The sequence below is a fragment of the Schistocerca cancellata genome, chromosome 8, assembly GCF_023864275.1.
Source record: "Schistocerca cancellata isolate TAMUIC-IGC-003103 chromosome 8, iqSchCanc2.1, whole genome shotgun sequence".
NCBI classification, from domain to species: Eukaryota; Metazoa; Arthropoda; class Insecta; order Orthoptera; family Acrididae; genus Schistocerca; species Schistocerca cancellata.
The window spans coordinates 60492752-60564840 of record NC_064633.1 but is presented as its reverse complement, the minus strand read 5'-3'; the positions used below and the strand labels follow the sequence as shown (position 1 = coordinate 60564840).

General features: G+C 41.8%; 1 protein-coding gene across 1 annotated transcript; it reads left to right on the top strand.

The window, feature by feature from the left end:
* Positions 1–17898: 17898 nt before the first annotated feature.
* On the top strand, positions 17899–68806 carry LOC126094932 (transforming growth factor beta activator LRRC32-like). The gene is made up of 3 exons (XM_049909579.1): positions 17899–17961; positions 54473–54734; positions 68100–68806. The coding sequence occupies exons 2-3, from the start codon at positions 54474–54476 to the stop codon at positions 68619–68621; spliced, it is 783 nt and encodes a 260-aa protein (XP_049765536.1). The 5' UTR covers positions 17899–17961; position 54473; the 3' UTR covers positions 68622–68806.
* The last annotated feature ends 3283 nt before the right edge of the window (positions 68807–72089 follow it).

Sequence of the window (72089 nt, the reverse complement as noted above, 5' to 3'; positions counted from 1 at the left end):
TGCCTCGGCTATCCAGTGCATATATTCGTCTCTATTTTGTAATCACCGAAATAAAATAACATAACTGTCACCTACACAGAACTGCCAACAGTGTAGGATGCAGAAATTGAAACAGGATGTGTTCCTTTCCATTTGAGCTACTCTATTGCTCTATCTGTTTGTTGAAACCGTCGTGCAGTGCAAAAGAAAAGCTGAAACAGTCTGCCTTTCAGAAGTCTAGATCTGGCCATATGCATTATCTCACGGCACTGTGGAATGCGGAAGTTCTGGATGAACTGTTGATGACTTCTGGAGCTGTTGTACCTATGTGACAGCTAGTAGCATAACGGTAAGCGTCGCGCACTGTAGATGAGAGGTTGTGAGTTCTATTACATTCGCTGCTACATTTTTTAAAACGCAATTCTGCTGTCTGCTGAAGTTATCAATTTAATGGAACTTTGAACATAATTCCCTTCACTTCTCAACCCAAAATAGTCGCATGTGGAAAAAGGCCTAACTTCTGTGACATTTTGTTTTTTTCAGGTTTAATAGATGGCCAGGCAACAGATGAATCTCGAAGCTTTTGTATTGTGTATGGGGAGAGCGCATCGTGCCAAAGTAGTCATAAGAGTATTTCCTACATTATCTGTCGTCTGGTAGTGGAATTTTATTCTTCTTCAAACGTTGTTTGACAGCTTTAACACAGAACAAGTTTTCTACATGCATGTAATCAATAAATTGCATGTGCATTGTCAGACTGGTATAGATAACATCAAAGGATTCGCATATATAGTTGATGCTTAATTTCTCTCTCATATTTAGTATTGTTTTAACAACACTAAAAGAAACCTTACGAAGATTGTGCACTGTATTTAAAAAATGAAATAAAACTACCCACGATAACCTTACAATGAAAGTCTGTTTTAATAAAACTGAGTATCTGTACACAAGCGTGCATCTATTGGCACGAATCAGTAAAATACTACCCACTTAGATTTCGATTTGGCCTGTGTTTAATTGGTACGCTGTGTCATACTCAGCAGGTATGCAAATGTGGCATTTCAAAAATAAAGTTATGTATTCCTAGAAACCCAAAATTTGCTTGTCAATAGCGGAAAGAGGCGTTACCTGTTGTGTAGCATTGTAAGTTTTTCACCATTGCACTATGAGCTGAAAGTATTTCCTTGCGATTTTCTTATCGCTGTTTGATCTGACTGCCTGTAGCTCTTTCACAGAAGGAATAAAAACGGCAATGTCAGCGAGACTGGAACCGCGAACCATAACAGACGCTTTTCCATAAGTCAGAACTTCACCATGTAGTCAGCGAAGAGGTACGTGTTGTGCCTTCCTCTTACACGGCCAGTAGTGGCGAAACGTCGTTAACCTCTATTTAAAGGATGAGATAAGTTGCGATTTCCCCATGCAACGACTTTCCTGGGCTGAAAACCGTAAATTTACAATCTTCTGTTACACCTCAAGCGATAATAACTCAGATTATTCAATGGAAATGACATGAAAAATCAAGTGAACTTTGAGCCTTAATTCCGTGCACACCAGGAAGTAACTCGTCGGTCACAGTGTTGCCAATCATACCTTGCCTTGTTGCCAAATCTCAGTTACATAAGAGCAGGAAGAAGACGAACCGATGTGATCCTACAGCGGGCTGGGAAGTGACCATAGCTGGCGTCTCAAAGACGCAGCTGCTGCGGCCTGGAATACGTAATGCCTCTGATTCGCATTTCTGTAACTAGGTTTAGAGACCGGAGCGTAGTTACCAATAATACTCCGAACTGACTGCTAACTGAGCATTATAATTCAGTAATTCTCATAGTTGTTTTTATATTTCTTTGCCAACTGTACTCAAAACTGAGAAACTCATTCACAGACGTTTTCGTGCCTCGCCAATAGTCGAGCATAACAAACAAACAAAAACAAAAAGAGAATGTGTGTGTGTGTGTGTGTGTGAGAGAGAGAGAGAGAGAGAGAGAGAGAAATAAAAAAGAATGAGAGAGAGGGTAAAAAATTGTTGTAAAGAAATTGAATACTGGTATGTAAAGAAATCTTTCATTAAAATGACACGTTCCACTTCATTACGCAATTTCGTATTCATGATGTATGGAACAAGTATTAATCTAATCTAATATAATCATATCATATTGCTGACTAGCCATGAAGAGTCATGAATTACCGAAAATTTTTTCCAATATCAGTTACCAAATCTAAACTTGAAAATAAAAGACGACAGTTTTTGTAATAAACCAGGACTCCTATCAAGACTCTTTCATCCCTGTTAACTAACCACGAAAGATGTCTGATACACCTCAATTCAGAAGTTACAAAGTGTGTATAAATTTAAAGATGAAGCGCATGATGTGAAGTTCTGTGACGGATTGTTAACTAAGTAAAATCAAATGTTATGTATCGGTTTTTCTTGCCAGGTGCCAGGTGTTTGAATCTAAAATAAGGATACAAATTTTTGTGCCTGAGTTACAATTTAACTGCACTCCTGTCGTTCTTCTTTATCGTCGAAGAATATAGCTTATCAATTACTTACTCACCAACAGTAAGATGTGTGCGTGTTTGACCAGAAATTGTTGGCAACACAAAAATGGTTCAAACGGCTCTGAGCACTATGCGACTTAACTTCTGAGGTCATCAGTCACCTAGAACTCAGAACTAATTATACCTAACTAACCTTAGGACATCACACACATCCATGCCCGAGGCAGGATTCGAACCTGCGACCGTAGCGGTCGCTCGGCTCCAGACTGTAGAACCGCACGGCCACTCCGGCCGGCTGTTGGCAACACATGAACAGACATTAAAAATGCATGTTAATTTTCACTAGCAGGCCGGTGTGCACGTGATAGGGCTTGAAATGAAATTATGAATATTTTTGTACTGGATCAGGATTCGGACCTACATACTTACCTTTGGACGAGACCTAGAGAAGATTGCAGTCTTGGAAAAAGGAACGAAATGATTGAACTATACTGTTCCGAGAGATTCAGATCCTCGTCATTTTTGTACTGGATCAGGATTCGGACCTACATACTTACCTTTGGAGGAGACCTAGAGAACATTGCAGTCTTGGGAAAAGGAACGAAATGATTGAAATATACTGTTCCGAGAGATTCAGATCCTCGAAAGAGGAGATACGAATTCGAATCACAGTCCAGCACCAAATTTTTCAACGTCTCTAGTTCAATCAAGTACAAGTAAAATAAGAGCCCTGTTCCTTTAAATGGCTATCGGTTCATCAAATAAAATAAAATTTTCTAATGTAAGTAAGTTTACTGGCGACAGTATTTCTATTTACCCTGACCTCCACCTATGTCATTTCCCAACGTAAACCGGCTCTACCCAGTTAGGAATGGAGGACCGCGACGTTTAATGCGGATTATGGATTATAACATCTTTCTCTTGAGGTTACCAGAGGTAAAGTAAATCTGTTTGTGCCTCTTAAAAGTAAATGCCTGAACCCACGCATTGCACTTGTGATAGTTCGTCCCACCAGAACATTGTGGCCACATTTCCCAGCCCCAGGAGTGTGCAGTAACGGATGATGTGCTTAGCTTACAAAATTAGTCACGGTGGAAAAAATGCGAGTCTTTTAAATGGTTAAGCAGAAGAAAGCTTCTCACGTGGAGATTATGCTATTGTCAAGTTAGCAGGATGCAAAGACTCTTCTAGGCGTCATAGCCTCGATTTGAGGCCATTTTGAAATTTTCACTAATTCAGGAAATTTCTTAGTTCGAGACAATCCACTATGAAGTGTGAAGTTACCGGATAATTCCATTATTACCGTCATTATTACTATCATTTTATTCATACCGCTGTTGCAACACATGTGCTTGAAGACCATTTAAGGCCTTTTGGTCATTATAGAAGTAGTTGACGGCTGAAAGCAAGGGAAACTACAGCCGTAATTTTTCCCGAGGACATGCAGCTCTACTGTATGATTAAATGATGATGGCGTCCTCTTGGGTAAAATATTCCGGAGGTAAAATAGTCCCCCATTCGGATCTCCGGGCGGGGACTACTCAAGAGGACGTCGTTATCAGGAGAAAGAAAACTGGCGTTCTACGGATCGGAGCGTGGAATGTCAGATCACTTAATCGGGCAGGTAGGTTAGAAAATTTAAAAAGGGAGATGGATAGGTTAAAGTTAGATATAGTGGGAATTAGTGAAGTTCGGTGGCAGGAGGAACAAGACTCTTGGTCAGGTGATTACAGGGTTATAAATACAAAATCAAATAGGGGTAATGCAGGAGTAGGTTTAATAATGAATAAAAAAATAGGAGTGCGGGTTAGCTACTACAAACAGCATAGTGAACGCATTATTGTGGCCAAGATAGACACAAAGCCCATGCCTACTACAGTAGTACAAGTTTATATGCCAACTAGCTCTGCAGATGATGAAGAAATAGATGAAATGTATGACGAGATAAAAGAAATTATTCAGGTAGTGAAGGGAGACGAAAATTTAATAGTGATGGGTGACTGGAATTCGTCAGTAGGAAAAGGGAGAGAAGGAAACATAGTAGGTGAATATGGATTGGGGGGAAGGAATGAAAGAGGAAGCCGCCTTGTAGAATTTTGCACAGAGCATAACTTAATCATAGCTAACACTTGGTTCAAGAATCATGAAAGGAGGCTGTATACATGGAAGAAGCCTGGAGATACTGACAGGTTTCAGATAGATTATATAATGGTAAGACAGAGATTTAGGAACCAGGTATTAAATTGTAAGACATTTCCTGGGGCAGATGTAGATTCTGACCACAATCTATTGGTTATGAACTGAAAGAACCAGAGGTTGTAGAGAGTTTCAGGGAGAGCATTAGGGAACAATTGACGGGAATGGGGGAAAGAAATACAGTAGAAGAAGAATGGGTAGCTCTGAGGGATGAAGTGGTGAAGGCAGCAGACGATCAAGTAGGTAAAAAGACGCGGGCTAATAGAAATCCTTGGGTAACAGAAGAAATATTGAATTTAATTGATGAAAGGAGAAATAATAAAAATGCAGTAAATGAAGAAGGCAAAAAGGAATATAAACGTCTCAAAAATGAAATCGACAGGAAGTGCAAAATGGCTAAGCAGGGATGGCTAGAGGACAAATGTAAGGATGTAGAGGCTTATCTCACTAGGGGTAAGATAGATACTGCCTACAGGAAAATTAAAGAGACCTTTGGAGAGAAGAGAACCACTTCTATGAATATCAAGAGCTCAGAAGGCAACCCAGTTCTAAGCAAAGAAGGGAAAGCAGAAAGGTGGAAGGAGTATATAGAGGGTTTATACAAGGGCGATGTACTTGAGGACAATATTATGGAAATGGAAGAGGATGTAGATGAAGATGAAATGGGAGATAAGATACTGCGTGAAGAGTTTGACAGAGCACTGAAAGACCTGAGTCAAAACAAGGCCCCGGGAGTAGACAACATTCCATTAGAACTACTGATAACCTTGGGAGAGCCAGCCCTGACAAAACTCTACCATCTGGTGAGCAAGATGTATGAGACAGGCGAAATACCCTCAGACTTTAAGAAGAATATAATAATTCCAATCCCAAAGAAAGCAGGTGTTGACAGATGTGAAAGTTACCGAACTATCAGTTTAATAAGTCACAGCTGCAAAATACTAACGCGAATTCTTTACAGACGAATGGAAAAACTGGTAGAAGCCGACCTCGGGGAAGATCAGTTTGGATTCCGTAGAAATGTTGGAACACGTGAGGCAATACTGACCTTACGACTTATCTTGGAAGGAAGATTAAGAAAAGGCAAACCTACGTTTCTAGCATTTGTAGACTTAGAGAAAGCTTTTGACAATGTTGACTGGAATACTCCCTTTCAAATTCTGAAGGTGGCAGGGGTAAAATACAGGGAGCGAAAGGCTATTTACAATTTGTACAGAAACCAGATGGCAGTTATAAGAGTCGAGGGGCATGAAAGGGAAGCAGTGGTTGGGAAAGGAGTGAGACAGGGTTGTAGCCTCTCTCCGATGTTATTCAATCTGTATATTGAGCAAGCAGTAAAGGAAACAAAATAAAAATTCTGAGTAGGTATTAAAATTCATGGAGAAGAAGTAAAAACTTTGAGGTTCGCCGATGACATTGTAATTCTGTCAGAGACAGCAAAGGACTTGGAAGAGCAGTTGAACGGAATGGACAGTGTCTTGAAAGGAGGATATAAGATGAACATCAACAAAAGCAAAACGAGGATAATGGAATGTAGTCAAATTAAGTCGGGTGATGCTGAGGGAATTAGATTAGGAAATGAGACACTTAAAATAGTAAAGGAGTTTTGCTATTTAGGGAGTAAAATAACCGATGATGGTCGAAGTAGAGAGGATATAAAATGTAGACTGGCAATGGCAAGGAAAGCGTTTCTCAAGAAGAGAAATTTGTTAACATCGAACATAGATTTAGGTGTCAGGAAGTCGTTTCTGAAAGTATTTGTATGGAGTGTAGCCATGTATGGAAGTGAGACATGGACAATAACTAGTTTGGACAAGAAGAGAATAGAAGCTTTCGAAATGTGGTGCTACAGAAGAATGCTGAAGATAAGGTGGGTAGATCACGTAACTAATGAGGAGGTATTGAATAGGATTGGGGAGAAGAGAAGTTTGTGGCACAACTTGACTAGAAGAAGGGATCGGTTGGTAGGACATGTTCTGAGGCATCGAGGGATCGCAAATTTAGCATTGGGGGGCAGCGTGGAGGGTAAAAATCGTAGAGGGAGACCAAGAGATCAATACACTAAGCAGATTCAGAAGGATGTAGGTTGCAGTAGGTACTGGGAGATGAAGAAGCTTGCACAGGATAGAGTAGCATGGAGAGCTGCATCAAACCAGTCTCAGGACCGAAGACCACAACACAACAACAACAAACAGAAGTAGTTCCTCAAGAACAGGTTCTTTCCCTGTCTACGGAATCCTTTTCATGATCATATCAAACATCAGCAATTACTCGTAGATCACTTTGAAACTAAAGATAGATGAAGACGTTACTTGATAACAAAAACAGCCTTTCGTCATTTACTTGCACCTAGAAATGGCTATCGAATACCTCTAAACCAAAAGCCAAGGGATCTTACTGCCTTGCAATATACGTCGCTGTCAGTTCTTCCATATGATTTGGTCGACGTGACCTGTTTCAAGTTGTGTATGACAGAGAATATTTTAGAAAATCAATTGTTTTCCTTTGCAATAAACAGAAAGATTTTCTTTCTAAGCTACCCAAGTCCAAAATTTTCGCAATATTAGTTCAGATTTAATATTCGCTTCTATAATGTAGGAAAGTATTTCACAGTTGAAAAACCCGCATCCGACTCATTGTCCTTACACTTAGTCGCTGTCCATAAATTCTAGCTCAGAGTGACACCAGTTTAAGTAACCTAATGTAGCGAAGACTGTTTGCCAGTGCTCTTTCTCACCGGAAAATATGCAGTTCACTCATTGGGCTCCGTAAGTACACTGTAACAGTAATTTCTGTGTGTATGCAATGCATACGAATTGCAGAATTTAGTGGAGCTCTCTCTTCCACTTCTGTATACAATATGCCTGATCTAAACGGGGCCTTTATCATTACAGACGCTGGGCGGTGCAACATCATATTGACGACAGTAATGTGCCTATACTGACTACCTCATTGTTCGTTTTACCTGATTTTGCACGCATTTAAATAACACAACATGACCTTACAGTGGGAGACATTTCGTCCCCCTTTTCCTTCTGTGAAATTTGTCAGTAAGCTTTTTGCCTTCCAACGAGCGAAATGCGGCAGAGTACGGCCGGTAAATGATTCACAAACCACAATTTAGTGCCGTTGAGACGATTTCTTTAAACACTCGCGTAGCTGAAGGAATTTAGTTTCTTCTGAAATTGTCTTATGCAGCATCGTTCACGGATATCTCAAATAGGAAAAGCTCATTATCCAGGTACGAAGGTTGTAAAACAAACTTCCCACAGTTTGTGTCAGGTTGATCTTTTCATCTGATAGCACTGCGTTAGTATTTTGTCTTACAGGTATCACAAGTAGTGTTCCTGTAGCTGTGGGAATCATTGGTTGAAAACGATTTCAACACCAATGGGTACAGTACTGCTAAATATTCAAAATGATTATCAACCTAAGTCTACGTTCATCCACAAACTGAGGAGTATTTGTAATATGGAAGCTAGACTGTGTATCCTTGTCTTCGAGGTGGGCATTGGAAGCGTTTACACACACGTATACAAAGGTAATCCCAAATGTAAGGTCTCCTAAGGGACATGCAAGTGCCAACGCAGGCACAAACGAGAGATCCTAATTTTAATGCCAAGCAGAAACCATTGTGTTGGCTGCATGATGGCAAGGTGATAAAGAGCAAGACTACGGATAGGAAGGTCTCAGGTTCGCTCCCTCTTCAGTCCCACGCTTTTTATGTGCCATTTTACACTTATTTCCCCTCGGGCAGTGTTTGTTGATGTGAAAAATGCCGAGTTGCACTGCGGTCCGAAAGCCACGTCAAACTGTAGGTTCCCCTATTAAGTGGCTAGGTAAGTCAACTCAAAGGTCGCATGAAAGCAACGGCATACCACCTCCAACAAGGCCGTACCTATTAAAGCATTGTGGTGTTCCAACCACTTCTCCGACTGATAACTGCTTTACTTTCTATCGGTTTCAAAATTAATGATCTTCGGGTTATTAACATTTTTTTGTTTTCATGCTGTAGCTTTGATACCAGTAAACGTAAGTAACCGGCCGAGCACTGTCACCGCTCGAGTTGTCAAGGTGGTAGACGACGATGCTGTCGACCCCAGTTACAATCTTGGTCATGGCTATGTTTCAGCCGAATACCTCTACGTGCCTTTCTGCGTATTTCAAGATATACTTTTATTCACTTGGTACGCATCCAAATTGACATCTGATAGAGTTGTATTTAGCAAAATGAATCATATATGTTTTCCATCAGCGAGATTTCGTTTGTGTTGCGCATGGTGAAAGAAATATTTGTGTTTGGCTTGCTTCTGTGATAAGTTTCACCCCACTGAATGCGAGCAAGCTCACGAATAACTGGAATTACGCAATAATACACTTAAAAATTGCATTTTTGCATTATGTATCCCGTTGAAAATAACTGTAAACCGGTTATATGCCTACTTGCTTATTATTCGCGCTTCTCGATCCTTGCCTCAAAAAATAAAAATGAAACTAAAAAGAGAGACAGAGAGAGAAAACAGAAATGTATTCCAAATATCAGCTCAGCGACGCCATGTTCGTGTCTTGATGTAAAGCAAGCATAGTTGATAGGTAATATCTCGTTGCACTAGCCATATGTATGGCTACAGGATTCATTCTTTTCTCTCTGCAAACAATCAGAACAGAATTCAGTAGCTAAGTGGTAAGAACACCTACGCAGTGCGCCAATAAAACACTCAGCTTTCCTTGGTTATTTTGTTAATCGTCTGTAATGCAGTAAACATCCTTGATTATTGATTCGTTATTACTACCATTGTCACCTCACAACAGCTTTCCTATCACTCATTGTCGCCGATGCACGTAACGAATGGATCAGGATGAATGGAATGTGGGAATATACATATTTATCTCGGCGTCTTGTGTTCAGGGTAATATGAAAATCTCAATAAGAGAGGACGACAATGGGATGCCGGTGATGCAGGCAACACCCAACTATTTCTGTCGACTTAACACCATGACGACAGACAAATTGGCGTCTCACTGTATTTTGATTATACTTCGTTAGCCTTCTTGCGACCTCGTTTTAATACCTCGTGGGAGCAGGCATAATATTTTGCTTTATCAACACCGAACAATAACACACAAATGTAGTAGATGGAAGGATACAAAGAAACAATCAGACTCATGGGTGTGGATCCATTTCATCATCAGAAGACTAAACAAGAGCGAAACATTAGGAAAGCAATGAATACGCTGATTAGTATAAATTATTTGTATAGATCTGAAGATGAAAAAGCGCAGATTTGCACAGTACCCGCATCTGCACTTTAGTTTCTGTCTTAATGGGCATAATTTGTAGTTTCATCTCTTCTGAATTTTCAAATTAATTGATTATTACATAGTAAAGAATAATTAGTTAACTGTGTTTCTTACAGCTTCCTTTTGCACTAACATTTTTCTACATTCTCGTGCAGTTCATGAAATTCTACTTGTATGATCTCAAGAATGCACATAGATGCAATCGATTTCGAGGTGCAAAGTGTTTGTTATCTTACTTTTCGTGACAGGTGGGCGAAGTTAATTTCCAAAGACTTTTTTATTGTACTGAAATAATCTTTTGTCGCAAAGTAACAAGGTAAGTGTTTTATTCGTATATATTTTATGGGAAACTGTAATCGTGATGGAAGATTACACACCTGAATGTTTGACGCAACTGGTAGGAGAAAACGCTGCACATTAACCAAACCCCGCGCCTCCTCTCCGTATCCTGCTATGACAAGAGCACGGGATTCTCCTCCTATAACGCTACAGAGCTGTTCCTAGCACAGCCGAGAATTGGCAACATCGTCACAAACATTTGGCAACACTATGACAATGCAATCACTTCCGCGTATGGTACTGAATTGACACGCTAAATTCACTTGATATTCAATTTCCATTTGAATGACTCGAGCTATATAAACCTCACGTAAACTAAGACAATGAGACAGAAAATTCAATTTTTTCACTAAAGAAATGCTATTCTTCAAATAAGTGACAACTTTTATTATCTTTCACGTGCGTTATGAGGCTGAGCGATCAATACCATGATGAGAGCGGCGTGCTGGCAGCCGTGTCTCTTGTTGCAACAGTTCAAGGAGTCGTCAGTTCGAACCGAGGTAGGGGCCAGCGTCTGCAAGCTTTTTCTAGTGGTTTATTTTATGGAACTGCGAATTTCCAGAAAAAATTCTGTAACGAAATCAGAAGAAAACCTTCACACATCAAATCCTATTGGCAGCTCTACTCAGTAAGTTGTGTTAATGGTCACAGAACTCGGCTTTCTGACTGCCAAGCTGCTTCACAATACAAGTGTCCCTGAAGAAATTCGAATCGACCGTCAACGATACGAAATTCTGTATTGTTCTTCACTTAAGACTCACATGCCAGGGTCATAAGTATGAAGGAAATGAACTGATAAGCAAATCGCAAGAAAATACTTTCAGCTCACAGTGCAATGGTGAAAAACTTACAACGCTGCACAACAGGTAACGCCTCTTTCCGCTACTGACAAGCAAATTTTGGGTTTCTAGGAATACATAACTTTATTTATGAAATGCCACATTTGCATACCTGCTGAGTATGACACAGCGTACCAATTAAACACGGACCCATTCAAAATCTGAGTAGTATTTTACTGATCTGTGACAATAGAGGCACGCCTGTGTACAGAAACTCAGTTTTATTAAAACAGACTTACGTCGTAAGGTTAACGTGGGTAGTTTTATTTCATTTTTTATAATACAGTGCACAATCTTCGTAAGGCTTCTTTTAGTGTTGTTAAAACAATACTAAACATGAGAGAGACATTAATCATTGACGATATATGCGAATCCTCTGATGTTATCTATAACAGTCTGACAATGCACTTGCAGTTTATTGATTACATGCAGGTAGAAAACTTGTTCTGAGTTGAAGCTGTCAAACAACGTTTGAAGAAGAATAAAATGCCACTACCAGACGACAGCTAATGTAGGAAATACTTTTATGACTATTTTGGCACGATGCGCTCTCCCCATACACAATACAAAAGCATCGAGATACATCTGCTGCCTGGCCGTCTATTAAACCTGAAAAGAACAAAATGTCGCAGAAGTTAGGCCTTTTTCCACATGCGACTATTTTGGGTTGAGAAGTGAAGGGAATTATGTTCAAAGTTCCATTAAATTGATAACTTCAGCAGACAGCAGAATTGCGTTTTAAAAAATGTAGCAGCGAATGTAATAGAACTCACAACCTCTCATCTACAGTGCGCGACGCTTACCGTTACACTACCAGCTGTCACATAGGTACAACAGCTCCAGAAGTCAACAATAGTTCCTCCAGAACTTCCGCATTCTACAGTGCTGTGAGATAATGCAAGTGGCCGGATCTAGACTTCTGAAAACAGACAGTTTCAACTTTTCTTTTGCACTGCACGACTGTTTCAACAAACATATAGCACAATAGAGTAGCTATAATGGAAAGGAACACATCCTATTTCAATTTCTGCATCCTACACTGTTGGCAGTTCTGTGTAGGTGACAGTTATGTTATTTTTTTTCGGTGATTACAAAATAGAATCGAATGTACGCACTGGGTAGCCGAGGCAGCTAATTCATGGCGATTCGGTCAACCAAGTAAATGAATGTACTGAACATGATGCAAACCACTACAGGGAGCCTGTGTGTCAGAATTCTCATCTTGTGTGCTACAGTGTGATGATAGAAAAATGTGTCTCCAGTAACAGGGTTTGGGGGTCTGTTGCTTTGATGGTGGTTCAAAAATGGTTCAAATGGCTCTGAGCACTATGGGACTTAACATCTGCGGTCATCAGTCCCCTAGAACTTAGAACTAATTAAACCTAACTAACCTAAGGACATCACACACATCCTTGCCCAAGGCTGGATTCTAACCTGCGACTGTAGCGGTCACGCGGTTCCAAACTGAAGCGCCTAGAACCGCACGGCCACACCGGCCGACCTTTGATGGTGGGTTCGTATGGTGATGGTCTGGGTTCTATTTGAACTTCTGCTGATGATTTTTAACATGGAGAGACCGATTCTATTCCCTTCTGGCTACGCCAAGTGAAGAAGGTATAATGGCATTGTGGTTTGAAATACACATTAAACATAATATTTCTTCTTAACCAAGCAGAGGTTAGGGTGAACCACAATAAAGTCAGGAGTAGCGAAATGTGGGAACTCCATCACCAGTAACCTTTCTTATACTAGTTACTTATTTCTAGTGACGAAACAAACACTATGTAGGGTCACAGGACACTTATTCCATCTCTTATTTGAGCTTCTGTATGTCGATAAAATTGGTTCTGAACTGGAAAATCAACTCAGACCGCCATTGACGCGGAATTTGATCCCTTCGTGACAATACAGCTCGACTGCAATTTGTTGTTTGTTCAAAACTGCAGATTCCTCAACATCTCCACATATTGCACGTGAATGGGTTCGTATCCTGGCCCGGCAAAAAGGTTTTCATTACAAATTATCAAGCTCTAGCATGAGAACACCTATCGGCTGGTGTATGACGATTTTGATTTTTTACTGCTTTTTCATTCGTTGTCAACACTAATGATATCTGACGTCTTTGACTCTCAGTGAGACACAACTATCTGTGAGATCACTGTAAGTTCAAGGATGTTATTCCGAGCTGCTGGTGGAAAAAAATTTGGTAGATGACGTCTGTTTATGTGTAGTCAACAACGATATGTGTGGGGTTCGATTCCCAGTCAGCACTGAACTCTTCGTCATATTATTTCTAGTTCAAACATGCTCACTTGTCGCTACTGGTGTACCAAACCCATATTTAATGTTAGTTTTCTCTAGAATATAATAGTGATAGGCGATGGGTTGGAGTCCGGGGAAGGAAAAAATTGATGTTTCGTGTCGTCATTTCAGTTAAAACATCTAGCTACTGCCGAGAACATCCGATATGTCACAGTCGATTGTGCTTCGATAACAATCCGATTAGATTCTCGGTTCGAATCCCTGTCCAACACAAAGCTTTACCTCACGACATTTCAAGTAAGTTACTTGTGAAGAAGCAATATTTAACATCTCTCGTAGTTCGTTAACAGGGACAATAGATACAGGGTAGGAATTCGCGTCCGTTAAAAATGTTATGTTATGTAATTTAAAGTTGATATTTTGTAACTGATACTGTGTAAATTTGAGATATATCATTCTCTGTATGCCTAGTCAGGAATGGCTGTCAGTTTTCGTCAGTCACGAATTCTTAGTCTGCAAGACCAGGGTTTGAATCCGTACGCAGAACGAGATGGTTCGTCGTGTCATTTGAAGTTCATACATATTCTCAACTAGCTGCTCGTCAATAACTTAAATTTGTAATGTCATTGTGTGTTAAATAACAAGTACAGTATGTTACTTTGAAGAGGAAATCATGAATACGATGAACGTACTACGTGCATTACCTATCTGACGTAATAATGAGAGTGGTAACATTTCAGGTATGTCATTTATTGCAATAAATGTGAGCTTACAAGCCTTAGGGACAGTCTTATCTGTGTTAAGGTGTTCCCTGATATTTCTAGTATCGTGGTATTACCTTACGTCTTGAGTTACTGCGATACAGATCAGTGTTTTCTAGTGGTGACTTGTTGGAACCATTTTCAATAGTCAAACGACTGTACCAAGGAGCGATGAGAGGACCTGCTAGACAGCTGCGTTATGTGTGTTGCATGCGAATCAGGCGAAATGCAATTCAGGTCGTTTGGATACTTTTGAGCACGACTGTATATACACTCACACACGCTAGGGTCTATAAGTTCTCTGCAGCGCCGTTGGATGACGTTTCCGGACGCGAGTTCCTATGTAAAACTTCGTCTACAAAATCCCCTCTAGTGAATTGAAATTTTTTACATTTTAACGTCTAGTTCCGTTGGATCAAGTTGACGAGCAAATCTCCAGTACGTGTAATTACAACATGAAAGTAATAACAAATGAAATAAATTCTTTCGGAACCCAAAGAAACAAGGCTTAACTTTATGTAAACGCAATCAACAATATACCACAGCAGTCATCTTAATTTTTCAAAAAAAAAAATGGTTCAAATGGCTCTGAGCACTATGGGACTTAACATCTATGGTCATCAGTCCCCTAAAACTAAGAACTACTTAAACCTAACTAACCTAAGGACAGCACACAACACCCAGCCATCACGAGGCAGAGAGAATCCCTGACCACGCCGGGAATCGAACCCGGGAACCCGGGCTTGGGAAGCGAGAACGCTACCGCACGACCACGAGATGCGGGCTTAATTTTTCAGGGAACTCCTCGACAGAATAGAAGAAGTTGCCCGTGAGAAAACTCTTCAGTTTCGATTTGAAACAGTGTGGATAACTACTAAGATTTTTGAAGTCTTGTCGTAGCTTACTGAAAATTGATGCAGCTACATATTACACGCCTTTCTACACAAGATTCAAACAAGTGCAATCCAAATCCAAATTGGATTTCTGCCTAGTATTAACTGAGTGAAAACTGCTAATCCTTGGGAACAAGCCGATATTTTTAACTAGAAACGACAGTAAGGAACATGTATATTGAGAGGCCAATGTCTGAATATCCAGACTAATGAACAGGGGCGACGGGAGGTTCCCGAATCTACACCAATTATTGCTCGAACCGCCCGTTTCTGTGGAAAATATCCTTTGAGAATGGGAAGAGTTACCCCAAAATATAATACCATACGACATAAGCGAATGAACATGAGCAATGTGGGCTAATTTTCGTGTCAAGCTGTCACGTACTTCAGATACCGTTCGAATACTAAAAACAGCTGCATTAAGTCTTTGAACAAGATCCTGAACGTGGGCTTCCCACAACAATGTATTATCTATCTGACCAACTAGAAATCTGAAATGTTCAGTTTCCTAAACATATGCCCATTCTGTGGAATTAAAACGTCGGGTTTTGTTGAATTGTTACAATCTGTAAAAACTGAGTCGTACTGTGATTTAGTGTTCGTTTATTTTCTACAAGCCATGAACTGTACTATTTGAAACAGTGCCAGCGTTGCACGTAATATCCTTTGCTACCAAGCTAGTGCCATCAGCAAACAGATATATTTTAGAGTCACATGTAATACCAGATGGCATATCATTTATATAAACAAGGACCAGGAATGGCCCCATCACTGATCCGTGTGGCACCCCCTTTTGACCATGCCCCACTCAGGTCTCACATCATAGCCATTCTCAACACTGCGAATAATGACCTTTTCTGTTTGTTATCAAAGTAAGAGGTGAACCAATCGTCAGATACTCCCTGTATTCCATAATGGTCACACTATTGGATCAATATTTTGTGAACAACACTATGAAACACGTTATTTAAAAAAAAAGATGCCTAGAGTTCGAAACCTTTTGTTTAATCCATGAAGTACGTCACGGAAAAAAGAGACTATAGCAATTTCAGTTGTTAAACCACTTCTAAAACCAAACTGTACATTTGATATCAAATTATGTAAAATAAAATGATCAATTATCCTTATATATACAGGCTTTTCAATAACTTTAGCAAGCACTGATTGTCATAGAAATAGGTCTAAAATTGGCTACATTATTCCATTCTCCATTTTTATAAAGTGACTTTAGTACTAGGTACTTTAATCATTCAGAAAGCTGACCATTCTTAAAGAAAAAATTACAAATTTGGCTAAGTACAGGACTAACATGTGCAACGCAGTACTTTAATATTCTGCTAGGTACTCCTTCATATCGATGAGAGTCCATAGTCTTCATTGATTTAATTATTAACTCAATCTCCTCCTTGTCATTGTCACATAGGAGTATTGCAGACATCATTCACAGAAAGTCATTTTCCACTAGAATTATCTGATTGCCTGTAGAAACCAAGTTTTTATTTAATTCACCACAATCGCTCAGAAATTGATTGTTAAAAACTGTTCATATATCTGACTTATCAGTAACAGATACATTTTTACTAAGAACTGACTTTATATCGTCGACCCTGCGTTGCTGACCAGACACTTCCTTCACAACTGACCATATGGATTTAATTTTATCCTGTGAATTGACTATTATATTTGCGTACCACATAATCTTTGTCTTCCTAATAATATTTTTAAGCACCTTACAATACTGTTTGTAATGCTCTACTGCAGCTCGATTGTGAGTGCTTGTTGTTGTTGTTGTTGGGTTATTTTTGGGGGAAGAGACCAAACAGCGAGGTCAGCGGTCTCATCGGATTAGGAAAGGTCAGGGAAGGAAACCGGCCTTGCGCTTTCAAAGGAACCATCTTGGCATTTGCCTGGAGCGACTTAGGGAAATCACGGAGAACCGCCGGACGCGGAATTGAACCGTCGTCCTCCCGAATGCGAGTCCAGCATGCTAACCACTGCGCCACCTCGCTCGGTGTGTGAGTTCTTCAAACATTTTTATATAATTAATATAATTTATATAGTGTTAGCACACTAAGTGGGATACTGTTATCAACCAGATGATACAAAGTCGACAGTAAACCTATAGGTAGCCATCTACGTGACAAGTGGAGAACGAACAATACATTACTCAGCATGTACGACTGTCTACTATTACTGAGCAACGAACCAATTGTTGGTTCAACGATAAATATTTTGTTACAAAACAGAATTTATTATGGTTACTTCTGTCTCCAATAGAGCACATGACGGACGTCATGGGACGATGACTGCAGCATGATCCACAGCCAGCATTAACCGGCGAGAAATGACGGTGTACGCAAGGACCGTGCTGTTCGTGTCCCACTATCCATCTGAGGTTGAGGAGGGATGCACGAAAATTATAAATGTCTTGCCTACTGAGAGGAAGAAAAACATGTTACGCTTAGAGATGTAACCGATCTAACTCTGTCTTTATATCTTTCTGCAGTGTGGACGTAATCGTTCTCTGGCTACGGAAATAACGTAGAGCTAATTACCACCTAAGGATTTGCGCAGCGCAGCTGTTCATGCAACTTAACCCAGTGTAAAAAGTGATAAAAATCAACGCGAAAGTGAACACGTCTCACGAGTCAGCAGCCAATAGACAATGGCTGATAAAAAATTTCTCTTATCTCGTGATTGTCATCTTATCCCATCCACAGTATCTCTGACGCTCATCTCTTCGCCTCTACTTCTCTGCCTCCCCTCTCGTCTCACGCTTGTCTATATATACCGCAGATAGTGGGCGCTAACATTAGTTTACTTCCACGATTCACTTGCTGAAGACCAGAGGAATGCGAAACGTACAACTACGAATTGATTTTACAGCAGGTAACCTTTTTTCTTATATATTTTAGTTCTACTTCCTGCATCTTTCCATTCGAATAAGGTGATAATATAGAGTGTTTCAAAAATGACCGGTATATTTGAAACGGCAATAAAAACTAAACGAGCAGCGATAGAAATACACCGTTTGTTGCAATATGCTTGGGACAACAGTACATTTTCAGGCAGACAAACTTTCGAAATTACAGTAGTTACAATTTTCAACAACAGATGGCGCTGCGGTCTGGGAAACTCTATAGTACGATATTTTCCACATATCCACCATGCGTAGCAATAATATGGCGTAGTCTCTGAATGAAATTACCCGAAACCTTTGACAACGTGTCTGGCGGAATGGCTTCACATGCAGATGAGATGTACTGCTTCAGCTGTTCAATTGTTTCTGGATTCTGGCGGTACACCTGGTCTTTCAAGTGTCCCCACAGAAAGAAGTCACAGGGGTTCATGTCTGGCTAATAGGGAGGCCAATCCACGCCGCCTCCTGTATGTTTCGGATAGCCCAAAGCAATCACACGATCATCGAAATATTCATTCAGGAAATTAAAGACGTCGGCCGTGCGATGTGGCTGGGCACCATCTTGCATAAACCACGAGGTGTTCGCAGTGTCGTCTAAGGCAGTTTGTACCGCCACAAATTCACGAAGAATGTCCAGATAGCGTGATGCAGTAATCGTTTCGGATCTGAAAAATGGGCCAATGATTCCTTTGGAAGAAATGGCGGCCCAGACCAGTACTTTTTGAGGATGCAGGGACGATGGGACTGCAACATGGGGCTTTTCAGTTCCCCATATGCGCCAGTTCTGTTTATTGACGAAGCCGTCCAGGTAAATATAAGCTTCGTCAGTAAACCAAATGCTGCCCACATGCATATCGCCGTCATCAATCCTGTGCACTATATCGTTAGCGAATGTCTCTCGTGCAGCAATGGTAGCGGCGCTGAGGGGTTGCCGCGTTTGAATTTTGTACGGATGGAGGTGTAAACTCTGGCGCATGAGACGATACGTGGACGTTGGCGTCATTTGGACCGCAGCTGCAACACGGCGAACGGAAACCCGAGGCCGCTGTCGGATCACCTGCTGCACTAGCTGCGCGTTGCCCTCTGTGGTTGCCGTACGTGGTCGCCCTACCTTTCCAGCACGTTCATCCTTCACGTTCCCAGTCCGTTGAAATTTTTCAAACAGATCCTTTATTGTATCGCTTTTCGGTCCTTTGGTTACATTAAACCTCCGTTGAAAACTTCGTCTTGTTGCAACAACACTGTGTTCTAGGCGGTGGAATTCCAACACCAGGAAACTCCTCTGTTCTAAGGAATAAACCATGTTGTCTACAGCACACTTGCAAGTTGTGAACAGCACACGCTTACAGAAGAAAGACGACGTACAGAATGGCGCTCCCACAGACTGCGTTGTCTTCTATATCTTTCACATCACTTGCAGCGCCATCTGTTGTTGAAAATTGTAACTACTGTAATTTCTAAAGTTTGTCCGCCTGAAAATGTACTGTTGTCCCAAGCATATTGCAACAAACGGTGTATTTCTATCGCTGCTCGTTTAGTTTGTATTACCGTTTCAAATATACCGGTCATTTTTGAAACACCCTGTATGTGTCAATGTTAACACCACGACATAGACAAATACGACTGAAACGGGCACGCGACTATCGGTCTGGTGAAGTCCGATGCCTTCATCATGCCAAAGGGAGGGTGCGAATCCATCGTCTTCTAGGGAAACAGCTCCTTGACACCGGTACTGCAGGAGGGAAACAAGCTGGTGGCGGCGCCGTCGTGCTCTGGGAAATATTCACGTGGGCATCCAGAGGGCCAGTGGAGCTCGTGCAAGTCATCATGACGGCCGACGTCTATCGTACACTGGTTGAATACCACGTGCACCTCTTCGTGACGATTACGCTGGCCAACGAAAATTTTTTTTTAAACTTTTTTTACTTAGATAGCTGATCTTTATACACTCCTGGAAATGGAAAAAAGAACACATTGACACCGGTGTGTCAGACCCACCATACTTGCTCCGGACACTGCGAGAGGGCTGTACAAGCAATGATCACACGCACGGCACAGCGGACACACCAGGAACCGCGGTGTTGGCCGTCGAATGGCGCTAGCTGCGCAGCATTTGTGCACCGCCGCCGTCAGTGTCAGCCAGTTTGCCGTGGCATACGGAGCTCCATCGCAGTCTTTAACACTGGTAGCATGCCGCGACAGCGTGGACGTGAACCGTATGTGCAGTTGACGGACTTTGAGCGAGGGCGTATAGTGGGCATGCGGGTGGCCGGGTGGACGTACCGCCGAATTGCACAACACGTGGGGCGTGAGGTCTCCACAGTACATCGATGTTGTCGCCAGTGGTCGGCGGAAGGTGCACGTGCCCGTCGACCTGGGACCGGACCGCAGAGACGCACGGATGCACGCCAAGACCGTAGGATCCTACGCAGTGTCGTAGGGGACCGCACCGCCACTTCCCAGCAAATTAGGGACACTGTTGCTCCTGGGGTATCGGCGAGGACCATTCGCAACCGTCTCCATGAAGCTGGGCTACGGTCCCGCACACCGTTAGGCCGTCTTCCGCTCACGCCCCAACATCGTGCAGCCCGCCTCCAGTGGTGTCGCGACAGGCGTGAATGGAGGGACGAATGGAGACGTGTCGTCTTCAGCGATGAGAGTCGCTTCTGCCTTGGTGCCAATGATGGTCGTATGCGTGTTTGGCGCCGTGCAGGTGAGCACCACAGTGAGGACTGCATACGACCGAGGCACACAAGGCCAACACCCGGCATCATGGTGTGGGGAGCGATCTCCTACACTGGCCGTACACCACTGGTGATCGTCGAGGGGACACTGAATAGTGCACGGTACATCCAAACCGTCATCGAACCCATCGTTCTACCATTCCTAGACCGGCAAGGGAACTTGCTGTTCCAACAGGACAATGCACGTCCGCATGTATCCCGTGCCACCCAACGTGCTCTAGAAGGTGTAAGTCAACTACCCTGGCCAGCAAGATCTCCGGATCTGTCCCCCATTGAGCATGTTTGGGACTGGATGAAGCGTCGTCTCACGCGGTCTGCACGTCCAGCACGAACGCTGGTCCAACTGAGGCGCCAGGTGGACATGGCATGGCAAGCCGTTCTACAGGACTACATCCAGCATCTCTACGATCGTCTCCACGGGAGAATAGCAGCCTGCATTGCTGCGAAGGGTGGATATACACTGTACTAGTGCCGACATTGTGCATGCTCTGTTGCCTGTGTCTATGTGCCTGTGGTTCTGTCAGTGTGATCATGTGATGTATCTGACCCCAGGAATGTGTCAATAAAGTTTCCCCTTCCTGGGACAATGAACTCACGGTGTTCTTATTTCAATTTCCAGGAGTGTAGATTTTTATGACCTGAAATACTGGACTACTCTCTTTCGAATTCTAAAGATGGCAGGGGTAAAATACAGGGAGCGAAAGGCTATTTACAATTTGCACAGAAACGAGATGGCAGTTATAAGAGTCGAGGGGCATGAAAGGGAAGCAGCGGTTGGGAAGGGAGTGAGGCAGGGTTGTAGTCTCTCCCCGATCTTATTCAACCTGTATATTGAGCAAGCAGTGAAGGAAACAAAAGAAAAATTCGCAGAAGGTATTAAAATCCATGGAGAAGAAATAAAAACGTTGAGGTTCGCCGATGACATTGTAATTCTGTCAGAGACAGCAAAGGACTTGGAAGAGCAGTTTAACAGAATGGACAGTGTCTTGAAAGAACGATATGAGATGAACATCAACAAAAGCAAAATGAGGATAATGGAATGTAGTCGAATTAAGTCGGGTGATGCTGAGGGAATTAGATTAGGAAATGAGACGCTTAAAGTAGTAAAGGAATTTTGCTATTTGGGGAGCAAAATAACTGATAATGGTAGAAGTAGAGAGGATATAAAATGTAGACTGGCAATGACAAGGAAAGCGTTTCTGAAGAAGAGAAATTTGTTAACGTCGAGTATAGATTTAAGTGTCAGGAAGTCGTTTCTGAAAGTATTTGTATGGAGTGTAGCCATGTATGGAAGTGAAACATGGACGATAAACAGTTTGGACAAGAAGAGAATAGTAGCTTTTGAAATGTGGTGCTACAGAAGAATGCTGAAGATTAGATGGGTAGATCACGTAACTAATGAGGAGGTATTGAATAGAATTGGGGAGAAGAGGAGTTTGTGGCACAACTTGACAAGAATAAGGGATCGGTTGGTAGGACATGTTCTGAGGCATCAAGGGATCACAAATTTAGCATTGGAGGGCAGCGTGGAGGGTAAAAATCGTAGAGGGAGACCAAAAGATGAATACGCTAAGCAGATTCAGAAGTAGGTGCAGTAGGTACTGGGAGATGAAGAAGCTTGCACAGGATAGAGTAGCATGGAAAGCTGCATCAAACAAGTCTCATGACTGAAGACAACAACAACAACATGAGCTGAATCCAAATCTAACCTTAGTTTTTTTGTATCAGCTACAGGTTTCGAGCAATATGCTTTTTATTATATAGTATAAAAATCCTATGCTATACGGTAAACGGGGAAGTTAATGAAACGCCTTCTTACAACATAAGCGTGATTTGTATTTACAGTAAGCTACTTAAAACAATGATATGTGCTAATAGAGGTTTCACTTTTCAGCTGGAATTGGCTTGTATTTTCTTTCTCTTTTTTCTTTTTTCTTGTGTACCTTTTTCTGCGATGAGTCAATTGCTGAACCTCTCAGTGAACTGACCAACACCCATCATGTTGATGTTCCAGCGGACTTGGTAGCGTGTTTCCATCACTAGTTTTGGATGAATAAACAGCCTCCAGTCTTCCTTTTTGTATTCAATTACAAACTCATTCATCAGACCGGGAATGTCTGAGCAGTGCACTAAATGACCATCTTGTTGAAAGAACTTGGAAAATTGCTGATCTCTCTTTATATACATGTATATGCTGGTCCCAACTGCCAATAAGTCCTTTTCTATTAATCTACAGCTAAGCAATTCAGCTCTTTCTTTCGTTAAGCCCAAATCAGTAACCAAATCGGTAAGCTCGGAATGATTAAACAATTTGGCCTCTAGACTTTCTGTATTACACTGGAATTCATCATCATCTGGTTCATCTAAATCACATTATGGGAAAATACTTTGGTTGGAATAGAATTTAAATCATCTGGTGGTTCAGGAACCGGCCAATCTACACCATGCCCTACTGGTTGGATGGCGGACAGAAGATTAAGGTAGCTTATTACCTTCTTTTTTCAGAATTATGACCAGTAATATCACACTGCAAAAGTAGCAATCATCAGAATGGTTTCTCGGCTCCCTCGATATCATAGGAACAGCAAAACTAAAGGCTTTTTTCTCCTTTTTGGACCATTTTATCATATCTTCAACACACACACAACATACCTTATGCGGCGCCCAAGATTTATCTTGATCATCTAGAACCAAAGTATGATAGATAAACCTTTTTCACGAAGTCTGTAATGTTTCTTTGGTGGTTTTTGAAGTGTTGGCAGAAGTGCCAACACCTTGTAGTTAGAGGAGGCCGAAATGCACGCGTGCAAGCTCACGCAGACTGGCGTGAGGTATAAGTGCAATCTCCATCAATTGGTAATGGCGCCTTGCTAGGTCGTAGCAACAGACGTAGCTGAAGGCTATGCTAACTATCGTCTCGGCAAATGAGAGCGTATTTGTCAGTGAACCATTGCTCGCTAAGTCGGCTATACAACTGGGACGAGTGCTAGTACGTCTCTCTAGACCTGCCGTGTGGCGGCGCTCGGTCTGCAATTACTGACAGTGGCGACACGCGGGTCCGTCGTATACTAGCGGACCGCGGCCGATTTAAAAGCTAACACCTAGCAAGTGTGGTGTCTGGCGGTGACACCACAGTTTTTAGTAACAAATTCACCACAAATATAACAAAAACTGTCAGCAGAGTTTTTACAATCACGATTAGACTTTGTACTGAGCACATGTACAGGAAACGGGAAAATGAGGTTAGGTTGACAGTAAACAAAACACCATCTGTTAACACAAAAATAGACCTTTCTTTGATAGCAAATGTTTTTCAGCAGTGTTACCAATGCCATCTACATTCATTATATCTCCTTTTTACATTATTTCAACTATATAAAAGCTGCTAAATTCTTCAAGCAATCGCTTAATTTAATAAATTTAACTGTAAAATGTGAAGAAATGGTGGGTGATACAGTTTTTTAAGTATCATATTTGGATTTCCCACCCTAAAAGAACATAAGAATAAGGTACTTTCAGCAAAAAAGGTTTTTCATCGTTGTTCTGTGTTATGTTTCACGGTGGCAGTGTCATTTTTCAACAAGATAATGCGCCATGTCACAAGGCCAAGAGAACGATGGAATGATTCGAGGAACACAATAGCAAGTTCCAATTTATGTCGTGGTCCCGCCAACTCGCCAGATCTGAACCTGGTTGCACACATGTGGGATGTGGCGTCAGAGCTCATCGCCCCCCCTCCCCGTAATTTATGGGAATTGGGTGACTTGTGTGTGCAGACGCGGTGCCAACTCTCTCCAGCGACCCATCGAGGCCTCATTGCTTCCATGCCCCGACACATCGCCGCTCTTATCTGTGCCAAAGTTGGATTGTGCTTCGAAATGTTCCATGAAAAAGTCGGCCACCACTGGACTAAGCATGGCGACGCCTTCCAGCTGTTCGTAGAGTTTGATATTCCACACGATATAGCTCGTGGTGGACAAGCATGAAAGAACTTGGTGATGTCTTGCGGAGTTATGGAACCAATATGCCACAGAGAATGACTGAGTGGCACTTTAGTAAACAAAGAAACATCAAAGCTGATCAGGACGTCGTTTGGTCCATGTTTCAGTTACTTGAGCTTCTCAGTGAAAAGTCCTGAACCTTTATATACGTGTCAGTCTTTTCCACATGCGGCTTCAGCAGAGAGGCCAATTTATACGTCGGTGAGCCAGGTGCTGCCCATAATATTCGGTCTTCATTACGATTGTCGTATTTCCCTTATCGGCAGGCAGTACCGATATACACTTGTCGGCGTTAAGACTCTTGGCACAGCTGATGTCAAGTGTTGTGTACTGGGGGCGTCCGCTTTCATGAAAGTCTCGTTGCCGCTGAAAAAGACTAACACAGGTGTCCCTGTAGGACGGGTGCGTTGGTTCTAGGGCAGCAGACACGCACCAGGAAAGTAACACGGAATAGTGACTAGTAAAATATATTACTCAACTTTGGTAACGGTACTTACCGCATTTATAGAATGCCGGTTTAGCCTATCTGTTGCGCGTTGACTGCAGTTCTACGAACACAAACAAAATAATGTTCTCTGAACTAATTTCGGATGGAAACTAACCTTCTATCTTGATATACAATTCAGAAAACAGTCCCAAACTAACAGTTAAATCTCTTGGCAGGCAGTCTCTGTCCGTACACGATTATTCTACAGAGTCTACCTGAAAAATGTATACACTCTTTGTCACTCTTTATCGAGATAAAGATATTGTCGTTCGATTTGAGTTACGAGTGTGTTGTAGTATGTATATTAATACTTCCATCTCGCTATTGAGAAAACAAGATCGCTGCAGCACGCTTGACATTCGGGCAACGAAAGTGTATTGTGAAGTGGTTTTTCAAGTTTGATAATGCCGTTGAAGTGCAACATCAGTGGAGACGGGAGTTTGACACAGAACTGCCAAACCATCTAACAATTAAACGCATCATTGACAAGTTTGAATTGCGTGGAATGATTTGTGATATTTCCAGGGGAAGATCAGGAAGACAGCGTACAGCTACAAGTCCTGCTTCGTTGCCGCTCGTGTTAGATGCGTTTGTAAATTCTCCACAGAAGTCTGCTACGCAATGTGCCCGTGAAGTGGGGGTTATCAGTACAAGTGTACGAAGAATTCTGAATGCTGCAAAGTGGAAACTTTACTTTACACGATTACTGCACGCGATTAATGATGAAGATCCTGATCGCCGAATGCAATTTTTCGAATGGTATCAGCAAATGGTAACTGATGGCGAGCAATTTATGACGAAGGTAGTGCGGAGCGACGAGGCGCAATTTAAACTTGATGGAACCGTGAATCGGAATAACAGTGTGTACTGAGCGCCGGAAAATCTGCATTATTATTTGTATGAAGCAGTGAATCTACCAGGGGTTCATGTGTGGTGTGGACTATCATCTAGGGGCTTAATAGGACCCCTTTTTTTTGGTGCTACTGTCACTGGAGGAGTGTACCTAGAAATGTTACGAACATCAATTTTGATAGGTATACGTGCGCTTTATGGAGCTGATGAAGAGGTCTTCTGCCGGCCGCGGTGGCCGTGCGGTTCTAGGCGCTCCAGTCCGGAGCCGCGCTGTTGCTACGGTCGCAGGTTCGAATCCTGCCTCGGGCGTGGGTGTATTGGGTGTATGTGATGTCCTTAGGTTAGTTAGGTTTAAGTAGTTCTAAGTTCTAGGAGACTGATGACCACAGCAGTTGAGTCCCATAGTGCTCAGAGCCATTTGAACCGTTTTTTTTTTGAAGAGGTCTTCTAGCAACAGGATGGGGCGCCATCACACTACCACCCAGCTGTACGAGGTTTCCTTGATGACAGTTTTCCGGGGCATTGGATTGGACAAAGAGGGCCCATTGAGTTCCCGTCACGGTCGCCAGATCTAACACCTATGGACTTTTACTTGTGGGGAACTGTGAATGATGACGTCTGTCGACGTAAGCCACGCACGCAGGAGGAACTTCGCTACGTCGCTAGCAGATGGCGACATGTGCAGAGATCTCCACTATAACATTGACTGACGTACTTGCGGCGACCGCTCATCGTTCTGTTATGTGTATAGCCGCCAACGGTGAACGTTTTGAACATTTAAAGTAACCATGTGCTAAACTGAAGGTTATACAACATGTGTGGTCAATTATTAAATGTAAAATGAACACGTAAGTAATACTTTTCGTTCCTTAAAGTGTGTATACATTTTTCTGGCGGGACTCTGTATTCACTATTCTGTTTCTACCTGGAGACTGTCCATCTGTTGGCCACTGTTTCTATCTCACTCTCACGTTCTGCAGGAACTCCCTAGCAACACTCGGGCTGACTTACAACTTGCAAATGACAACTTCTGCTCGTGCACGGTTCCTTAAGCGCGCATCTCTCTTCCTGGTGGTGCTGGAGCTCCAGAGGTTGTCACTCTCGCGGGCCGCTTGATTGGTTTGTCGACGGCGATAATCCTGCTGCGGACGGACATCCACGGTACTCCTGGTACCAACTCTTCTTGTGTGATATTTTAGTAAATCACATCAAGAAATTCGCTGTCAGTGAATAAATTTCCTAATGTGTGTAAATTCTGTGCGACTTAATGCTACGAGTTCCAGAATGGTGAAATAATGTTTGAATTGGAGCTTTTATTTTTTCATGAACTACTCATTATCTTTCTTGACTGAATAATTCGTTTGAATACATATGAATATCGAATCTCGCGTCATTAACAATTCTGCGCCGCTGTAAGTCAGATACACTGAAGAGCCAAAGAAACTGTTACACCTGCCTATTATCGTGTAGGACCGCCGGCGATCACACAGAAATGCCGCAACACGACGTGGCATTGACTCGACTAATGTCTGAAGAAGTGCTCGAGGCAAATGAATGAATCCTCCAGGACTGTCCATACGTCCGTAAGAACCCGAACAGCACTTTGCAAGGCATCCCAGATATGCTCAGTAAGGTTCATGTCTCTGGAGCCTGGTGGAAGTGTTTAAACTCAGAAGACTGTTCCTGGAGCCACTCTGTAGCAATTCTGGACGTGTGGGGTGTCGCATTGTCCTGCTCGAATTCATCATACTGGATGCGTACCTACGTGTCACCTGTCAGAGTCTTGTCAAGACCTATCAGGGGCTCCATATCGCTCCAATTGCACTCACCCCGCACTATTACACAGCCTTCACCAGTTTCAACAGTCCCCTGCTGACATGCAGGATCCATGAAATCATGAGGCTGTCTCCATATCGGTACACTTCCATCCGCTCGATACAATTTGCTAGGAGACTCGTTCGACCAGACAACACGTTTCCAGTCGTTAACAGCCCAATGCCGGTGGTGACGGAACCAGGCGAGGCGTAAAGCTTCGTGTAGTGCAGTCATCAAGGATCCACGAGTGGGCCGCCGGCTCCGAACGCCCATATCTATGACGTTTCGTTCAATGGTTCGCACACTGACACTTGTTGATGGCCCAGCACTGAAATCTGCAGCAATTTGTAAAGGGGTTGCACTTCCGTCACTGTGAACGATTCTCTACAGTCGACGTTGGTCCCGTTCTTGCAGGATATTTTTCCGGCCACAGCGATGTCGGAGATTTGATGTTTTAACTGATTCCTGATATTCACGGTACACTCGTGAAATGGTCGTACGGGAAAATCCCCACTTCATCGCTACCTCGGAGCTGTTGTGTCCCATCGCTCGTGCGCCGACTATAATATCACGTTTATACTAACTGAAATCTTGATAGCCTGTCATTGTAACAGCAGCAACCGATCTAACAACTGCGCCAGACACTTGTTGTATTGGCGTTGCCAACCGCAGCGCCGTATTCTGTTTATCCATCTCTGTATTTGAATATTCATGCCTATATAAGTTATTCTGGCGCTTCAGAGGAGTAAATTATTGAATAACGTCAGTTTTTGCGTTGATGAAAATGACTGTATCATCTGTTGATGACGAAAAACTTGTTTGTTGGTCTCGTACAAAAAAATTATAAAACTTCTAACATTTCCTCTATTATAGACGGCAGTGCTACAATCGCGGCCTGTAAATACCTTGAATGCTGGCAGACGTAGACATAATTAGCATCCCAACTTCGATGCTAATTCTGTGCAATCGCTGCAGTGGACGTCTATATTGTCTTTTGTCTTAGTTGCTGAACATGCTAACCAAATTTACCATTACTACTTTTTATGCATATTGTCCAGAGAATTACTAAAACAACAATTTCACGGCCTGTTCCTACAGTTTCTGGAGTTGGTGGCATTGTGCTAATAAGAATCGTAATTCGCCTATCTGCTTCTTTACGTTGATGTTCATAATCAATTTTGGTCAGTTTTTACGACGTGGTTTTTGTTTACACTATGGCTTGTTGAAAACTAATGCCTCTGAATTTTTATGTGATAACTCTTAAAGATTTTTAAATAAAACAAACTTTATTAACGTTCTACATCTTTATTCTTCATTATTTTTCAAGACCGTCATCATGGAGACAAACACATTTCTCCCAAAGGAAGATCGCTTTGTTGCTACCGTCACTCAGAAATAAATATTAACATCTGTTGATTGCCCATTGACTTAATAGTAATGAATCTTGACAGAGCTGCAGCCGCACCTCCGATTGCAAAGCCTCATCACTATCAAAGAGAAGTCTTCGAACATGTTGCTTAAGTTTTCTAAACAGGTGAAAATCGAATGGGGCCAATTCGGGACAGTATGGAGCAGGGTCGATGACAGGGGACATAAAGTGTCGGATCGCTGCAGATGTCGCAACGTTCGTGTGTGGTCTTTCGTTCTCATGCTGGAAGACAGGCTGTTTTATGTGTGGACGAACACTTGGCTTTCAGTTTCCCCCCAGCGACATAGTTACGGTACATACCGCCATGTTACACGATACAATTCAGACCCCTCTAGCGGCAGAGGGTTGAACGTTGCGTCGGCGAAGAGTGAATGTCGACCCAGTAATACGTATGATATGCAATACCTCAACGGATAATGAGAACACAATAAAAAATTCGGAGGTATAACTTTTCATCACACTCTCGTATAATAGGAGTTGCATGAAGTCTGAAACGCTATAAAGATTTTCTTCATTTGCATTACTGATGCCGAAGTGTCGTTCTCCAAATAATTGGCGAATAACTGTGCTGAAGCCTCTTTAAATGGAAAAAACATAAGACTTCCTAAAAAACTGATTAACCTGGGTTGTAAAGGGCCTGGAATTCTGTATGATGTATCGCACCCTTGTAGATTTTATAGTTGCAGTCTTTGATTGAATGTGTTCAATAGGGATCAAGTATAATATGTATCTCTGCAGCATTATTTGATTAAAGCTGTATGAGAATACACATAGTCTCTTTATCAAACGTTTGTGGGCAGGAGAAATCGATCAGACGCAAGAACTAAAAACCATATTATTTCGGCATCGATTCGTGTAGGCTGAAGCATGTGGACTGGAGATTTAAATGTCTTTTATAATGTGTACAAGTATGTTTTTAACATTTCACCGGTACACCAGAAAAGAGCAGGTGGCATTGGTGCTAGTGGAAATGTCGGTGTTCTTTTTTTTTTCAAGGTTAATTACGTAATGGGGTGGCGCAGTGGATCGTATTCGGGAGGACGACGGTTCAGACCAGCGTCCAGCCAACCAGATTTAGGTTTCACGTGATTTTCCGTGATTCCGGGATGGTTTCTTTCCCCATGCTTGACACATTCCGAGCTTGTGCTCCATCTCTAATGACCTCAATATCGACGGGACGTCCTTCCTTCTGCAAGGCTAATTGCGAATAGCCGACCAAAGATTTCTCGTTCCGTTTTTAGTACTACCTGTATGTCTTTATTCACGTGAACTTTGAAGGCGCACTGTGATGCGAAATTAACAATTTTCTTTCGTGATATCGTTTCTCAAGTCTTCCGACAACAGAAATGCATTCGGAAATAAAAATTAATCAGTGTGTATTGTCCATTGACTTAATAGTAAACTGGAAATCAGGAACATTTAAATATGCTGCTTTAACAGAATAAATTTAAAGAAAAATATATTTAACGAAACTATCATCAAATTGATTTACCGTACTTTTAATCGTTTTCATAAATTGTGATGACTTGCTTTATATCTTTTATTGGGCCTTCTGAAAGACTCCGATGTATCATCGTTTAGTAACAAACCATATTGTCTTTTGTATAACTGATTCCAAACGCGCCTCGTCGCAATTCGGTAACCAGTGGTCAATTTTCTCGGCGCAACCGAATTAAGTTAATTAAGTACATTAGGAACCATCTAGCATTAATAGACTGGTTTAATGGAAAAAATGAATCAGTCACGTTGTACTTTGCGTCCAAGTATAGTTCGAAGTAACTGGTACAGGTGCTTCTCGTCAACCGAACAAACAAGTACATGAGCTCACCATACTTGCAGTAGTATTGAACCTTTTTTCCGTGTTTACCCATCACTGTACGTGTGCAGACCTATTTACAGCCGTTAAAAATGTGGTTCAATAAATCAGGTAATTCAATCCTCTCGTTGTCGTAAGAATCAGGTTCAGTAGATGTGGTATCGATAACTACTTTTAAGAGTACATTCAGCATCTCGGATGGAACTTGAGTTGTGGATAAACACTCTTCGAAGCGCGGTGACTGTGACACTGATGGAGTCGCTTACAACGCTTAGCGCCTGCTGTCTAAAAAGCGCTTCACTGAACCTCCTGCTAATAATTCTGCTTGAACCAATACTTCCCATTACCCACTGGAATCTGTCAATTTCCTGATTGCTCTGAAAAATGGTGACTCATTACGAAAATATTATCAAGTTTTGGCTTTTCATTCTCTTGAATCTCTGGCCAAATTGTATTCCACGAAAAACGCTTTTCACCACTTTTCTCAGCTGTTTCTGGGGCCATGACAGGTGTTTCATTTTCAGTAGCTTAAGACGATCGAGAAGAGTCTGTTGGAGGAAGTAGTCAACTTTTGGATTTTCACTATGATCTGTCAATATCACACAGTTGAACTCCAACCACAAAGGAATACAATCAAATCTGACAAAGGCATTACGCATAACAAATCTTTATCAATAGTTATCTCTTGGGCTCTTTTGTGTAGGTCGACTGCACTATTAGAAGAATCAACGAGAATCATCATCATACTTGCTGTTGCTTTACAGTAATTTGGCCAACACCTCGGAAAATTTCATTAAACATCATCTTTACAGAAAGAATGTCAATATCTTTCCTCGTTGCTGTCAAATGGAAGAACTGAAGAAGTTTGTATACGCAGACTGAAGCGAAGAATTCAAATTTGTACCAAGGCTGGGATTCGAACCCAGGTCTTCTGCTCGCAAGGCAGACACGCTAAGTACGTCACTGTGGCACAGCGGCTTTGTTCACCTGCACGGACTAACCTCACACACCTCCTTCATCAAACCAAATTCCGGTTCACACCTGAGTCCACTTGAGGACAGAGGCGTGCTAAGGTCGTCCATGCAGTTGTACAAAGTCACTATACCAGGATGGCGTAGTGGGTTGCACATCTGCCTAGTAAGCAGAAGACCTGGGTTCGTGTCCCAACCATGGTAAAAATTTTCATTTGTGACTTCAGTCTACATATATACATTATATATGTCTCAGAAAGGTCTCTGGAACCATGTAGTATCATTTCAATACCTGAAGAAGTGATTATTTCAAGGTCCTCACTTCCTATATGGCTAAATTAACAGACTATTCCAACTGCTCCGTGCACAGTGTACTTTTTCCTGAAATTTTATCAATGCAATCAAAATTATCAAACGCTATGTGAGTTGTGTGCCCATATCTGTAACCTCCTGATAATATCTTGTTATCTGTGGCTGCTGAGTAGCTTTTGCCAAACCTTCAACTAAATTACACTACTGGCCATTAAAATTGCTACACCAAGAAGAAATGCAGATGATAAACGGGTAGTCATTGGACAAATATATTACACTAGAACTGACATGTGATTACATTTTCACGCAATTTGGGTGCATAGATCCTGAGAAATCACTACCCAGAACAACCACCTCTGGCCATAATAACGGCCTTGATACGCCTGAGCATTGAGTCAAACAGAGCTTGCATGGCATGTACAAGTACAGCTGCCAATGCAGCTTCAACATGATACCACAGTTCATCAAGAGTAGTGACTGGCGTATTGTGACGAGCCGGTTGCTAGGCCACCATTGACCAGACTTTTTCAGCTGGTGAGAGATTTGGAGAATGTGCTGGCCAGGGCAGCAGTCGAACATTTTCTGTATCCAGAAAGGTCCGTATGACCAGCTCACCAACTACCTAACTACTAACAACCTACTAGACGAATACCAATCAGGTTTCCGTAAACATCGAAGCACAACATCCGCTCTGATAAAGGTGACAGATGACCTGAAACTTGCCATGGACAGACAAGAAGCGACTATTATTTGCTTCTTAGATTTCAGCAAAGCATTTGATACTGTCGACTTCGACATCTTACTAGCCAAACTTAGCGGTCTAAATTTCTCACAAAGCGCAATGCAATGGTTTCGCTCATACATGATGTCTCGTCAGCAACGCGTCCTGTCTGGGGATATAAAATCACAATGGCGGCAGGTAGTGTCAGGCGTTCCCCAAGGCTCAGTATTAGGTCCTATACTCTTCTCTCTTTATGTCAATGATGTGTCATCGGTCCTGACCTATTGCAAATACCATATGTATGCTGATGACCTTCAGTTGTATCTAAGTGCGAAACCAAGCAATCTCAAGAAAGCTATTGAAAATTTCAATACTGACCTCGATGCGCTGTCAAACTGGGCACAGGACATAGGTCTAAAACTAAACCCATCTAAAACCCAAGCGGTACTTGTTGGTCACTCTAAGCTCATTAGCCCAAAACATCGGGAATCCGTACCACCTCTTATCCTAAATGGAACAAATATTAACTTCTCGCCATCAGCAAAGAGTTTGGGAGTAATAATTGATGAAAATCTAAATTGGACAGAGCACGTAACTGCAGTGTGCAAAAAAGCATCAGCATCCCTTCATGTCCTACAAAAATATAAAAAACTCTTCCCTTTCGATCTGAAAAAGAAATTAGTACAAACGCTTATACTCCCAATCATTGACTACAGCGATATTATCCTACAAGGCCTCTCTCAGGAAAATTCCCGACGTCTGGAACTGGTCACGAATGCCTGCGTCCGATATATCTGTGACGTTCGACTTTTTGATCACATTTCACCAGCATATGCAAAATTGTCCTGGCTGCGTGCAGACAAACGCAGAGATTTCCATACACTCTGTCTCATCTACTGCCTTATAAATGTACACTGTCCCTCATATCTCTCCTCTTCCCTAACACTCTTGTCGGAACAACATGACAGAAACACACGTTCCCATCATAATAAAATCCTCTCCGTTCCACTGCATCGCTCAGTCACCTTCTCCAAGTCCTTTACAGTAGCGGGAACCCGACTCTGGAATAACCTCCCTCGTTATGTTAGAGAACTTAAAAACGTGACCGGCTTCAAAAAACAGTTAATGACGTATCTACTTAAGCAACAGTAATGCCTTCCTCTGTACATGAGTGCACTTCACCTCATTACTTCCCTCTCTCCCCCTCCTTAAACCTCCCTTACCCAAAACTCGCTATACTAGTAAACATCTACTTTACACACCAATATATTAATGTACATCTGCACAAACCTTCATTATTATTGCCACTCTTTCTCATGTTTGTCATTATTATTTGATTTTTTTTACTGTTATTATTATTGCTTTCACCATAATCTGTATGTATAGCACCTGATGTAAAAATACTGCCAGCATTTACTTTATTAGGTCTTAGTCATATTCATCATTATTATTTGATTTTTTGTTTTACTGTTATTATTATTGCTTTTATCATAATCTGTATGTATAGCAACTGTTGTAAAAATACTTCCGCATTTACTTTATTAGGTCTTAGTCACTACTCTTTATTCATATTGTCACTAGAGTAAGCTAATTTTCTCATTTAAACTATGTTCATGATGTAACTCTGATGTGTGAAATGCTGCATGTGTGAAACACTGGTCCGATGTAAGAGAGGGCCTGATGGCCCTAATCTGATCAGGTTAAATAAAGAAATAAATAAATAAATAAATAAATACAGAACCTGCAACGTGCAGTCGTGCATTATCCTGCTGAAATGTGCGGTTTCGCAGGGATAGAAAGAAGGGTAGAGCCACGGGTCGTAACACATCTGAAATATAACGTCCACTGTTCAAAGTGCCGTCAATGCGAACAAGACGTGACCGAGACGTGTAACCAGTGGCACCCCATACCATCACGCCGGGTGATACGCCAGTATGGCGATGACGAATACACACTTCCAATGTGCGTTCACCGTGATGTCGCCAAACACGGATGCGACCATCATGATGCTGTAAACAGAACCTGGATTCATCCGAAAAAATGACGTTTTGCCATTCGTGCTCCCAGGTTCGTCGTAGAGTACACCATCGCAGGCACTCCTGTCTGTGATGCAGCGTCAAGGGTAACCGCAGCCATGGTCTCCGAGCTGATAGTCCATGCTTCTGCAAACGTCGTCGAACTGTTCGTGCAGATGGTTGTTGTCTTGGAAACGACCCCATCTGTTGACTCAGGGATCGAGACGTGGTTGCACGATCCGTTACAGCCATGCGGATAACATGCCTGTCATCTCGACTGCTAGTGATACGAGGTCGTTGGGATCCAGTACGGCGTTCCGTATTACCCTCCTGAACCCACCGATTCCATATTCTGCTAACATTCATTGGATCTCGATCAACGCGAGCAGCAATGTCGCGATACGATAAACCGCAATCGCGATAGGCTACAATCCGACCTTTATCAAACTCGGAAACGTGATAGTAGGCATTTCTCCTCTTTACACGAGGCATCACAACAACATTTCACCAGGCAACGCCGGTCAACTGCTGTTTGTGTATGAGAAATCGGTTGGAAACTTCCCTCATGTCAGCACGTTGTAGGTGTCGCCACGGGCGCCAGCCTTGTGTGAATTTTCTGAAAAGGTAATCATTTGTATATCACAGCATCTTCTTCCTGTCGGTTAAATTTCGCGTCTGTAGCACGTCATCTTCGTGGTGTAGCAATTTTAATGGCCAGTAGTGTATGTCCTATTGTATGCCCATGCCTGTTCAGCATCGTAATTAATCGCCTAGAATTTGTTTAAGACCTTATAGCTAATCCGAGGGTTAAATCCTTCGCAGTATTGCATCTACCTTTTTTACCAGTTTAAATAGTGTCGCTGCCAGTGACGTCATTTTGAATGCGATCTCGCCGTGCGGGGTAGCCGCGTGGTCTGGGGCGCCTTGTCACGGTTCTCGCGGCTCCCCCCTTCGGAGGTTTGAGTCCTCTCTCGGACATGGGTGTGTGTGTTGTCCTTAACGCAAGATAGTCTAAGTTAGCTTCATTAGTGCGTAAACTTAGGGATCGATGACCTCAGCAGTTTGGTCCCATAAGACCCTACCACAAAATACAAATTGAATGCCATCTCCTGTTATAAATGTTGGTTTTCAGCGTTGGGTCCAGCAATGAAGTGTGCAAATTCATATAATTTCTCAGGAGTCTCGTATTCTCCGTGAATTATGTTATCAGCTGTTAAGTGACTCGGCAACGATTCGCAACTCACCCGTTTTATGCAGTTCCTTAAATGAAACGATGTATCATCAGATTTTATTGTTCTATTTTATTTTCAAATATTCGGAGTTATTTGTTATTACAGATAAATGGATGTGTGAATTGAAAACAATTTGTTCACACTGTGGTGGAGCAGATACTACTATTGTCCTGTGGCCAGCAAAACCTTTCGCTGTTTTTTTCCTAGTGTCTGCGTTGGTAATTTTTCTTCAGGGTCTATTTTATGCTCTCCGAATTCAAATATTAGAACTTTCTATCTGGGAAAGTACAACACATGACTTCATTACATAACTTTATTATATTATATTACTTCTCTATTTAAAAAATCCACACCTCCAGAGCTAAAATTAAGCAACTACTTATTTTGCGAACAGAAAGGCTAAGTGGAATATTCCGCCCGCCTCGTCTGGTACAGGCCATAATGTATTATGAATGTCTGTCTTTAGCGAACGCAGAAGAGCTTCTGTGAAGTTTGGAAGGTAGAAGACGAGGTACTGGATTAAGCAAAGCTGTGAGTCGTGCTTGGGCAGCTCAGTTGGTAGATCACTCTCTCCCGAAAGGCAAAGCTCCCGAGTTCGAGTCTTGGTCTAGCACACAGTTTTAATCTGCCAGCGCACACTTCGCTGCAGAGCGAAAACCTCATTCTGCAAACATCCCCCAAGCTGTGGCTAATGGGTTGTCAGTCGTGCTTGGGTAGTTCACATGATAGAGCACTTGCCGGCGAAAGTCAAAGGTCCCGAGTTCGAGTTTCCGTCCGGCACACAGTTTTAATCTGCCAGGAAGATTCATATCAGCTCACACTCCACTGCAGAGTGAAAATCTCATTCTCGTAAATGAACGATAATATTAATTGAATGTTTGGTCAGTTCTTTGTTGAAAACCTTCACGAAGTTCAATTGATTACCTAAATAAAACATTACTATTAGTGATATATGAGCCAGAATTCAGGTTTAAATACAAGTTGGTGGCAATTTTTCAGATTCACAGAATATAGCTTAAGAGCAAAATTTCAGTTTACATTCATCAACATACCAAACTAAATTTCTACAAAAACTCTGTAAGGTACACAGTTGGTGATTACATTTTTCGCTTAAAATACAAACATTCATCTTTCGTAGTAATCATTTGCTAACAAAGTTTATCATGATACATTTTTAGTATTCGTAGAGATGATCGGATGGAGCAAGTGGTTGAGTTTTAGGCAGGGGTTGCTTGCTGCCGTTTAGGTGTAGCTAACTGTAGCTCTACAATATAAGCCACTCCTCACCGGATGCCGAAGAATATGACAAATTCCAAAATTAACGTAATTAATTAATTATTACCAATATAGAAGACTTCATATGGATTAATACATTGCTTTTGACAGTGAGGAGTTTCGACTCATAATCTCGACTTAATGCAATATGTTGTTGTTGTTGTGGTCTTCAGTCCTGAGACTGGTTTGATGCAGCTCTCCATGCTACTCTATCCTGTGCAAGCTTCTTCATCTCCCAGTACCTACTGCAACCTACATCCTTCTGAATCTGCTTAGTATATTCATCTCTTGGTCTCCCCCTATGATTTTTACCCTCCACACTGCCCTCCAATACTAAATTTGTGATCCCTTGACGCCTCAGAACATGTCCTACAAACCGATCCCTTCTTCTGGTCAAGTTGTGCCACAAACTTCTCTTCTCCCCAATCCTATTCAATACTTCCTCATTAGTTATGTGATCTACCCATCTAATCTTCAGCATTCTTCTGTAGCACCACATTTCAAAAGCTTCTATTCTCTTCTTGTCCAAACTATTTACCGTCCATGTTTCACTTCCATACATGGCTACACTCCATACAAATACTTTCAGAAATGACTTCCTGACACTTAAATCTATACTCGATGTTAACAAATTTCTCTTCTTCAGAAACGCTTTCCTTGCCATTGCCAGTATACATTTAATATCCTCTCTACTTCGACCGTCATCAGTTATTTTGCTCTCCAAATAGCAAAATTTCTTTACTACTTTAAGTGTCTCATTTCCTAATCTAATTCCCTCAGCATCACCAGACCAAATTCGACTACATTCCACTATCCTTGTTTTGCTTTTGTTGATGTTCATCTTATAACCTCCCTTCAAGACACCATCCATTCCTTTCAACTGCTCTTCCAAGTCCTTCGCTGTCTCTGACAGAATTACAATGTCATCGGCGAACCTCAACATTTTTATTTCTTCTCCATGGATTTTAATACCTTCTGCGAATTTTTCTTTTGTTTCCTTTACTCCTTGCTCAATATACAGATTGAATAACATCGGGGAGAGGCTACAACCCTGTCTTACTCCCTTCCCAACCACTGCTTCCCTTTCATGTCCCTCGACTCTTATAACTGCCATCTGGTTTCTGTACAAATTGTATATAGCCTTGCGCTCCCTGTATTTTACACCTGCCACCTTTAGAATTTTAAAGAGAGTATTCCAGTCAACATTGTCAAAAGCTTTCTCTAAGTCTACAAATGCTAGAAACGTAGGTTTGTCTTTCCTTAATCTTTCTTCTAAGATAAGTCGTAAGGTCAGTATTGCCTCACGTGTTCCAGTATTTCTACGGAATCCAAACTGATCTTCCCCGAGGTCGGCTTCTACTAGTTTTTCCATTCGTCTGTAAAGAATTCGTGTTAGTACTTTGCAGCTGTGGCTTATTAAGTGATTGTTCGGTAATTTTCACATCTGTCAACACCCGCTTTCTTTGGGATTGGAATTATTATATTCTTCTTGAAGTCTGAGGGTATTTCGCCTGTTTCATACATTTTGCTCACCAGATGGTAGAGTTTTGTCAGGACTGGCTCTCCCAAGGATGTCAGTAGTTCCAATGGAATGTTGTCTACTCCGGGGGCCTTATTTCGACTCAGGTCTTTCAGTGCTCTGTCAAACTCTTCACGCAGTATCGTATCTCCCATTTCATCTTCATCTACATCCTCTTCCATTTCCATAATATTGTTCTCAAGTGCATCGCCCTTGTATAGACCCTCTATATACTCCTTCCACCTTTCTGCTTTCCCTTCTTTGCTTAAAAATGGTTCAAATGGCTCTGAGCACTATGGGACTCAACTGCTGAGGTCATTAGTCCCCTAGAACGTAGAACTAGATAAACCTAACTAACCTAAGGACATCACAAACATCCATGCCCGAGGCAGGATTCGAACCTGCGACCGTAGCGGTCTTGCGGTTCCAGACTGCAGCGCCTTTAACCGCACGGCCACTTCGGCCGGCCTTCTTTGCTTAGAACTGGGTTTCCATCTGAGCTCTTGATGTTCATACAAGTGGTTCTCTTATCTCCAAAGGTCTCTTTAATTTTCCTGTAGGCAGCATCTATCTTACCCCTAGTGAGATAAGCCTCTACATCCTTACATTTGTCCTCTAGCCATCCCTGCTTAGCCATTTTGCACTTCCTGCGATCTCATTTTTGAGTCGTTTGTATTCCTTTTTGCCTGCTTCATTTACTGCATTTTTATATTTTCTCCTTTCATCAATTAAATTCAATATTTCTTCTATTACCCAAGGATTTCTACTAGCCCTCGTCTTTTTACCTACTTGATCCTCTGCTGCCTTCACTACTTCACCCTCAAAGCTACCCATTCTTCTTCTACTATATTTGTTTCCCCCATTCCTGTCAATTGTTCCCTAATGCTCTCTCTGAAACTCTGTACAACCTCTGGTTCTTTCAGTTTATCCAGGTCCCATCTCCTTAAATTCCAACCTTTGTGCAGTTTCTTCAGTTTTAATCTACAGGTCATAACCAATAGATTGTGGTCAGAGTCCACATCTGCCCCTGGAAATGTCTTACAATTTAAAACCTGGTTCCTAAATCTCTGTCTTACCATTATATAATGTATCTGATACCGTTTAGTATCTCCAGGCTTCTTCCATGTATACAACCTTCTATCATGATTCTCAAACCAAGTGTTAGCTATGATTAAGTTGTGCTCTGTGCAAAATTCTATCAGGCGGCTTCCTCTTTCATTTCTTAGCCCCAATCCATATTCACCTACTACGTTTCCTTCTCTCCCTTTTCCTACACTCGAATTCCAGTCACCCATGACTATTAAATTTTCGTCTCCCTTCACTATCTGAATAATTTCTTTTATTTCATCATACATTTCTTCAATTTCTTCGTCATCTGCAGAGCTATTTGGCATATAAACTTGTACTACTGTAGTAGGTGTGGGCTTCGTATCTATCTTGGCCACAATAATGCGTTCACCATGCTGTTTGTAGTAGCTTACCCGCATTCCTATTTTCCTATTCATTATTAAACCTACTCCTGCAGTACCCCTATTTGATTTTGTGTTTATAACCCTGTATTCACCTGACCAAAAGTCTTGTTCCTCCTGCCACCGAACTTCACTATCTCCCACTATATCTAACTTTAACCTATCCATTTCCCTTTTTAAATTTTCTAACCTACCTGCCCGATTAAGGGATCTGACATTCTACGCTCCGATCCGTAGAACGCCAGTTTTCTTTCTCCTGATAACGACATCCTCTTGAGTAGTCCCCGCCCGGAGATCCGAATGGGGGACTATTTTACCTCCGGAATATTTTACCCAAGAGGACGTCATCATCATTTAACCATACAGTAAAGCTGCATGCCCTCGGGAAAAATTACGGCCGTAGTTTCCCCTTGCTTTCAGCCGTTCGCAGTACCAGCACAGCAAGGCCGTTTTGGTTATTGTTACAAGGCCAGATCAGTCAATCATCCAGACTGTTGCCCTTGCAACTACTGAAAAGGCTGCTGCCCCTCTTCAGGAACCACACGTTTGTCTGGCCTCTCAACAGATACCCCTCCATTGTGGTTGCACCTACGGTACAGCTATCTGTATCGCTGAGGCACGCAAGCCTCCCCACCAACGGCAAGGTCCATGGTTCATGGGGAGGTAATGCAATATCCCGTACCCGATTTCAGAAATGAGTAAAAGAGATGCAATATCCTTTACTAATTTCTGAAATCGGGTACGTTATAGTTTACTCATATCCTGGGGATCAGTTGGGTCAGTTTTGTCCTTCTTTGCTAGTTTTCACTGCTCCTTCAAGTCCAGTAACTGTACGGTCACTACATGGACTAATTAGCTACCATGCATTTGAGATTGGTAGTCCTGTTATTGCCCCTCGGCAGACCGGTAAACTAATAACCCACACTTGTCAGTAGCAATGCCGTCTGTTAGACGTCACCGGAGTCCAGTTCTAATTTGACGTTAACTGCGTACCATTAACAGGACATATTATTGTTCTACGATAGACACTACAGCGGGTGTCCGTTATTAGTGCCACTAATAGATTCACTTTAGAATTGTCCGTTACATATCAGCCAACACATCAGTTAAATAACTATCGACACATATTATTGTCTGTAGTCCGCAGCTCGTGGTCGTGCGGTAGCGTTCTCGCTTCCCACGCCCGGGTTCCCGGGTTCGATTCCCGGCGGGGTCAGGGATTTTCTCTGCCTCGTGATGACTGGGTGTTGCGTGCTGTCCTTGGTTTAATTAGTTCTAAGTTCTAGGGGACTGATGACCATGGATGTTAGGTCCCATAGTGCTCAGAGTCATTTGAACCATTTTATTGTCTGTAAGCTGCCATCTTCACTTCATCCTTGACACCCACGGTTCACAATTAACGTGGCTGTCTATATTACCACTAAGCCCATATGACTGCATTAATTGCGCATAACCTTTACCATTCACACAAACTGTCTTTATAGAAGACATGTTTTCCAAAGACCACCATCTCATACATTTCTGAACTAGATCGTTATAAGATTACGTATCGTTTCTACGCTCTTGCTTTTATGTGAATGATCCCCACCCTTGTCTAAAACCGTTAGTTCTATTCTAGTTTTCAGTCAAGGATATTTCCAGTAATATGAATAATTTGTACCGTTTCAGAGAAATCTGTCCTTGTATCAAGATGGCAAAGTCTATCCGACTTCAATAGAAAGGAAAAAATATGTACTGATGGAGCCGAAAGAGAAAAATGTCATCGGTGAACGAATGAAGGATAGATAACTCACAATCGAGTGTGATTCGATATTTGTTAATCTATTCATTTGCAGTAAATTCACTGCTTAGTAATAATCATTTCCACAAAAATACAGTATACCTCAATTATTTATGTCATTTGTGGTACTTTGCCACATACGTCCATGACAAATGTATTTAGAAATTGAATTTAATTTTAATTTTCCTTCATTACCGAGCAAGCAACTAAATGCATCTACAACCTGCTTGTAACTAATCAATATGCTCCCACAGCTAAATTCAGTTTATTGGATAACGAAGGCTGTCACTTTTAGACAGACCTTAGTAATGCAAAGAAAAGACTGGCTTATCAATCATGAAACCTAACAAATTCTTTCAAGAACAGACAATTCCTAAATATACCAGATTACATCCAAACAAACTTATGTTCATTTTTACAAAAGCATTTTACTTCTCGTAAGTGTATTTGCTCACAATATTTTTCGAGTTCCTTTTGAGCATACATTACTTTCATGCGTTGCGTGTCAGGATATGACAAAAGACGCATGATAACGTGAGGTACGTCAGTAACGACATAGGGGCCAGAATACAGCAACTGCTACTTCTTTTTGCTTTCAGCTAACGTAGAAGACTCAGTGTGGCTTCGTACAAGGATTTTTTTTTCCCCTGCCTCAAAGTCTTGTACTCTCTTCGAACTGGTGTCAAAGTAAGAGTTTCTCTTCTCTGTTGTTGCGAAAGAGGTCATTTCTCTTGCAGTCCTGGCTTATTAACACATTCATTGTTCTTCCTGCCAAAAACTAGCTCATAGACAGTGCACTGGGTCGAGATATGGGTTAAGTTATGAAAAACATCCTGGAACAACAGCAAATAATCCGTCTATGCAGTTTCTTTACTTGACAAGTAAATGTGCATGATCCTATTGAAATCGAAGAATACCTGTATGGGATTCGTTTCAGAATGATAGCGTGATATGAGTCTCTGTTTGATACCATGAATCTCCAAAATTTGCTTCCATATCTGCTCGTGAAATTTTATGCGTTGTCATTCGAATTGCTGACTTGAGGAATTTAATTTCTAATAATCGTCGGATTACTGGGTGCCGGTTGCTCTCTTCAAGGCATATTCGAAAACAACCTATAGACTGTAATGACGCATTGGGCGTTTGTACGTGCAATAGGAGAGTGTTCACAAACGCCTGTCGCGTTCGACCTGTCGACGTTTCTCGACAAAAATAGGGTTTAATTTTCCCATTGAGTCTCGGTTTGAAGGTTTTTCCTTTTGACATATCAAACGTTTGCGTACCAATTGCTGTATTTTCCTTCGTATATTCAATAATTTTTGCGGCGCCTTTAGCCAAATCCTATGGGTGCACCAGATTACGTCTGCTTGGCTTCCTTCTGGAATGAAAACACACCAGTCACTGTTCCATGCATTATGGCGATAAAACAGTACACCATTATGCGCCACATAATGATTACTTACCATCTCCGTCGGGCTTATCACTAACTACCTTTCTTATGTCCCCTATCTGGGATAATTATCTTGTAGACATCCCACGTTTCTACACAGATGGAAGTAACACTGTCAGTACGTACCATCATTCATTAATAAACTTCGAATTCATTATTTTGACTATCATATTCCTCAGTCTCAGACAAACTCTCAAAAGATTATTTTATGCATGTGCTGGAATAACGACGGTATGGTGTACTACGAATTGCTTCCCTGAGGTGTAACCATGACTGCTGACGTTCACTGTCAACAACTGAGACATCTCGCAGACGGAACCCGACAACAACCACCAGGAAAACTGTGTAAAGTGATGCAACTCCACGATAACGCCCACCCTCATTATGCTAAACTAGCAAAAAACATTGTACGGGAGTTGGGTTAGGAAGTCATTCCGCACCCTTCTTATTCGCCTGACCTTGCGCCCTCAGTTTTTCACCTTTTCCACTCCCTATCAAACAACCTTCAAGAAACTTCTATTCCGGGTGCAAATGCGCTCCGATCACATCTCGACGAGTTCTTTGCCTCAAAACCTCGGGATTTTTCTAGTTGCAGAATAGTAAAGTTTCACCAGCGTTGTCAGACTGTGGTAAATTGTTAAGGAGAATGGTAGGTTCCCCATCTGTGTTTCTAATCTGAAGAAGGAAAACCCCAGGTCAATGGACAAAGCATCCGAGCTAAGGAACAATACTATGACATGTTAGGATGATACAGATATTGTGAGTTGACCAAAGTGTCATTGATTCTTTCACTGGAATGATAATCTTATTGATTGCTCTTGTATCCACCACCAACCGTACATTAGCCCCAGCTTTTGCTCAGCGATGGTTCAATAACCTGACTTTCTAGCATCTTCTTAATTGCTTTTGAAACAGCAGCACACTTTGGCCACGGAATGGGGTACGACGGCAAATAATTTGGTTCATGTGGCATGACATTTGGATGAGAAGAATATCCTTCGATCATTCTGAGTTTTGTTTAAAAACTTTTATGAATTCAAAAAAAAAAAAAAAAAAAAAAAAAACACTAACCAAATTGGTCTTTAGTAAAACTCTGTCACTCAGATATCTTGATCTCAATCTTTTACTCAATGTTGAGTTCATAACTGATTCAAGAATGCTACAGGTATACATGCTCCATCTCTCTCCCTATCAATCTAATTCTAATTTCCTGACAGTATTTTCCATGGCCTAAGTCTGTCTTCAGAGAGTTAACTGCCAACTCTTGCCCAGCAATCGTAAACAAGAAACTTTCCCATGGACGGGCTTATTGTTGTCTTGTTCTCGCGGAGAAAATGAAATCCAAATAGGAAGTCCACAATTAACATTTTTGCATTTAAAATATACTCATTATTGCTACAATGGCATGCGACGCTGCTAATTAATATTTTGGGACTGCGTGCCAAAGGCTCTCAGAATCCTGAAATTGCTGAGTGGCAAAGCAAGAACCTCCATTATCTGAGATTATCTTTCATACAATCCATGCAGCACCTGTGTCAGTTGTAACCATTACAACCATTACAGTAATACTTATCGTTACAGTATATGTCGCTGACTGAGGCATTGCCTTAGGCTGCCTCTTACAACCTACGTTACCAGAACATAATTCCTCTCATATATCTTGTCCGTTGTCATACCTGATTAGACTGATTTCGTTTTGAGCTCCCCTGCCCCATACCAAATTAGACTGATTTCGTTTTGAGCACCGCTCTCCGATTCTCTGACAAATCATTCAAAGTTAGACGTGGTCGAAGTTAGTTTTGCGAATGATTAGTCGAACAATAGTTCAGTTTTCTCTGTTTACGCCTATCAGAATAACTGTACCCTTTACTGCTACTACTATTACAATTATTTATTATCCACACAATTTTTGTGCCTTTCATTACGATTAGGACAACTACGGTTTGTATCACTTCGATAATTTGCTAGGCATCTTCATTGATCAGGTAAATGAAATCTAATACTGACGTGAATGTCTCAATATTCGATTCTGTCGTGTTAATTAATTTTTCTCTAATAAGCATCGGCAGTTTGGCCTTCAATATTCGGATGACATCTGGCTGTGACATGGCGTTCTCCCAATATTTTGTGTGTTCAGGTACTTGTCGAAATATTTTCTAAGGTTTCCCTTTTTGATTGAAGAGGTTTCATGTTAAAAACCTCTTTCGTTAATCTTTCTTGACGAGCATCTGACCAGTACTTAAGAAGGAACACTCGTTCAAAATCATCGTAACTATCATAATAATCAGGAACACTCATTGTCATTACTGATCCTTCTCCGTGGCTGCATCCAAGTACAGATTTTTGTGGCTCAGTCCGTGAATTAGGCACTGGTGCTCTAAAAGTTTCAGTGAATTCAATGGGCTGCACAGGTTCCTTATCACGCACGAAAACTTGAAACTGACGGTACCCAATTAGGTTTTCATTCGTCGTTACATTTGCAAAATATGTCACTACCTCTGCATTACATATCGTACTATGTGACGCTTGCGTTGTCTGATCGACCTGCATTCACAGTACCTTTCTCCGCAACAGTTCGGACTCAGAATTCACTTCGGAACTGGTTGTGAGAAATGGTTTCTGATTAGTATTCTTTCTTCATTACCGCTGTAGCATGGCCTTTACCTGCTGGGACAATTAGAATGTCTTTATCAGACTTTTAAATCTCGGACATCTTTCGTTTCAACTTCCATCGAACTACTACAACGTGGTTTGGTCGTAAGCAATATCCTGGATGATTCTATGCGTGCATGCTTTCTGCAGCTGGTTTAGGTAATAAATGCATTTCAGCTTCGACGTTAGCAACAATGTCTTTCATTCGTGTTCGAGAAGGTGCAACCACATAGTTTCCTTCTTTGGAATGCACTCGGAATGCATTCATTCTTAGACAAATTCTGTCAGGCTAAGAGTATGTTTCATGTCTGAAGATAGGAAAGCTACTCTCTCCTTTAGCAATGTATCGAATTTGTTCTTCTGTCTGTTAACTGGCCGGCCAGAGTGGCCGAGCAGTTCTAGGCGCTACAGTGTGGAACCGCGTGACCGCTACGGGCATGGATGTGTGTGATGTCCTTAGGTTAGTTAGGGGACTGATGACCTCAGAATTTAAGTCCTATAGTGCGCAGAGCCATTTGAACCATTTTTTTGTCTGTTAACTGATACTGCAAAATCTACTTCCATGGTTCGAGACGTTCAAGTATCGGTCTTGCTCCAAACGTGACACAATTTAGTGCCCTTGGTGGCTCAAATGGATAGAGCGACTTCCACGTAAGCAGGAGGTCCCGGGTTCGAGTCTCGGTCGGGGTACACATTTTCAACTGTCTCCGTTGATGTTTATCAACACCTCTGGACAGCTTAGAGTATTGATTTAATTATCATTTCACTATATCATGGTGTTGCATGGACTCCACGGGTTCTCTGCAATGTCGCATTAATGGCAAGGACTATGTGACCAGTTTGGATAATCAGGTCCATCTCTTGGTAGAATGCTTCTCTCGACGGTGATTCCGTGTTCCAAGACGACGGGGCCGCTGTTCACACCGCTTACATCGTTCACGATTTGTTTCTGTAAAGGAGATCGCTTATAAAACACAAATACGACCTATTCTTGAGTACTGCTCGAGCGTTTGGCATCCCTATCAGGTCGGATTCAGGGAGAGCATAGAAGCAATTGAGAGGCGGGCTGCTAGATTTGTTACTGGTAGGTTTGATCATCATCACGTGAGTGTTACGGAAATGCTTCAGGAACTCGGGTGGGAGTCTCTGGAGGAAAGGAGGCGTTCTTTTCGCGGATCGCTACTGAGGAAATTTAGCGAACCAGCATTTGAGGCTGAATGCAGTACAATTTTGCTGCCGCCAACTTATATTTCGCGGAAAGATCACAAAGATAAGATAAGAGAGATTAGGGCTCGTACAGAGGCATATAGGCAGTCATTTTTCCCTTGTTCTGTTTGGGAGTGGAACACAGAGAGAAGATGCTAGTTGTGGTACGAGGTACACTCTGCCACGCACCGTATGGTGGATTGCGGAGTATGTACGAGGGCAGTTCAATAAGTAATGCAACACATTTTTTTTCTCGGCCAATTTTGGTTGAAAAAACCGGAAGTTTCTTGTGGAATATTTTCAAACATTCCCGCTTCGTCTCGTATAGTTTCATTGACTTCCGACAGGTGGCAGCGCTGTACGGAGCTGTTAAAATGGCGTCTGTAACGGATGCGCGTTGCAAACAATGGGCAGTGATCGAGTTTCTTTTGGCAGAAAACCAGGGCATCTCAGATATTCATAGGCGCTTGCAGAATGTCTACGGTGATCTGGCAGTGGACAAAAGCACAGTGAGTCGTTGGGCAAAGCGTGTGTCATCATCGCCGCAAGGTCAAGCAAGACTGTCTGATCTCCCGCGTGCGGGCCGGCCGTGCACAGCTGTGACTCCTGCAATGGCGGAGCGTGCGAACACACTCGTTCGAGATGATCGACGGATCACCATCAAACAACTCAGTGCTCAACTTGACATCTCTGTTGGTAGTGCTGTCACAATTGTTCACCAGTTGGGATATTCAAAGGTTTGTTCCCGCTGGGTCCCTCGTTGTCTAACCGAACACCATAAAGAGCAAAGGAGAACCATCTGTGCGGGATTGCTTGCTCCTCATGTGGCTGAGGGTGACAATTTCTTGTCAAAGATTGTTACAGGCGATGAAACATGGGTTCATCACTTCGAACCTGAAACAAAACGGCAATCAATGGAGTGGCGCCACACCCACTCCCCTACCAAGAAATAGTTTAAAGCCATACCCTCAGCCGGTAAAGTCATGGTTACAGTCTTCTGGGACGCTGAAGGGGTTATTCTGTTCGATGTCCTTCCCCATGGTCAAACGATCAACTCTGAAGTGTATTGTGCTACTCTTCAGAAATTGAAGAAACGACTTCAGCGTGTTCGTAGGCACAAAAATCTGAACGAACTTCTCCTTCTTCGTGACAACGCAAGACCTCACACAAGTCTTCGCACCCGAAAGGAGCTCACAAAACTTCAGTGGACTGTTCTTCCTCATGCACTCCACAGCCCCGATCTCGCACCGTCGGATTTCCATATGTTTGGCCCAATGAAGGACGCAATCCGTGGGAGGCACTACGCGGATGATGAAGAAGTTATTGATGCAGTACGACGTTGGCTCCGACATCGACCAGTGGAATGGTACCGTGCAGGCACACAGGCCCTCATTTCAAGGTGGCGTAAGGCCGTAGCATTGAATGGAGATTACGTTGAAAAATAGTGTTGTGTAGCTAAAAGATTGGGGAATAACCTGGTGTATTTCAATGCTGAATAAAACAACCCCTGTTTCAGAAAAAAAATGTGTTGCATTACTTATTGAACTGCCCTCGTATGTAGATTTTCAAATAACTTCCGGTAATTAAGCCAGGTAACACTTTCAGCAGTCGCTGAAAGTGTTACCTGGCTGAATTCCCAGAAGTTATTTGAAAGTTGTATCCGGCAGGAGAAACTCAGGTCTGACATGTATGTAGATGTAGAGGTATTACTGAGGAAAATTTTCTACTAACATAACGGTATACAACGGCCAGCCGCGTCGCATGTGATGGATGCGCTCTCGGAGCATGGCTCACACTGTACGATCGTGCAGCTGCCGAAATGGAGTATCTCTTCACCCTCAGAAATATTCACGCACCTTTCTTGTTGGTTTAACCACTGCATCAATACTGCGTTTTCTGAGTACTTTGCAGGTGCGATCTACGATCCAAGTTATGATTTAGTGGATGGTGTTTTTCCACTTTTGCTGTATGCGGTATAAATCTTCAATACAATGCTTCTTGAAACTCCTAACATTTTCGCTAACACACCAGCACCAACAATTCGCACACGTTAGACTTCAATTAGCGCGTACATAACGCACCCACAGCTACAGAGGGCGCTGTTCTCGTCACGACTGGCACTTGCCTTTCAATGTGTCGTGAGCATTGCTCAGGTGCCGTGCGGGATAAAATACACTCCTGGAAATTGAAATAAGAACACCGTGAATTCATTGTCCCAGGAAGGGGAAACTTTATTGACACATTCCTGGGGTCAGATGCATCACATGATCACACTGACAGAACCACAGGCACATAGACACAGGCAACAGAGCATGCACAATGTCGGCACTAGTACAGTGTAGATCCACCTTTCGCAGCAATGCAGGCTGCTATTCTCCCATGGAGACGATCGTAGAGATGCTGGATGTAGTCCTGTGGAACGGCTTGCCATGCCATTTCCACCTGGCGCCTCAGTTGGACCAGCATTCGTGCTGGACGTGCAGACCACGTGAGACGACGCTTCATCCAGTCCCAAACATGCTCAATTGGGGACAGATCCGGAGATCTTGCTGGCCAGGGTAGTTGACTTACACCTTCTAGAGCACGTTGGGTGGCACGGGATACATGCGGACGTGCATTGTCCTGTTGGAACAGCAAGTTCCCTTGCCGGTCTAGGAATGGTAGAACGATGGGTTCGATGACGGTTTGGATGTACCGTGCACTATTCAGTGTCCCCTCGACGATCACCAGTGGTGTACGGCCAGTGTAGGAGATCGCTCCCCACACCATGATGCCGGGTGTTGGCCCTGTGTGCCTCGGTCGTATGTAGTCCTGATTGTGGCGCTCACCTGCACGGCGCCAAACACGCATACGACCATCATTGGCACCAAGGCAGAAGCGACTCTCATCGCTGAAGACGACACGTCTCCATTCGTCCCTCCATTCACGCCTGTCGCGACACCACTGGAGGCGGGCTGCACGATGTTGTGGCGTGAGCGGAAGATGGCCTAACGGTGTGGCGGGACCGTAGCCCAGCTTCATGGAGACGGTTGCGAATGGTCCTCGCCGATACCCCAGGAGCAACAGTGTCCCTAATTTGCTGGGAAGTGGCGGTGCGGTCCCCTACGGCACTGCGTAGGATCCTACGGTCTTGGCGTGCATCCGTGCGTCGCTGCGGTCCGGTCCCAGGTCGACGGGCACGTGCACCTTCCGCCGACCACTGGCGACAACATCGATGTACTGTGGAGACCTCACGCCCCACGTGTTGAGCAATTCGGCGGTACGTCCACCCGGCCTCCCGTATGCCCACTATACGCCCTCGCTCAAAGTCCGTCAACTGCACATACGGTTCACGTCCACGCTGTCGCGGCATGCTACCAGTGTTAAAGACTGCGATGGAGCTCCGTATGCCACGGCAAACTGGCTGACACTGACGGCGGCGGTGCACAAATGCTGCGCAGCTAGCGCCATTCGACGGCCAACACCGCGGTTCCTGGTGTGTCCGCTGTGCCGTGCGTGTGATCATTGCTTGTACAGTCCTCTCGCAGTGTCCGGAGCAAGTATGGTGGGTCTGACACACCGGTGTCAATGTGTTCTTTTTTCCATTTCCAGGAGTGTATATACTATATAAATATGGATACTGAAATATTCAGACCAAATGGTACCACGCAATATTGGTAACATTTTCCTCCAAATAAGAAAGCTGTATATTTTCTATGCTCCTTTGCCCGGCCTATTTGCCAATATCCCGCTGTTAAATCGAGGCTACTTAAGTATTTAGTCCCATTAAAATTTTGTATTATATCATCTATACTGTCTCGTTTGTCACACTCTCTTCCTGTTATTGAATTTAGTTTCCAGCATCCAGTACAACTCTAATTCCACCATCCTTTATCTGTACACACATAATCGGATTATTATAATTGCTATTACTTCTTTCTATTACTCCGAGGCTTTCCATCCTGTCCAATTCAGCGGCTACTGCCTTCCTCTTTGCTATAGCTATATCAAATGGTCTTCTATAAAATGGTTCATGAGGTTTAATATTTAACCTACATTCAAAATCGATTACTCTTCCTGGTTCCTCAGAAAACACCTGTTCGATTTCTACTAACAGATTAAACAGCTCATCCTTTTGTTGTTCATCAATACCGTCCACTTCACTCACCTTCTAATGGAACACCCTATTCTTGTCTAACCATAGATTCTCACTTTCACCAACATTTCCTTCCTCCCTTCTTTACAACGTTCCACTACTGACCCTTCTACTATTTTGAAACAACCTAATGGTTCCCTCTCATCTACCACTGTCCTGCAAAATTCACTGTATGTTCTGTACGCAAATATTTAAACAGCATCAGGCTTTGGTCACAATTAATTATTACTTGATTTTCCATCATCCAATCTGAACCTATAATCATATTTATACTTAAATTAGGAATAACTAAAAACACTCTTTCCATCTTACAATTGCCCATTTTGAAAGACAAATACACTTGTTTCTTGACAGGTTTACTTCCCTGTGGCACCTACTATCTTGAGTCCAGACACAGACATTTCTGGAATCTCGTATTTACTACTAATATGTTTCCACAAGGACTCAGAAATACGATGTATCTCACGACCTGTATCTAATAATGCATATCACTTACGTCATACAACTGTACACATATTAAGGGTTGGCCTAACCTAATTGATGACTCATCTTCCTCTTCTCTTAGCAGATCATGTTCAATTGCCTCACTAGTCCAATCTGCCAACATTCCTTGCACTAACTTATCACTATACTTATCAGGTGGTTCCTTTTCCCTCTCTGTGACAAACTCTCTCTGGGGTGTTTTTCTGTTTGTCTCTCCTAATGTGTTTTGACGCATTTTTATTGAGGAATTTTCATTATCACCTATCACACTTTCATCCTCTTGGTAATGATCCCTACAATTGCCTCTTTTGACAAGGTAAACTTGTGTTTCCCTTTCAGCACGGGTGGGATACTCTCTTTCACTTAGTTCTGCTCTTCCATATAACCTCTCATGTTCTCGACTAGGTTCACCTACTATCACCATATCACATTTACCATTAAATACTTGTCCCTCTACACTAATGATTTCATTACCCATGTCTACTAAGCTGTTACTTCCTGGCCACTCTTTGAATTATTTCCTTTGAAACACTCTCCTTGCAAATTATGCTCCATCTGTGTACTCACACTACACAGTAGTAGCACCCCTTTCCATTATCTCTTCATCACTCTCGTCATTACTAGTTTCCTCATCACTGTGACTACTGGTACTACTTATTGATTCCTCCTCCGTTTCACTACATATTTCGGGAATATCTTCAATATTCTCCTCTATTTCAATTCTACCCCTTCCTTCAACTTTCTCGTATCTACTATGAGTATCCTCTCCTAGCTCCCTCTCATACTCTATTAATCCTGTACCTAACCCATGTAAGTCATTTACCCAGTGATCATATCCTTCCTCACCACTAGTATTATTAAGAGACTTACTCTCAATAACTACACTTCCTACTTCTTTTCCAGTACTACCATTGATAATCTTTCCTATATTTCTGCAAGTACCAACCTTTTCCCTTTTGGGTATCCCTTCTTTAACTTCTTTAATATTAGTTATGCTATTATGTTCATTTGTTGGCAAGGTATCATCTATGGCTACTTGACAGGCTTTCCTTGGCTTGTAATGTGTATCTAGTTCCTTTTTTCTACAAAATCCAGTTAAACCTTGTACCCATTTTAATTTAGTCCCATTATCTCTTCCCCCATTGCTTCATATCTTTCTCACACCAAGCATGGTATTCATTCTGTTCACTCTTATTGCAATAGTTTACTTTCTGTCTGTTATATTGCCTATTATTATTGTAATTCTTATTTTGGTGATAATGTTGGTTCCTATTATACTGTTGTTGGGGCCTACCCCCATATTCCGCTCCAGTTCGGCCCTTTACTGTGGCGGTTCTTCGTATTCCGACTGGTACTGTGGTCTACCATTGTAGTTACCTCTACCACCAAAACCTCTTCCACCTCTTCTACCTCTATTAGTCCTCATTGCTCTCACTCCATATTCCTGTCTCTGGTCTTTCCTGTTATTATTACCATAACCGTACCATACTTAAACCGTCACTTTCGCGCCGCGTAATCTCTGTTCTGCATCTGAACAGAACACATGTCTCTCTACTGCCAAATTCACGTGCCAACGTGTATATATATATACTAATATAAACTAATATTAAATTAATATTTTACTATATGTAATAATATTATCCTTGTTTAACGCTTCTTTATTTCGTCGTCCGAGCACAGCACTATTCAGATACTGTCTTACTCGTAGCACTATTTCATTTGACTGCCGCCAGACGGAAGCACCTGTGCTTTTGTTTGTGCAACTATCCAATAGATGGCATGAGCGTTCACTTATTCAACTGCTGCACCTTGACTATGCCTCGTTGTGGCATTACAAGCTTCAGGTACGAAAGGATGAATTTGAGGTCAATTATCTGTTCGACGCATGATCAGCCCCTTCCTGAAACCTTCTTGATACTCTCCGGCTGTGGGTGTGACTGTTCTTCTGTCCTAGTTTGCAGAGCTGTCGACAGAATCTTATAGTTTGATGATATGAGAGAGATACCATGATAGTTTTATTTTATTTTTTATTTTATTATTTGTTTTTACAATTGGATTTATATGGCTGAAATAATGGAATTGAATAACAAGTAGCTGCTGGGCATGGTGGTTGCAGGATGCTAGCTGCGCAGAGGACCGCTCTGCCACTGCTAGTCTTCCTCGTCGCTTCTGCTGCCAGCTCCACGTTTCCAGTGAACTGCAACTTTTCACGTGATGGCAGTGAGGCTGTCTGCATTGGCTGGTGCCCTTCGTACATCAGCAAAAATGTAACGACTCTTCGCTGCCAGCACAATGACTGGAGAATTATAGATGGTACTCGGCTTCATCATTTCGCCCACCTGATCTCTCTGGACCTCTCATTCGGACGCATATCACAGGTAGCTGCTCATAGTTTAAGTCACCTGCTAGAAGTACGAACGTAGGTGGGTTTAATATCATTTTACATTTAAATTCACAAGATCTCTTAGAGTTCAGATTAAGGAGGTTCTCTAATGTTTTCTGTTAAGTCACAAAGAAAGCTATTCATATTATCTGAAATTTTGAAAAGGCTGATTATTTCATCTCTCATTGGTGGTTTCTTTAGTTGGGTTGTAGTATTAGATTCATTAAAAATCTCCATTCTTGGTTTTGCATCTCTCTCTTGTCGTAATTCTAGTAGTAGTCGTCAGAAGTACCCTTTGTTACTGGAATCTCTTTCAGTGCTATGGGCTGGATATTCATGGAAGTTGATTACCATACATACACAATTACTGGATTACATAAAAAAATTCTGTTGCTCCTTAGCTTGTAGTACCCTCGATAGACGATCTTCTGCTAATGAATGACAAAATTTGGATGTTCAGACAATTAGTTGATGTAAATAGGGATGAGTCACCCTCGTTCTACCAACGGCCTTCTCAAAGTGGGTGGAGGAGCGGACAGAGGTTCAACAACAGAGGTTGGAACAACTTGAACCTAACTAACCTAAGGACATCACACACATCCATGCCCGAGGCAGGATTCGAACCGACGACTGTACTGGTCGCGCGGTTCCAGACTGAAGCGCCTAGAACCGCTCGGCCACAACGACCGGCCGGACAGAGGTCTTGGGGTGGGATACTGCCCCTAAAGGTGGAACAATCAGCAATGATCAACAGCATGAGGATGCAGAAGGCAATGAAAACCACTGCAGTAAAGGCAGATAACGTGTATCCACAAGCCATGTAATCGAAAAAATTGGCAAAAGATTCCGGAATAGTCCCCCAATCGGATGGTCAGGAGGGGATTGCCAAGGGGAAGGCGACAATGAGAAAAAGACTGAATAACCAGCGAAAGGATAACGTTCTACGAGTCGGGGCATGTAACGTCAGAAGCTTGAACGTGATAGGGAAGCTCAGTCTACCCACAGTAGTGGTCATTTTAGTGAAACGGAAAGAAGACAAGGATTTATGGTCAGATAAGTGTAGGGTAACACCAAAAGCAGCAAAAAATGGTATAACGGGAATAGGATTCGGTATGAATAGAAAGGTAGGGCAGAGAGTACGTTACTGTGAAGAGTTCAGTGATAGGATTGTTCTTATCACAATCGACAGTAAACCAGCACCGACAACGATAGTTCAGGTATACATGCCGACGTCGCAAGCTGTAGATGAAAACAAAGCGAAAGTATATGAGGATGCTGAATCACAGAAGCTGGAAATACAAATAAATGTTCAAAAAAGGTAAATGCGAAGAAACAAGGGGTAACACAGTAAACACTTGAGTTGATCGATGAAAGAAGGAAGTACAAAAACGTTCGGGGAAATACAGGAATTCAGAAATACAAGTCGATGACGAATGAAATCAATAGGAAGAGCAGGGAAGCTAAGGCGAAATGGTAGCATGAAAAATGTGAGGAAATCGAAAAAGAAATGCTTTCCGGAAGGACTGACTCAGCATACGGGAAAGTTAAAACAACCTTCTGTGAAATTGAAAGCAAGGGTGGTAACATGAAGAGTGCAACGGGAATTCCATTGTTAAATTAAGAGGAGAGAGAGGATAGGTGAAAGAGTACATTGAAGACCTCTATCAGGGGGAAGATTTGTCTGATGTGTTAGAAGAAGAAACAGGAGTCGATTTAGAAGAGATAGGGAAGCCAGTATTAGAATCATAATTTAAGAGAGCTTTGCAGGACTTAAGATCAAATATAGCAAAAGAGATAGAATTTCTAAAATCATTGGGGTAAGTGGCAACAAATCGACTATTCACGTTGGTGTGTAGAATTTATGAGTCTGGCGGCATACTATCTGACTTTCGGAAAAACATCATCCACACAATTACGAAGACTACAAGAGCTGACAAGTCCGAGAATTATCGCACAATCAGCTTAACAGCTCATGCATCTATATTGCTGAAGAGAATAATATACAGAACAATGGAAAAGAAAACTGAGGATCTGTCAGATGACGATCAGTTTGGCCTCATGAAAGGTAAAGGCAGCGGAGAGGCGGTTCTGACGTGGCGGTTGGTAATGGAAGCAAGACTAGATTTGTTGGTTGGTTGGTTGCTTGGGGAAGGAGACCAGACAGCGTGGTCATCGGTCTCATCGGATTAGGGAAGGAAGTCGGCCGTGCCCTTTCAGAGGAACCATCCCGGCATTTGCCTGGAATGATTTAGGGAAATCACGGAAAACCTAAATCAGGATGGCCGGACGCGGGATTGAACCGTCGGAAGCAAGACTAGAGAAAATCAAGACACGTTCATTGGGTTTGTGATCTGGACAATTTGTTCGACAATGTAGCATGGTGCAAGATGATCGAAATTTGAAAGAAAATAAGAGTAAACTATAGGGAGGGACGGGTAATATGCAATATGTACAAGAGCCAAGAGGGAATAATAAGAGTGGACAACCAAGAAATAAGTGCTAGGATTAAGAAGGGTGTAAGACAGGGATTTAATCTTTACATCAAAGAATCAAAAAAAGAAACGTTAAGAAATGGGTTTAAAATTGAAGGTGGAAGGAAATCAATGATATGACTCGCTGATGACATTACTATCCTGAGTGAAAGTCAAGAAGAATTACGTGATCTGCTGAATGGAATGAACAGTGTAATGAGTACAGAATAGAGAAAGAGAGTAAACAGAAGAAAGGCGAAAGTAATGATAAGTATCAGAAATGAGAACAGTGAGGAACCTATCATCAGGACTTACGTCTACGAAGCTGATGAAGTTCTGGAATTCTACTACCTAGGCAGCAAAGTAACCAATGACGAATGGAACAAGGAGGACATCAAAAGTAGACTAGCACTGGCAAAAATTGAATTCTGGGACAAGAGAAGTCTACTAGTATCAAACATACGTAGGTCTTACTTTGAGGAATAATTACGTTTGGAGCACAGCATTGTATGGTAGTGAAACATGGACTATGGAAAACCCTGAACAGGAGAGAATCGGAGCATTTGATATGTGGTGCTACAGACGAATGCTGAATATTAGGTGCACTGATAAGGGTAGGAATGAGGAGGTTCTGCGCAGTATTGGAGAGGAAAGTAATATGTGGAAAACACTGACAGGGAGAAGGGGCAGGATGATAGGACATGTTAAGGGGCTCCGGAACGCCCTATACTTGCAATGTTAAAATAACGCTTATAAATTACATCTTTCCTCACAAAGTATTTGAGGTAGGAAGTTGAACTTTTTACAGATTATTTGTTGGAATATGGGCTACAACTTAACACAGGGATTTTACAAAATTTTAGTTCAGTTATTAAAGATGATTTTTTCAATTGTAATGAAAATTCACAACATTTTTTTGCAATTTTTTATTTATATATTCAAAAATACACAGTTTTTTGGAAAAAGGCTGTGTTAAATTATGCAGAAGGTACTGTGTAACATTTACTGAAAGTCTGAAACAAATATGTTTGGAAGATCCTTAGAAAACATGTAATTAGTATGAGAAAATAAAAGTTTTGGGAATCGAGCGACAAAGATTGGATTAACTTTTTAGTGCCTTCCAGGTCCATAGGATGGATTATCTTCATCCTCTGCAAACTCCTCCTCCAGCTTCCTCTTGTTCCTCCTCCTGTTTACTCTTGCTTGTATTTCTAGACTCTTTACAGCCCTGTCTGCAGCCCGAAGACGTTCTGCGACGTTACATATGGGCGATACTTTCTTAGTTATCGTCTTTATTGTTTACAGTAATAACACATACCTTTGGCTTTCCAACATTTCTCCTTTTCTTAAAAGCCTTCAGAGGATTTCTAATAACATTATATTTACTCATTATTATACTTCAACAAAACAGAGACTCAAGAAACAGAATTAATTACGAATATTTTCGAGATAACGACAGAGTAAATAAACATGAAACAGTCGACAATCACACCAGCTATATATATTGAACCATCACAGGTTAGCCACAACACATACTTTATCTCACATCACTAAAATGTACCTGATGAACATGGACGTTAATAATAACACCATTTGACAGCAGTTTAACAGCGCCACAGTGGGTCACGCCCATGTAGAACACATTTCAAAAAAAATTTAAAAATAGTTGTAGTCTTCGGAATTGAATAAATTATATATCTATTAAAAGGTACTAGTCTGCAGATTCAGAAAACGCAAAAAAGTAAAAATTGAACTTTTCATGATTTTGAGCCTTTTCGGAGCCCCTTAAGACATGATGGAATGACTTCCATGGCACTAGATGGAACTGTAGAGGACAAAAACTGTAGAGGAAGACAGCGAGTGGAATACGTGCAGCAAATAGTTGAGGACGTAGGTTGCAAGTGATACACGGAGATGAAGAGATTTGGAGCAGTGCCACACTGACCGTTCCTCGGACAGTCGCATTTGGAGGCGAGGCCAGGGATGCAGATCTAGCAGCGGCAGGATGACGTCATCATGCCTCTGCCCCTCTTAAGACACGGTACGCTCTTGGCAATACGTCAAAGGGCCTCCTACCCAAGACACAATACTATTTAGATCTCCCAAACACAGTCCAGTATTTTCCAGGCATTAAAATGGAGCGGCCAATGAGTAAGTACCACAGAACTGTCATATATGCTTATACAAGCCACTTGTTGCGATTTTTCAAATATTAAGCAATGTCTCTTTTTTGGACATGGATCAGTCAGCATGGTTCTAAGCCAACAAAAGATCTGTATGTCAAATAGGCTTGACAGGTATAGATCATAGGTAATACATTGAGATATGTAGTTCATAATATATTATGGAAAATTACATTGAGATAAAACCCATACGACATACAGTTTGCAAATAAATTTACAACATACTCTATACCGACATCCACAACATTAGGTTACTATTTCAGTTTACATCTTCTCTATATCGACAGCATCATTTAGCGTACATTCTCAGTTTACATATTACACACACACACACACACACACACACACACACACACACACACACACACATACATTGCTTACATTCTCAGTTTATATATTTTCTATGTCTACAATATATACGTCACGATTACAGGCGGTAACTGGTCAATCAGATGTTACTTGCACAGCAATAAGCACATGCAACAGTGCCCAGTTTATCAGCTAGTCTGAAAGACTTACGATCATTTGGCAAAAGCGCTAACTTACATTGCTTCGTAGTTGAAAGAGCATGCAGCTCGGAGTGAGTTACATATTGCACAGTCGTTTCATCATTATCATTTAACACCACACATTCTCAGTAACCATCAGTTCTTAGTTCTTTTGCTGATGATCATTTCATACCTTCCAAACTGTACATTATACTTTGTTTACACATTGTGTCTCATAATCGAAGAGTTTTGCAGATTCGAAGAGTTTTGCTCTCATTCCTCTGTCCTCTGTAATAACCTCCCCTGATAATGCATCTTTCATTAAACCCACTTTCTTTTTATTGACACATGGGACGTTATAAATACTATTATAGGGGTAAGTAGAAGTGTCAGATCACCTGTACACACCACTTTTATTAACTCTGTGCTTACCAGAAAATCCGTATCACGTTGTCTGCAACACGGGCCTCTCAGTCCCGTGTTGTTTAAATTGACATAAATTGAAACTATTTTGACTGTTTTTGATGTGAAAGACTTTCGAATTATATATACTTCTAAAATAGTTTTATTTATTTAAAATTTGGATTAAAAAACAGTTTTATATTTTGCTGGTGGCTTTTATTTTTATTGTCTACAGACAATAGTAGAATGTTCCAAGCATGCAAATTTTGTGCACTTGTAATATGCTGTTTGACTTTTTCTGTCTTTCTTCTCTACACAATAAGCACCTTTTCTCCTTTTCTTAGATTGTGGTTTCACTGCCCTTCCTGGATCCGTTGCTACTAATGAATTCATTGACTTCTTTACCCTGCTAGTTGCTTTCCCAAACAGATGATGAAAGTCTGACGTCACACTTTTTATTACAACCCAGCATGATCCAAATTATGTATGAATTCATTACACTTACATCGATCATTTTGGAGAAAGCAACCAATGGCCAGCGCCTTGTTTTTCTCTTTCCACTGTAACATCGCGTCTTCTGGTCCATGTTGTCAACGCCGTCCTTTGTGGCATTGTATGTCATTATAACTTCGGGCTTCTTTTCTTGTGATGTCGGTACCGTTGGCTGAACATGAAGAGTGCTATGATCGGTAACAACTCTGTTTTTCTTAGGAACAACAGAATCTATCATCATAGCTGGTTGAAAACCAAATGATATAACAGTACACTTTATCTCTTTTAGGTGTAAAAATATCAGCAGGCAGTTCACTTTTGTTTTTTCGTATAGTACCAACCACTGTCAGACCCTGTGACAGCAAATAAAGAGCTAAATCCTAAGATGTAAAAAAATTATCACAGGGATATTACGTCTAGATCCTTAAAGTTCAATAACCAGGGTTTTCACAAAATTTTCTGCAAATCGCACGACTCTGGTTCCTTCCTCCTTCCCCAAATACACTTTCATCTTCCAGCAATAGCTTGTTACACGGTCACAAATTGCCCAGAACTCTAATCCGTATCCACCAGATTTTGAGGTATGTATTGTCGAAATGGACGGCGTCCTCGATATGTGACCAACTGTTCATCCGTGGTCATGCACCATCTTGGAATGTAGGTATCCTTAAGCGTAATTTCCCACATCTCAAAAACTTCTCTGATTGGTTCCAATTTGTCACCTGACCTATATTCACGTGGGGCTGCTGCATCACCAAAGCATATCACCCTCAGAATGGCATGGAAGCGCTTGCGAGAAATAATTTCATTGAACAGTGGTCAGCCATTCTCAACGCTCCAGAGCTGACTGGTCTCTTCATTTTTTGATTTGTAACCTCCAGTCAGGATCAGAGCAGCAAGATACTTTTTCATTTCATGCATATCTATGTCAACCCAGTCCTCATAAACTGTTCGACCTTCCTTATTGGTTCACATACACATTTTGTCCATCAGGGGTACACGAGAGAACAACATAAAACCAGATTCGTCATTATCACGGCTACTAATCAAATAACTTGGAGGTCCCTGGCCTTCTTTCTATGCATCCTTTTGGCTCCGCCTACTAGAAATTCCAACTTGAGGAGCTGTAGCCCATATTTTGTTTCCATTACGACAAAGCAATAAGTCAGACTCAACAGAATTTGTACTAAATTATTCTTCTGCTTAATATTTTCAGTTTGTATTACAGACAACTGTTATGAAATAATACACAAAAATAAACAAGTTCTTATCATTAGGAGGACAGTTGAACAGTGAAAGAATAACAGCGCGAGTCGACAATGGCACATGCCGTAGCAGACGCTGCGCAGCCAGATGTCTCGTTCAAAAATTGCTTCTAATCCCACTGACCCGCACCAACAATTTAATATAAATGCATAGGTAAATTTTTATAATTGTTTTTTTCAAAATTATGACTAACTTGACAAATTAGGGAAAAAAATCACAAAATTTCATTAAAATAAAATCTATAGTTACTAATACAAAAGATATTAAACATCGCAGACGGGCCTCTGTGACACGACGATAGGGAAAGGGTTAACATCATAAATATTTGAGGAAGTTATACGTCTATGGAGCACACTGTAATATTTTTTATCTGGAATTTTTCAGTTTGTATGTGTAATAGAAATCTGCAAGCAACGCCTTAGAAGTAACTAAAATAGACTACCTGCAGGTATAGGTTTATGAAAAAAAAAAAAAAAATTCAAATTTTCTTAACCCCGCTGTTGTGTTCGGATCTATGAACGTAAGACCAGAAAAGGCTTTAAATTTCTTTTCTCAGGATTTAAATAACAAGATAAATTGAAAATGAATGTTTGCATGAGAAGTAGGTGTTTAAAAGCGTTTAAAATTATTTAAGTGGCTTGGCCATAAACCGTAATAGTGATATATTTCACATTCTGGTCATAATGACCCAATATCAATATGATTACTCCAATGTCAAATATATTTTAGTTTTTTCTTTTACTTTATGGTAATAGCCATTTTTGTCGTTCCAACGAACTTTGAACAATCAACAAAGCCTCTGTGTTTACATCTATGGGCTCTTTTCTTGATTCTTCCATGAAATTGATTCACATTTTTCAATTATTCGCACCTTTATTGTTTCTCGCATATTTATTGTGTCTGCTCAATTTCAGTTGTGACACCATGGAAATTCACTGACTGAATAAATTCCTCAATAGATGAAAGAACGCTTCCAGCAGAATAAGCGACGTAAGATCTACATTTGGGCTAGTATTGTGTACAGCACTTCAAAATGAAGTAATAGAAATGCCAAATTTTGAGGGGCGACGAGTTTATTCTCAAGAATGGACAAACGTGATGATCCTATATTTCATTTGTACTTAGGCCTCTTATTCCTTGTGGGTGTATATCGATCTAAAATAAGTTTCTGGCATAAGGATACTGATCGGAACACATTTCGAGCAACCGCGTTGCATGAAATTTCTGTTGGCTATCGTTTGTCCTGCAATTTGCTAAGATATCCACCAGAGAAGCAGGAAGACATACTTATAAATTTGTTATAATTCGTAGGATTTGGGAGAAGTCAGTAGAAGTCCTACATAAATTCTGTAATCCTCGATAAAACGTTGCCGTCGACGGAGAGTTAGGAGAATTTAGAGGTTGATGTCCTCAGTAAACCGACCAAGTATGGGATCAAAATACTAACTAACTAAATACAGTAAATCTTTATATGTACTGAAAGCCCAAACTTATAAGGAAACAAGTGAGGAGTAACACCACTAAAAGATATGAAAATGAGGGAGATTACTAATCTCACTTCTGAGTTTGCTAAGTCAAAATATAACATGTGACAACTTTTTTACATCATAAAATTGGGGCAGCTGCTTCTTAAGAGTATTAACGATGCTGGAAACTACATGCAGAAATATGTCTAAGCTTCCACAAAATTTGACAAACAAGGAGATATATAGCTCTTCGTTTTAGTTCACAAGTGACAGTACAGCGGTCAGTTATATTCCTACGAGAAATAAGAATGTTGTACCAATGGTCACCCTCAACCGTGGTAGTTAAATCACTGACCGGCCTGATAATAAGCAAAAAAGGATCCTGGATTATAAATCAACGAAAGGGGCTGTAGACACATTTGGTCGTTGTTGTTGTGGTCTTCAGTCCTGAGACTGGTTTGATGCAGCTCTCCATGCTACTCTATCCTGTGCAAGCTTCTTCATCTCCCAGTACCTACTGCAACCTACATCTTTCTGAATCTGCTTAGTGTATTCATCTCTTGGTCTCCCCCTACGATTTTTACCCTCCACGCTGCCCTCCAATACTAAATTGGTGATCCCTTGATGCCTCAGAACATGTCCTACCAACCGATCCCTTCTTCTGATCAAGTTGTGCCACAAACTTCTCTTCTCCCCAATTCTATTCAATACCTCCTCATTAGTTATGTGATCTACCCATCTAATCTTCAGCAATCTTCTGTAGCACCACATTTCGAAAGCTTCTATTCTCTTCTTGTCAAAACTATTTATTGTCCATGTTTCACTTCCATACATGGCTACACTCCATACAAATACTTTCAGAAATGACTTCCTGACACTTAAATCTATACTCGATGTTAACAAATTTCTCTTCTTCAGAAACGCTTTCCTTGCCATTGCCAGTCTACATTTTATATCCTCTCTACTTCGACCATCATCAGTTATTTTGCTCCCCAAATAGCAAAACTCCTTTACTACTTTAAGTGTCTCATTTCCTAATCTAATTCCCTCAACATCACCCGACTTAATTCGACTACATTCCATTAACCTCGTTTTGCTTTTGTTGATGTTCATCTTATATCCTCCCTTCAAGACACTATCCATTCCGTTCAACTGCTCTTCCAAGTCCTTTGCTGTCTCTGACAGAATTACAATGTCATCGGCGAACCTCAACGTTTTTATTTCTTCACCATGGATTTTAATACCTACTCCGAATTTTTCTTTTGTTTCCTTTACTGCTTGCTCAATATACAGATTGAATAACATCGGGGAGAGGCTACAACCCTGTCGTACTCCCTTTCCAACCACTGCTTCTCTTTCATGCCCCTCGACTCTTATAACTGCCATCTGGTTTCTATACAAATTGTAAATAGCCTTTCGCTCCCTGTATTTTACCCCTGCCACCTTTAGAATTTGAAAGAGAGTATTCCAGTCAACATTGTCAAAAGCTTTCTCTAAGTCTACAAATGCTAGGAACGTAGGTTTGCCTTTCCTTAATCTTTCTTCTAAGATAAGTCGTAAGGTCAGTATTGCCTCACGTGTTCCAACATTTCTACGGAATCCAAACTGATCTTCCCCGAGTTCGGCTTCTACTAGTTTTTCCATTCGTCTGTAAAGAATTCGTGTTAGTATTTTGCAGCTGTGGCTTATTAAACTGATTGTTCGGTAATTTTCACATCTGTCCACACCTGCTTTCTTTGGGATTGGAATTATTATATTCTTCTTGAAGTCTGAGGGTATTTCGCCTGTTTCATACATCTTGCTCACCAGATGGTAGAGTTTTGTCAGGACTGGCTCTCCCAAGGCCGTCAGTAGTTCCAATGGAATGTTGTCTACTCCGGGGGCCTTGTTTCGACTCAGGTCTTTCAGTGCTCTGTCAAACTCTTCACGCAGTATTGTATCTCCCATTTCATCTTCATCTACATCCTCTTCCATTTCCATAATATTGTCCTCAAGTGCATCGCCCTTGTATAGACCCTCTATATACTCCTTCCACCTTTCTGCTTTCCCTTCTTTGCTTAGAACTGGGTTTCCATCTGAGCTCTTGATGTTCATACAAGTGGTTCTCTTATCTCCAAAGGTCTCTTTAATTTTCCTGTAGGCAGTATCTATCTTACCCCTAGTGATATAAGCCTCCACATCCTTACGTTTGTCCTCTAGCCATGCCTGCTTAGCCATTTTGCACTTCCTGTCGATCTCATTTTTGAGACGTTTGTATTCCTTTTTGCCTGCTTCACTTACTGCATTTTTATATTTTCTCCTTTCATCAATTAAATTCAATATTTCTTCCGTTACCCAAGGATTTCTACTAGCCCTCTTCTTTTTACCTACTTGATCCTCTGCTGCCTTCACTACTTCATCCCTCAAAGCTACCCATTCTTCTTCTACTGTATTTCTTTCCCCCATTCCTGTCAATTGTTCCCTTATGCTCTCTCTGAAACTCTCTACAACCTCTGGTTCTTTCAGTTTATCCAGGTCCCATCTCCTTAAATTCCCACCTTTTTGCAGTTTCTTCAGTTTTAATCTACAGGTCATAACCAATAAATTGTGGTCAGAGTCCACATCTGCCCCTGGAAATGTCTTACAATTTAAAACCTGGTTCCTAAATCTCTGTCTTACCATTACATAATCTATCTGATACCTGTTAGTATCTCCAGGGTTCTTCCATGTATACAACCTTCTATCATGATTCTTAAACCAAGTGTTAGCTATGATTAAGTTGTGCTCTGTGCAAAATTCTACCAGGCGGCTTCCTCTTTCATTTCTTAGCCCCAATCCATATTCACCTACTACGTTTCCTTCTCTCCCTTTTCCTACACTCGAATTCCAGTCACCCATGACTATTAAATTTTCGTCTCCCTTCACTATCTGAATAATTTCTTTTATTTCATCATACATTTCTTCAATTTCTTCGTCATCTGCAGAGCTAGTTGGCATATAAACTTGTACTACTGTAGTAGGTGTGGGTTTCGTATCTATCTTGGCCACAATAATGCGTTCACTATGCTGTTTGTAGTAGCTTACCCGCATTCCTATTTTCCTATTCATTATTAAACCTACTCCTGCATTACCCCTATTTGACTTTGTGTTTATAACCCTGTAGTCACCTGACCAGAAGTCTTGTTCCTCCTGCCACCGAACTTCACTAATTCCCACTATATCTAACTTTAACCTATCCATTTCCCTTTTTAAATTTTCTAACCTACCTGCCCGATTAAGGGATCTGACATTCCACGCTCCGATCCGTAGAACGCCAGTTTTCTTTCTTTCTGCTTTCTGCTTTCAACGTATACGATTTGAGCACTTCGAGTGACCCTAATTAGAATGTATGAGTATTGACTAGAAGGAGAATGTGTTTTGTGGGACAGGATGAGACACTGGCAGTGGAACACATGGCGTCAGTGATGCATTTCCCAAATTTGGTCATCTAGCAGGAAAAAAAACCAATAGGTAGCCCTTGATACTTTTCCATAATATTCTCGAGCTTTCTGCTTTCAACGTATACGATTTGAGCACTTCGAGTGACCCTAATTAGAATGTATGAGTATTGACTAGAAGGAGAATGTGTTTTGTGGGACAGGATGAGACACTGGCAGTGGAACACATGGCGTCAGTGATGCATTTCCCAAAAACAGAAAAATATCTGAGATTAGTCCAAAAGCTTGAATGTAAGTTAAGTGTGTCAGAATCAGAAACCTCAAAGGCTACATAATGTGCGCGTTGTTAAAATTTTGGAAATTTGTGGTAAATTCCTATGGGACCAAACTGCTGAGGTCATCGGTCCATAGGCTTACACACTACTTAATATAACTTAAACTAACTTACGCTACGGACAACACACATGCGCACCCGAGGGAGGACTGGAACCTTCGACTGAGGGAGCCGCGCGAACTGTGGCAAGGCGCCCAAGACCGCGTGGGTGCCCGAGCGGCTGTGCGCGTTGTAAGTTCTGTTTAACAAGCAGATTATGAAACAAACGTATTGTGTGGAAAAAGTAATAAACATTTTAGAAAAACACGAGATAGTACTGGTGCAACAAGATTCCCCTAAACTGAAAGTTTTTTGTGCCACATCCCGGCGGAAAGTTTATGGGCCGTTCTTTTTCGGTGGAGCAACTGTAACTGGTGTTTCTGATCTTCCTCAGCTGGAAGAAACTGACCATAGAACTTTGTTTGGCAGCAAGATGTCACCTCCACGTTCGACCGATCTGACGTCATGTGCATTTTACCTTTGGGGGTTCATAAATGATCATGTTCGTGTGCGTCCGCTACCAGCTCCTTTCACGAACTTGAGTAATGAAGTAGTTGTTGCAACAGTGCTCCAGACAGGATGACCAAGATTTCGGATAAACTCTCCTGTCGACTCGACGTAATGCTGTGCGACGAATGGTGCTCACATTCAACACTTGTATGAAAGATGCTAAGGATCTTAAAACCCTGACAGTCAGTTTCAAACCCCCCTATACACATTACACCAAAATATTCTTTTAGTGTCTTGCACTTTTATTTTGCTTGTTCAATTTAATTAATTTTATTTTTCATTTTCTTTCGTAGATACTGCCTGGCAGTTTCCAGCGGATGAAAGAACTTCAACATCTCGACCTGTCCAACAACATGTTGAGTGCTCTTTCTTCCGACTTCAGTGAGCTGCCAAAGCTTCTCTCTCTGAACCTGTCTGGAAACCCGCTGACGCTGTCTACCAGGGAACCGTTCCCCGTCTCCAGTTCGCTGGACACTCTTGACGTCTCTAGCTGCAGCCTGACTGACCTGTGGGAACACTCGTTTGGCAAACTACCGAATCTGAGTGAGCTGCGGATTCGAAACAACCCGGACCTGGAGATCAACGGATGTCCATTCGGTGATATTAAACTAATCTTTACCGACGTCGAAAAAGAAGTCGTCGCAAAATTAAAAACGGTTTGCCAGTATAGTCATTCATCTAAACCCTATGCCCCATCAATGGGAGAAAGCAATAAAACATTGGCCGTATGCAAGTCTTCTGCTGATACAATATCTTCTAAACGGTTTTTTGTGTATCTCACTGCATGCATTTTTCTACTTTTTTTACTGGTTTGACTTTGTGCTGATTAAACATAACAATGGCCACAAAACCAACATTATTACATTAAATGAATGTCAGTGAAGTTAAGGATCACAATGTATTCTAATTTCATACAGCAATATTGATCGTAACGTGTCTTTCTTTCCTTTGAATCACAAAAATAGTTTTACAGGTAGTGATTCTGCTTCACTAGGAATATTTCATTTTAAATATAAAAACATAGCACACTTCTCCAATATGGAATGCTTATTAAATTAATATACTTACACCATCGCCGGCCAGAGTGGCCGATCGGTTCTAGGCGCTACAGTCTTAAACCGCGCGACCGCAGGTTCGAATCCTGCCTCGGGCGTGGATATGTGTGATGTCCTTAGGTTAGTTAGGTATAAGTAGTTCTAAGTTCTAGGGGACTGATGACCTCAGAAGTCCCACAGTGCTCAGAGCCATTTGTACCATTTGAACTTACACCATCTGGCCACAAGTTTCCTGACACCTTTTATAGCCGGGCCTGCCGCAGCTACGGGTACATTCGTTGCCAGCGCCACCGCGTGGTTATTGGTTGTTACTCCTTGTCGGTCGGCCTACTACGAAAATCCCACCAGAAAATTCTGGAGCCGTAGCAGCGCCGTACTACTGAAACGTGAACAAACGTTAATAACCTCGGGGCATCGACACGTACTCTCTTCGTGGTTTTGTAAATATACGTCGCGATATAGTAAAGATTACGACGTTTCAGTATTTCAGTATATGTTTTAATGCGTACATCCGTCTATTATCTGTATCTTAGGTAAGAGGGAACAGCGGTACGAGAGAGCGCATTTGACGCCGACCATTCCAATCTTCAGTGCAGGAATTATATTCATATACTGAGTGGATTACCATTAATTCTCTGCCATATAAAAAGTTTTTTTGTTTCACCTATAAAATATACCTCTTGCGGCATGACATGTCTCGAAATTTACCAACTTATTTATGTGAAAAAGAACACATTTAGAGCGTTGTCCCTCCCCCTGGAAAAAATGTTGCAGACGCCCATGGAAGAGGGTTGGTTTCGCAGCCTCATCTCCTATGTCACTGACACTATCTTCATTGCTGCTGCTGCTGCTACCCCCTAATCACCTTGTCAAGTCTTCCAGCCATTGTTCCAGCGGACGTTTTCGTTGCCATGCCTCATCCAAGATGTTCCACACCTGTTTGACGAAAGTTTTCCATTTAGTGGGAGTAATACAGCCTTACGACTCACACGCTAGGAATTCAATGCATTTCAGTTTCAAACTTTTATTTCTGTGTGTAGCAATAATTCTATTACATTGGAATGGCAATGGTGTATTAGAAGGCGCTACATTCTATAAACATTTTCTTTTTCATTTTGCTCAGTGTCGTGAATAATACTATGTGACTTACGCTCTTTCACGGTTTCGAGCAGTTCTGCCTCTTTCCTTGTACTTCCCTCTAAAAGGAATCTCCGCCGTTCTTCTCTAGCCAGTCCGCGATGTCATCCTTCTCGTTGCTACCTGTCGGGGCTTTCTTCAACTGAATGGAGTAATACGAAGCAGCATCGAAATTTATAGTGGACTTCTTTCCTATATTTGGAAGCAAAGACAGTACGAAATATGGTTTAAATTTCGTTACCACCATTTCCTCAGATTTATTTGACGGAAGAAAACGAAAGCGCATCTGAAAACATCTGGAACAAACACGCCGATTGCTCCAGGGCGTAAAAGAATGAGCCGATTGCCTTTTCCTACAGAAGTAGTGCCATCTGCCCAGCAGCCGGTCTAGTATGACCAACATTCACCCAAGTTTCGTCCAACCAAACGATTTCGTGAGGATTACACTTTGATACTTCCCTCAAAGAATGATCTCTCCCGGCTACGATATCCCCAATCGCATTTTGTACCACTGAAAGGCTGGTTTCTCCTCCGAAAAGCAACTCACTGTCCCGCAGTAACAGAATGAGGTTTTCCCCTGTAGATGACAATTTGTGCTCGTAATAGTCATATATGAAGCTGAATAGCATCCTTTTGAAAATTATCGAGTACCTTTTGTAAGTAGGCTGTTTATGTCTTCTTATTGGCAACGTTACGTAGGGCTCTGTATGAAAATCACTGGCTGTGCTGTGTGCAGTCTGTGGCTAGTTTGCATTGTTGTCTGCCATTGTAGTGTTGGGCAGCGGCAGCTGGATGTGAACAGCGCGTAGCGTTGCGCAGTTGGAGGTGAGCCGCCAGCAGTGGTGGATGTGGGGAGAGAGATGGCGGAGTTTTGAAATTTGTCATGAACTGCTATATATATTATGACTATTAAGGTAAATACATTGTTTGTTCTCTATTAAAATCTTTCATTTGCTAACTATGCCTATCAGTAGTTAGTGCCTTCTGTAGTTTGAATCTTTTATTTAGCTGGCAATAGTGGTGCTCGCTCTATTGCAGTAGTTCGAGTAATGAAGATTTTTGTGAGGTAAGTGATTTGTGAAAGGTATAGGTTAATGTTAGTTGGAACTGCTGCAATTCGTTCGGTGACTTTCTACAACGACGTAAGAAGCCGCCCCTCCCCCCCCCCCCCCCCCACGTTACGCCTATCTTCCTCAAAATAGCGTCGTACAATACATACGAGCTCACGATACTGTCTCTTTAACGTAGTGCCCCTGCCTACTTTCTTGCAGCTTGAGGAAGAGCTCGTATCACTTACGTTTGCAGTTAACAATATGATACGTTACACTGTTTCGTTAACACTAACAAAATCGGTTAACCCAGGATAAGCGACGAGCACAGGACAAAGACTTTGCAGCCACTAAGCGCCACAACGCGCTACCATGAGTTGTAAGAGTGGCGACGCGGCAGCATCACCATGATAACACTTATGAATTCAAGAGCTGGTGTTAACGCTAGTGTGGACCCAGCAGACAATACAGGCCACGTGCCTGAACTGTCAGGGTTGTTCTTCTTGGGGCCTGACTATACTGGACATTTATATGGAGTGTTTCCACCCTTCCCCTTTATGATGGCTTGAACTCCGCTGGGGACACTTCTAATAAGGTGTCAGAATGTCTGTGAAATACTTCCTCAAGAGCTGAAACCCGAGGAGGTAGTGATGTGCTAAGGTCTGGGGAAAAGTCAACGTCCTAACACATCCTCAAAGAGTTCCATTAGGTCCACGTCGGAACACGCGGCAGACCAGTCCATTTCTGGAATGTTTCTGTGCGCAAACCATTACCTCACAGGCGTCACCGTATGACAGGCTGTACTGTCGTATTGATAAAGTCGTCACCTCCGAAATATTCATCTACTGTACACAGTATAAAACGCTGTAATCTGGATTTTTATCTTTTCTCAAGTAGCGGTTCCTTAAGCGGAACAGGGGGATCGCACCATATCCACGAGAAACCTCTCCGTATCGCAACGCCACATACCCATACGTCGCTGCTGGATTTACACATGACGGCAGGTAAAGTTCCCGAGGCATCGGCCAAACCCACACCCTTC

What these genes read in the sequence shown, in the direction of transcription:
- LOC126094932 (XM_049909579.1), top strand. Translation starts at nt 54,474, where the DNA reads ATGCTAGCTGCGCAGAGGACCGCTCTGCCACTGCTAGTCTTCCTCGTC. An exon ending in CATTCGGACGCATATCACAG is followed by an intron (nt 54,735 to 68,099) that starts GTAGCTGCTCAT and finishes TTTCTTTCGTAG; the next exon opens with ATACTGCCTGGCAGTTTCCA.